At 38.5% G+C, this 52,488-nt stretch overlaps 2 protein-coding genes across 3 annotated transcripts; both read left to right on the top strand.

Moving 5' to 3' along the window:
- The first annotated feature begins 752 nt into the window (after window positions 1–752).
- On the top strand, window positions 753–38,156 carry LOC130727967 (uncharacterized). 2 transcript variants are annotated; one of them, XM_057579282.1, is made up of 25 exons: window positions 753–1,170; window positions 1,279–1,388; window positions 1,607–1,679; window positions 2,028–2,089; window positions 2,503–2,644; window positions 3,728–3,943; window positions 4,070–4,136; window positions 6,899–7,298; window positions 8,171–8,318; window positions 8,433–8,593; window positions 12,142–12,241; window positions 12,504–12,578; window positions 12,679–12,813; window positions 13,796–13,885; window positions 15,662–15,844; window positions 15,929–16,033; window positions 16,783–16,941; window positions 22,359–22,403; window positions 22,524–22,745; window positions 36,278–36,384; window positions 36,461–36,517; window positions 36,672–36,741; window positions 36,830–37,078; window positions 37,557–37,650; window positions 37,870–38,156. In XM_057579282.1, exons 1-23 carry the CDS (start codon window positions 1,030–1,032, stop codon window positions 36,989–36,991), a joined length of 3,030 nt encoding a protein of 1,009 aa, XP_057435265.1. In that variant the 5' UTR covers window positions 753–1,029; the 3' UTR covers window positions 36,992–37,078; window positions 37,557–37,650; window positions 37,870–38,156. The 2 variants fall into 2 exon arrangements, with proteins under 2 accessions (XP_057435265.1, XP_057435264.1); XM_057579281.1 differs by lacking the exon at window positions 37,557–37,650.
- Window positions 38,157–40,813: 2,657 nt separating this feature from the next.
- LOC130712651 (uncharacterized) lies at window positions 40,814–41,813 on the top strand. Its single transcript, XM_057562474.1, has 2 exons — window positions 40,814–40,845; window positions 41,171–41,813. The coding sequence occupies exons 1-2, from the start codon at window positions 40,814–40,816 to the stop codon at window positions 41,811–41,813; spliced, it is 675 nt and encodes a 224-aa protein (XP_057418457.1).
- Window positions 41,814–52,488: the final 10,675 nt, after the last annotated feature.

Raw genomic sequence — 52,488 nt, 5'->3', positions numbered from 1 at the left:
ACTAGATAGGAGAAGTGGGAAGTGAGACGACCAGGGTTTCTCATGCTCAACCTTCGATGTTGTTGCCTTGTTGGGCATGGGATGAGATAATTAGGTGGGAACATCAATGACACTCTCATGCTCTATAAGTTATTAGGTCTGAGGCTCTTAGCCAACATAAGTTATGAAGTGTGAGCCACTTTTGTTTTGTTACAAATTTCGCCGAAATTTCTCTCCTCATCCATAACCTACTTCAAACACTCGTAGCAAACCAATTTCTTCATCAGCCTAAACCGTCAACCATTTAAACCCGTATGTTTAATGTCATGTAGACGTCAGATTGTCGGGTTTCGGGCCGAAAACCGTTTTGTGGGGGCATGAATCCTCTCCATTGGAAAAAAAACTTGAGAGTATCAAGTTGCTCCATCTAACCATTGGATTTAATTTTCTCCGACTTCCCTAGTCCTTAAATACACAAAGTGTAATTTTTTTTTTCAATGAAAATGATCGATACCCCCCATTCCGTAGACACTCGTAATTTTGACACAAAAAGAACCGGCTCATCCCTAGTTTTTTTATAGGCAAATGTTAGTTGTTAATAATGTTAGTAAATTATTCAACCCTAGGATTCAAACCTTAAACTCTTAACTTTTCATCCCACCTAGTCTTATGTGAGCTTACCACTTAAGTTAACCCTCATGCTCATGTAAAAAGCTTATCACACATTTCACCTCCATTCAACGACAAGCCCATTAGACCAAGATTAATGAAAAAAGAACAGGGAAAAAAAAACCAATCTGAGTTGGAGTGGAAGGGTTAATGGTGGCAGCCATGTCTGTTCTGAATCTAAAAACACCCAAGACGACTCGCAATTAGGTCCCAGTTTTTGGTTCGCTGCTGCTTAATGCTATAAACTCCCAACCCTTCTTCCTTCAACAAAACCAAACCAAACACTCTCGCGCGCACGCACTCAAAAACACAAACAAACACTCAATCCTGTTCCATTTCTAACTGCTCGCACCGAAACGCGGTGGTTCCAACTTCACTCCGATGGCGGTTTCCACATCCGACGTGGCGGCGATGTACTCGCTCCTATCCAATTCCATGAGCGCCGATCACCGCCACCGTGGCCCCGCTGAGCAAGCCCTCACTCAATCCGAGTCCAGACCCGGCTTCTGCTCCTGCCTCCTTGTACCCCCTCTCTCACTCTCTCTTAGGGTTCCGATGAACCTCGCATTGTCGCTTTTCGTTTTGTTTTGTTGTGTTCTGAGGTTTTGCTTTTGGTGAATTGAACTGCAGGAAGTGATTACGGCGAAGGATTTGGCGGCGCAGGTGGATGTGCGGTTAATGGCCACCGTGTATTTCAAGAACAGCATCAATCGATACTGGCGGCATCGCCGCTATTCCTCGTAAGTGCTTATGTGTTAGGTTGTTTGTATTAGCTTTACTATCTGTTCACAAAGAAAAAAGTTTGTTGTAATTAAAATGCAGCTAGGATTTTCTTAAAAAAGATTAAAGAAGTGCAAATGTGTTTTAGTGTAAAAAATCAAGCTGAACCTAACATGCAAAGCGTGTGGATTGTGTTGTGTTTTTTTGTTTTTGTTTTAATTCTCTGCCGTCGGTTCAGGGGAATTAGCAATGAGGAGAAAATACATCTGAGGCAGAAGTTGTTGATGCACTTGAGAGAAGAGAATGACCAGGTTTTTTTTTTCATTTTTAAAACTAGGCTTTAGATGGTGCTTGTTTGTGATTTCATACAAGATGGACCTTGTTTGTGATGGACCTTGTTAGTTACTTAGATACTTGAAATGATCTCATTGATGGGTTGGTTGGTTCATAATCAGTGTTGTTCAGTCTGCACGGTTCCGTGTAACTATTGTGTGGTTTTATAGACCTTATGATAAATGAACTCATCTTCCACCCTTGCCCCTCTCTCTGGGAGGAGTTTTTTTTTGTTTTTTTAATTTAATTTTACTGTATACTTTTGTGAACTGTGATAAGCTGTAGATATTTACTTCTTCTATTTCCTTTGATTTTTCAAAATGCAGATAGCTCTAATGTTGGCTGTTCTAATCTCCAAAATTGCTCGGATCGATTATCCCAAAGAATGGTACATTTTGATTTTTATTTCTTTAGTCTCCTGGGATGCTTACCATGTCTACAATAACGCATTTGAAATTTCATTCCCGCTTTTCTACTCCTTTTCAGTTGAATATTTAGTTGAATGAACTCCTACAGCTGTCAGCTTATGTTTTGTTTAATGGATTCTGGTCTCCTACTTGTACTAAAAAATAATGTCTAAAATATTTTTCATATATTATTTACATCTGTACAAAAGTTGTTTCAGTTTATTTTCATTTTCTGTGAGATGAGCATCATCAACATGTGAAATGAATTTTTGATGAATCAATTTTATCAGTTACCTTGCTGTTCGGTTGCTATGCATTCATCTTCTTTCTAGTTTTGACATTTTATCTTGAAGCAAGCCCTACATGCTGATATGCTAATTTAATGACTTCTCAGGCCAGACATCTTCTTAATTTTATCGCAACAACTTCAATCAGCTGATATTCTTGCTTCCCACCGAATCTTCATGATTCTATTTAGAACTTTAAAGGAGTTGTCTACAAAACGCCTTACTGCAGACCAACGCCACTTTGCAGAGGTGCAGCTCCTTTTATCCTGGTTTCTCTTTTATTTTTTCTTGCTTGAGTTGTCTCACTCTTTGCCTTAATGTTTTACACTGCAGACTTAAAAATATCTACTTTCATTATCTGAATAACTGCAAACTTCAAAACCCTAAAAAGAAATTAACTCAAGTCTAACATGCACTAAAGTCTCACGCTAAACTTTTGGTTTCTGGGTATACCTCAATGAGCTCAAGTGAGCACTCTTATCCTCCGTTTGGTTATAAACCTAACTCTCAAGAGCTCTCACACTTGAAATACCTAATTTATCTTCAAGAGTTTGTGGTTCAAGGCGATATTTTGGTGGGGTTTTGGTGAAGAAAAAAAAGCAAATTGAAGATGATAAGGAAAGGGTATCACTGGCAGAAAGAAAAAGAGAGACGGGAGGGGTCGATAGGCTGGAAATAATCGTGGGTAAGGTGTTGTGGTACTAATTTGGGTGCGTATTAAAGTTTTTAATTTTATTTTTTTATAAAGAAACGGTGCGTTTCATTGCAAGTATTAAAGTTATGTACAATACTGAAAATCTGTGAAACACATCATGATGTGTAAAATTTAATGTCTTGGCAATGACTTCTAGTTCCATACTATGCTTTTCCTTCCTTTGTTTTTGTCCTTTTATGTTTGTTATGTATTTCTAATTTTTATGTTTGTTATATATTTCTAATTTCTAATTTTTTAGTGATAGTAACCTAGATGAATATAGGTGAAACCATTAGAAAGGATCTAGATTTAAATGGTTTGTACTACACATCATCTACGGTAGAACATAATGGCATTGTTTGGTCCTTGTAACTGACCCATCTGAGTGGAAAAAGTTGTTGTTGTTGGGGTATTATATTACTAATTTCCTTATACACTAATGATTACACTGATCTAACCTTATGAAGTACCTATGGTCTAGTTTCTAGGCTCTGATGGGGTTTATATTGACTCACATTTTATTGTTTTTCCTCAATATTTTGAATCTTACTGGTTCTGCCTCAGAGTTACGCATTACTGTTTCAGTAACCTGTATGTTCTCTGAATAATAGAACATATTCATCCACTTCCTTTGGCAGATATCATCCCATTTCTTTGATTATAGCTGGCGCCTGTGGCAAAGTGATGTGCAGACAATACTGCATGGTTTCTCAACTCTTTCTCAAAGCTTTAATTCAAATGCTGAAGATCAGCACCATGATCTTTATCTTACGTGTGAGAGATGGTTGTTATGTTCAAAGATCATACGGCAATTAGTTATTTCAGGATTTCAAAGTGATTCAAAGTGTTTTCAGGTAATTATCTATATGTTATGTTTTCATCCTCTACACTATACAGTTTTTCTGTGTCTTGAGGAGTTTAGCACCCTTGATTTTCAATTCGAAATATAAGTTACTGGGCCTGACATTATTATTTTGTAGGAGGTTCGACCAGTCAAGGAAGTATCACCTGTGCTCTTAAGTTCCATTCAATCACTTCTTCCATATTGTGAGATTTCTATTTTTTTGCACATGTATTTTAGTAAACAAACTATATAATCAAAGTTTGTAAATTGAAAACATTGAGAATTGTTTGCTTCCTGCACATGAGCCATTCCATCATTGTATGGTACTTAAATATATAATCTTTAGCATGTCCAGTTGAGTTCTATTGAATGATAATGTGTTATTTAGACTTTTCTCTCTAGTTATTTATCTGGGATTTTGATGATCCAAATATGTGAATAAATTATCTTTTAATTGGTGTGCAAACTGAAGTTGCCAAGGAAGATTTGTACCATGGGTCAACTTGGAGTCTATTCCTTTTTAACTACTATTGGCTGTGCTTAGGTACACCCAATATCTAATCTAATGCTTTAACGCATGCTTTTTGTGAGATGTTGGATATATAGTCTTAACTCTTAATTGGTAAGTCAAGAGAGTAAGTTCAGAACTTGAATTTTGGAGAGCGTCTTTGGAATGAAAAGATTTTTGTTAAGTAGTATTACAGAGTATATAGGATGCTAGTTCAGTAAGATGCAAGTGAGAATGTTTTGGAGTTGATTATCACACTATCACATTATTCCACTAATTGGATGATTCAAGTATATTGAATCCTTCTTATGAAGTGAAGGGAGATTGATGGGGATGTAACACAGAAGTCAAGCTGGCTGGATGAAATGGAGAACTGTGATTGTTGGTCAGTAGTTTAGTTTGTTTAAGGCAGTTTTAGTTAGTTGAGAGAGTTAGTTAGAGAGTAGAGAGAGATAATATATAAATAAGAGAGTATCATCTTCGGGATCATTTTGTAATTGGGAATTAGGGAGATGTGCATGTGCAGAGACTCTCGAATTACTCAGCAATCATTGTATTTTCTATTCTTGAATATTTAGTTTTCTTCTTCTTATTGGCTGGTTCATATTAAATGGTATCAGAGCTCCATCCAGGAGTTGTGGGTAACAAAAGAGTAGTCATAGATAGCAAGAGAATGGAAGAAAGGTTGGAAGAAATTGAGAGGAAGTTGGAACTGTGGAAGAGAGGCGGCGTTGAATGAAATAGAATAAGGCGTGGGAGGGAGAAAGAGAAGCAAGATTCAAGAAATTGGAAGAAGGGATGGAGAAGCTGGCTAGGGTGTTGGGTGTTCGACGTAAGTAGAAAGAGAGGGAGAAGAGTTCAGTCACGGTGGAGGAAGAACATACAAGAGGACTCAGAGGTTGTGGTAAGGAGAAATGTACCATCAACAGGAGCAAACTTCAAAGGGAAAGGTGAATCTGGTGGTGCATATTGTGACTACAAGACCGGGAAGCGCAAGGCTGAGTTTTCTGCTCAAGCGCCTATTGCCAAAACCATCGGAGGGGACAACAAGGACTGTGACAAGGCAGAGGCAGTTAAAGCAGCTAGGGTGATTTCCTTGGCAGAGAGGACGACAGGCACTGCCAAGCGTCCACTGGCTAAACCACCAGACCATGGTACTAGCACGGAGGACGACGACACAAGAGATAAAGCTGGTGTTGTGTTATGGATAAGTGCTGATACGGGCTTTGGTGACAAACAAGGGTAAGGCTGAGGTGAATTTTGCAATAGAGAGGGAAACAGCGACAGGTTTGTCTCACACGTCTAATACTGGTTCACGGTTCGGAAGAGGTGGAGAGGAAGGGCAAGATTTAAAGTATTGGGTCCAGCCCAAAACAGAGAAAAATAAGAAAGCTGGGCCAAGCCTAAACTCATTGGGTACTAGGAGCCTATAAAGATAAAACTGTTTTTCTCTGAATGGCAACAAAGATTAAAATGAGTAATTTCTGGTGCTGCGAGAAAGGGGGATCAAGGGGACCATGGAGGGCAATTTTAACCCCTTATCAGTTACTTGCACTTTATGCTTTTTGCAATTGGATCCAGGTGGAAGCTGTGACTCCCCATTTTTGTACCTTTGGAAAAATTGCTCCATTCTTAAGCTTCTACTCAATCCCTCACCTTGAGGACAAGGTGAATGTTCAGGCGCAAAGTATTGACAGGTTGCCGTAGTTAGTAGTTTAGTTAGTTTGTGGCAGTTTTTGTTTTTTGAGAGAGTTAGGTAGAAAGTGAGAGAGAGAATTTTATAAATAAGAGAGTTAGTGAGAGTATATGATTATCTTTGGGATCATTTGTAATTGGGAATTAGGGAGAGGTGCTGAGACTCTCAGACTCGAATTACTCAGCGACCATTGTAGTTTTATTCTTGAATATTTATTTTTCTTATTGGCTGGTTCTTATCATAATGTACTGGGCATAACTTGTATTGAAATGCCCTGTCAAATTCAATAGAAAATTCTCTCCGAAAGCTGTACTGCAAAAGCTGTAAGGCTAGCATTGCTCTATGGTAGTGGGTGATGGGTACTAGCTAATTGTCAACTGTCAACAAAAAATAAATAGATAAAGAAATAAAGCAGAGATAATACTAAGATTGATCAATGGATTTGCAAATTACAATTATATTTTTGTAAAGCACAATGGACAATATAGTGATATACATTGACTACCTTCTCTTATTCTGTGGCGATGGCTTTGTAGACTTTGTATATCCAACATATATGATGTTTACATGTTTCTTAATTTATCTTTAGCTTTCAGTGCCCAGGATTATGTTGCACTAGGTCTTGTTTTCTGCTTTTTTAGCAAGTAATTAGCAGTAGCTATATGCTATGTGGCGAGATGCCTTCTAAAAATTGAACCTTAAAATGCTAAGGCTACGTATTTCTTCATTTTAGTCTAACAGGACATTTCATTTGTCTGCAGATTCGACTTTTCAAAAGCAATATCCTAAATTTTGGGACTTCTTAAAGAGGACATGTACCAAATTGATGAAAATTTTAGTTGCCTTTCAGGGCAGACATCCTTATTCATTTGGTGATAAATTTGTGCTTTCATCAGTCATGGACTTCTGTTTGAATAGGATAACGGACCCTGAGCCATATCTATTGTCATTTGAACAATTTCTCATTCAATGTATGGTGATGATTAAGAATATTCTGGAATGTAAGGAATATAAGCCGACTCTTACTGGTCGAGTGATGGATGAAAATGGTGTTACACTGGAGCAGATTAAGAAAAATATTTCCAGTGCAGTTGGTGGTGTTTTAAGTTCCCTTTTGCCCAATGAACGGATAGTCCTCTTGTGTAATGTGTTGATACAAAGGTATTTACTTTGCAGTGCCTTCTTGGCTTACTTATTTTGCCTATATTTTGTCTCCTTTTTATCAGTTGAGTAAGATCTAAAGGTATGCAATATGTTTTATACATGTAAGTTTTATGCAAATAGAGTCAATGGAAAAGGGGGTGTTTCAAGCCTTTTATGTTTATCAAAGTCAATGAAATTGACAGCTTGTTTAGTAGTCGTTTTTCAGAGATTCTTCTCTACGAGATCCATGGACCTTTTTTTGTTAGTATAAAAAGTGCTGTAATGCTTCCTGTGAATGAAGCTGAACATATTTGGAAACTCATCTGTATTTCTGAGGTATTCTAGGATGAAGGGCCTAAATAGTTTTAGGATAAACTCTTGATAAAGTTACTTTGAAATAGATAAGGGGACTAAATACATGGGATTGGAGCAATCGATACATATTAAAATACACTCAAGAGAAATAAATCACTTGAACCTGTAAGTCTCCTGAAGGTGTACATCTGCCCTACTGCTTCAAAGAAATAGTGATACTTAACTACTATTCTGCATTACAAAATCATATTCATTACTTTCACCTTTAAGTTATGAAAACCCTATTATAGTGAGGACGTTCAGGGAGGTTTCTGTGTCGTTTAAGAATTGTGTGTTCATGGCTGCATATTTGCAAATAATTGATTGAGCAGACATCTTTAAGTGTTAATATAGGTTTTGAAAATCCACTAAGTAATGGAGATCAAATTAAACTTTCCTTTTTATAATATTTTTGACACTGATGAACGGCTTAGATTTAGTTGTACGGTTGTAATTTACATCAAGACTTAGTGATATTTTTCTTTATGATTATGCCCTCTATTGCCAGCCTAAACAGAACCCTTATCATACTACAGGTATTTTGTTCTGACTGCAAGTGATCTGGAGGAGTGGTATCGTAACCCCGAGTCTTTTCATCATGAGCAGGATATGGTCCAGTGGACAGAAAAATTGAGGCCATGTGCTGAGGCTCTATACATCGTATTGTTTGAAAATTATAGCCAAGTAGGTGGCATTTAAATATCATAGGTTAACTAGTATTTCTATTACTGAAAATTTCACTCTGGCTATATTGATTATGGATTAATGTTGATGTATAATCATGACTGTTATTTTTAGCTGCTATGTCCTGTGGTGGTTTCTCTTCTTCAAGAGGCCATGAATAGTTGCCCGACTTCAGTGACAGAAATTACTCCTGCATTGCTTCTTAAAGATGCTGCCTATGGTGCTGCTGCTTATGTTTATTATGAACTCTCAAACTACTTGAGCTTTAAAGACTGGTGAGTTCAAAACTACTCTGCTCTCTATAACTGCTTTTTTTTTATAAGTTTATGTATGAACCATATTCCTTAAAAAGTTGTAGATTATGGTAGTTTTATTGTGTATTTCATTTATCTATTGAAAATATTGAATGTGATTGAATGTTAGGCCGTAAAGAGTCAACAAAAAAGTAATTTCAATATTTAAAAATGAGAATGTTACGATGGATGAGGGGATAAACAAGACAAGATAGGGTTAGGAATGCAATGATTAGTGAGAGAATTTTGGTAGCTTTAATTTTAGTGAGAGAATCTTAGATAGTTTTGGCATGTAATAGAAAGGACACAAAGAAGTGTCATTTAAGAGGTTGACCAAATGGAGGAGTAGGACAGTCCTATAGCTAGAGGTATAGAGGAAGACTAAGAAAGACTAGAGGCAAAACCGTCAAGAGACGTTTAGATGGAAAAAGTTAGTGCTCATTTGGATCAGCATTGTGGGAATTGATTATGGACAAAATTGATTTTGGTAAAATACTAAAGTTGATTATGGTAAAAGTGAGTTGAAGATGAAGTGATTTATGTTGGATACATTATGAGAAAAGTGATTTCTATCGGATAATGTTATGAAATTAAGCTTTGAAATCCCATTATTGATTATGATCTACCGCAGAAGCTAGGTTTTGTAGCTTCATCCTAAAATTGGTTTTAGAGCTAGAATCAATTGTGAAAGAAAACATCAATACACTCAAAAATTGATTTTAACACGGAGAACAATTTTGACGTATATGAACGGGGCATCCAAACACCTTGTTAATCTTTTAACTTAATATAGGACGAATGGTTTGTTGATACACCGAGCTAGTTGGTCTTTATATGGAGCAATCTCCTAGGTTCGTTTCTCAGGGGGAGTCTAATTTGGTTTGCAAATTTCAAATCTTTATGGCCTTATTCAGTAACCTCGGGCTTGGTTTGGAAGATTCAGTATTGTCATCCAAGAACTTGGTATGTCTTGTTGTGAATATGATTATACCATCTTCTATTGGCATAGGCCTCAGGGAAAATGCATCTATCTGGTTCTTTATGTTGAGGGCATTGTTATCACTGGAGATGGTCATAATGACATTGATAGATTGAAGCAACATTTATTTCGTCGCTGTCAAACCAAGGACTTGGCCTTGCTCAAATACTTTTTGGGCATTGACGTAGATTGTTAGATTTCATAGAGTGAGAGAGAGGAAGAGAGAGATATCATGATTGAAACTCTGATTCTATTCAATGAATGATGTTATGATACAATGTGTTCATATTTATTAATCTCAGTTAGTAACTAACTTATCATACTACCCATGTGCTCATGCTGTCTGTTGTAACAGCTTAACAATAACAAAAATCGTAATTCTCTACAATAGGAGTTTAGTAACTGTATACTCCAACATAGAATGACTGGTATTGTTGTCTCTCAAAGGAAGTATGCCTGGGATATTCTCAAAGAACCTGCAAACTATTAGACACTTATATGGATCTTAATGTCAAGCTTCTCCCAGGATAGGAGGAGCCTTTGACTGATCATGATATATATACAAGACTAGTTGGTAAGTTAAATTACCTTACCATTATTCGTCCAAACATTTCATTTGCGTTTTCGTGGTGAGGCAGTTTCTTCAGTCTCCTAGTGATAGTCATTGGGAGCAGCTATTTGAATCTCGAGGTATGTCATGAAATCTCCTGGTCAAGGTCTATTATATGAGAATAAAGGTCATACTCAGGTAATTGGTTATTTTGATGCTGATTCGGTTGGATCTCCTTTTGATAGATGTTCTACTTCAGGGTATTGTGTTTGTGTTCGAGGTTATCTAGTTTCATGGAAAAGTAAGAAGCAGGAAGTTATGACTAGATCTAGCGCTGAGGTTGAGTATCAGGCCATGGATTTGGTCACATGTGAGCTCATATGGTTTAAACAACTAGTCAACTACTATACATTAACAACTTGATCCATGTATCTAACCCGTTTAGTCAGAAAATGTTTGGTTGTTGTATTACTATCCAATTTTTGGTAATTGTAAAGTTGTATATAATGAAACAATCATAAGATTGAGGAGCTTAATTAGTTGGCTCTTTTTTTTAAGATAAAGATAAATTTTTGAGAGAAAGAAAGGGATAGAAGCACAAGATGTTGGAGAATAAGAAATCCTCAACAAAGAGAGAACAAACAAGTGAAAAAAAGAAAGGGAACTCCAAAAAACTAGCTAGTATAGGAGAGTGGTCCAGTCTCCAATCTCCATGCATATTTGCATTACATGTCTAAAAATACTGGTTCAGTTAAAATGTCCATGCGATGACCACTACAAAGAAACCATGAAAATGATTCTTTTCCATAAAATAACAAAATCAGAGGTAGGGTACACCCTTGAAGATGGGGGCATTCCTTTCCAAACGAAATCACAAAATCCACAAACAGCACATTGCCCCAAGATATGATTTTCCTACTTGTTAGAAATATTATATTAAACTGTTGTGTTTTCACCCAACAATTTAAAATTTTGGATACTTGGTGTATGATATGGTATCAGAGCCTTTATGACCAAATGGTCTGAACTTCGATCCGTGTAGCTCCATTATTCTAATAAAAGGTTGAATTTAACCCCAAGGTAGATGGAGTTGTTCACTGTTCACTGTTAACACTTAAAGCCTAATGAGCTCTTCCGTGAGTAGACATGTTAGAAATATAATATAAAATCATTTATGTGTTTTCACTCAACATCTTAAGCTTTTGGAAGAGTTGGTTTATGACAATTCTTTTCAAACCCTTGAAAGTAAATGTGTAGAAACGCATCCAATGATATAAGCTAGGTATCATCGCGGCTCAGTTTGCTGTCACAACTGGAGTGGCTGCTATTGCAGCTTATTATGCCGCTGTTTGTGTGCGATCTACGCGCGACAGGGAAGGGGCACGAACTTGTGCGGGGCTTTTCTGAAATTTCCAGATTTAAAAAGCCTGAAATGAAAAGTGCCCTTGGCTTTAAAACATTAAGAGAGTACTTTTAAGGGGATTTTCTAGAATTTCCACATGAAAGAAACCCTAAATGCCAGAGACTGTGCCTCTGCCTCCACTACCTAAGAGGCGAGACTTCGTCTCCTTTGCTCTCTCATGTGCGAACCACCACCGCCTGGCCTTCTCTCCTGTGACCCTCTGGCGACCACCATGTCGCGGCCATCCTGCTATGCCTGTTTTTGATTGTAAGTGATGCTCTGCGACATGCCTAAAGCTCACAAAAAATTACTAAAAGATTTATTCCAAAGGAAGCCACAGCTGGGCTGTAGAGAAATAAATGAGGCGCAGTTTCTGACTCAGATCTACACATAACACACATTAGGGAGGAGAGCCATCTGCCGTAATATAGCCTGCAACAAACCATTAGTGTTAACTTATATGATGATTCAGTTTTTTGCCTCTTTAATGACAGTTCAGTTTCATAGTTTATTATATATTTATAGTAGGCACATCTTTTTTAGGCTCTCATTGGAGTACAAATATTCTGATTATTTGTTATAAAACACTTTATTTGCAGGTTCAATGGTGCTTTATCGCCCGAACTCTCAAATGAACATCCAAATTCACGTATCATTCATCGAAAAGTTGCTGTAATTTTGGGGCAGTGGGTCTCTGAGGTATATAATATATAGAGTTGCTTTATAAATAAACTTCGGAATTTTTTGTAGTTCAATTTTATGAAAGGTTTGATGTAATGCTTTCTAGCACGTCCTATGCATTGTCAAATTCGAAACATACACAGATAAAATAATTTCGATGTAGATGCTGTGAAGGTTAATTGCAGGAAAATAACTCATTAATTTTTTTATCTGTCTAAAGCCTTCAATGTGTAACAAGCCCTTTGTATTTAATGTATTATGGATTTTCTATGCTTCACAGATTAAAGATGATACAAAAAGGCCTGTGTACTGTGCTTTAATCAGATTGTTACAGGGCAACGATTTATCAGTCCGGGTATGTTATGTAACCATGGTTTTCTGCTAGCTCGATGTTTTTGTTGTCATTATCTTTGCTTTGGTTCTATCAATCTAACCGTGTACCTTGAATTTTTTAGCTGGCAGCCTGTCGATCCATGTGCTTACATATTGAAGATGCAAACTTTTCAGACAAAGAGTTTGTCGATCTTCTTCCTAACTGTTGGGAGTCGTGTTTTAAATTGTTTGAGGAAGTTCAGGAATTTGACTCGAAGGTAAATCTACTGTCAAACAAGTTTTTCTTACTTGATGGAAAAATAAATCTTTTGGACTGTTTAGGAAAGACGGATGCGGGGGGACGATGGGAAATTCTCCTTCGATGGTAGTTTAAAATTCATGCAGGGTGAGGGGTTGTGGGTGAAGATCATTACCCTGCAAACTCTCTTTTTGTTCCCCTTGAGGATCGGGGAGGAATGATTTGGTTGATTGTTGGTAACAACGGTAATATGAATTAAGGGGAAGAATTGCTATGAAGTGGCTTGTATTTAATAATGGACCTCGTCTGTCATGTGATCCAGCCTACAAAGTCTGCAGTGGGATCTGGAGAGATTTTTCAATGAGATTTGGGATGGAACCTGAGGGTTTTTATGGTGTACTAAATCTCATACTAGTTTAGGTTGTAAAATATCAGCAACAGTGAAGATTTAGATGCATTGAGATTGCCTGTCTATTCCTTACAGACTGCATTAATCATAGTGAACTTTCTTTGTGTTGCCCTTGGATGGATGTAGGTATAGTTTACATTTCACAATAGGTCCATCCATGTTAATTTTTTTTTCCCCATTTCTCTTAATGTTTGTGCATCTGGTATTCTGGTTACAAGTTACAACAAGCTAAAGCTTACTTGGAATGGTTTTACTTAAACTTAGGTTTTGGTAAAGGGGAAACCCCTCAACCTCACCATTCTTGAAGTGAGCCTTTGATTACACTGGCTATTAATAACTATGGTTGGTGACAGACCTGTTAATATGCATTACGTTTTATTCTGTGATACAGAAATGTATCTGATCCAGCTGGGTGCCTTTATTTTAGACATTGTTTTAAATTTTTCTTTTTGTTTTAAAACTTATCTAGAATCAAATGAAGGCTGGCAAGCAAACCTATAAGTTGCAAACAATAATCTGAATCTGAATTTTCTTTCAACAATTGGTCCTATTACTGAATCGTAGTTCATATACTCTTCAAATGTTTCTTCAGGTTCAGATTTTGAATTTGATCTCTATCCTTATTGGACATGTTAGCGAAGTTATTCCATTTGCAAACAAGTTGGTGCAGTTTTTTCAGAAGGTACTATAAGAATAATCCTGTTTTTGTTTGTTGTCTATTAAGTCATTTGCATTTGGTGCTTGGTTAAGGTTCACAAGAAAAGAGGGGTATTTTATTTTATTTTTCTATTTCAGTAAATTGAGAGTCGGTTTCTTTACTATAAAATAGATAAGGAATGAGCAATTAAAAACACCAACTCATAGTTTGGTATTCTGATTAGGTTAACAATTATCGAAGATTCGAAGTGTATTATTATTTTTCTGCTAAAGATAAAATTTTTGGGCAACATGGCACATAAAATATGAATGTTATTCAGGATTGAAAATATACATGTACATCATCGTTATCAAATTTAGAATCAAATTGTGAACTGGAAGGCTTATGTTCCAAATTGTGCATAGAAAGTATCTTGGTTTGTAAGATTCATGCTCAAGAATTAAAATAGCATAAGAATTAAATTAGCATTTTAAAGTAGAATAACTCATGATATAATTGGCTAACTGAAATATAAAATTCAAAATATAGGTAACTCATTATATAGCTAACAAAAATATCTATGATACTGCACATACACAGGCTATGCACATGGCACAGTAGTCAGCAGAACACTTGGAAGCACATCACTTAATAACTCTTGGCAGGCGTACCAAATCGTACGAGTAGTACTAGTACAAAACTCCTCTAAAATCACACATTTGATTTGCTAGATCAAAGAAGCATTAAGAGAAGATGTAATCTCAAGAGATTTGAAAGAGATGAATAGAAGTGAATCACAGTTTGTACTGAAGATCAGTAGCCCTTAACCTATGAAATCTAGCAACACATTACAAGAGAGAGGGAGAGAAAGATGGGGGGAGGCAGAGAGGCAAACTCTAAAGAACGGCACATTACTCCTTAGGATCTTAATCTTCTGCATCCTGAGAGAGAATCCCAACTCACCAAATCCAATTCCAGTGGGTTCAAACTTAACCCATATCACTTCGATTCAAATAGATCCACTTCTAAAAGCATGAGACTTAATCCCAATCTCGAGTTTTCCTGCTAAAAAAATGGAAAATTGGTCACAAAAATGTTAAAAATCTTTATGATGTCTAGGAGTGTAGGAACATGCAGCACTGAGTGTGGGTACGTACATAATCCAGAATTTCCAGACCTTATGAGTTTAACTTGGGCATCCCAACGTCTGAGCATTCGGACACATAGCTCCAGAATGTACTTAATTCAAACTTCAGCTTGAACATCCCTTGGTGCAACTCTGAGCGATGGGCTATGCTGCTCTAGAAACTAGGATGCATTTCTTTAATATTTGGCTATTGAGTGTTCCAACGAGCAAACTTTGGGCGTCCCAACATTTGAAGGCAGCAAGCAACTTGAAATTTCAGCACCTGAACGTTGCAACATATACATTTGGACATCCCACCATGCAACAAAGATGAACTAATTCTGCTCTTTAGTCCCTTCTTGGGATAACTCCCTTTATAAATCATTCAAAAAAGATCAATTGAACATCATATTATAATAATTTCTTAAAACAATTTAACATATCTCTCAACCAAATACTACAATGAATCCACTTCAATTGTGAACCTATCATATGCTTCTGAATTCTCTCTTCACTCTCTGTTTCCTCTTCTTCCTCCCTTTCTAATTCTGAACCTATCAGTAGATTAGATATAAATCTATTAACATGTTATTCACATTCTTATTTTACCATCTATTAACATGTTATTCACATTCTTATTCACGCTTACCACATTTGAATTTTTCTTACTTCTCTGTTGCTTTTATTATTGCAAGGTCTGGGAGGAATCTTCTGGTGAAAGTCTGCTGCAGATTCAGCTGCTGGTTGCTTTGAGAAACTTTGTGGTTGCACTTGGGTACCAGTCTCCCATTTGCTATAATATACTACTGCCAATTCTGGAGAATGGGATTGATATTAATAGCCCAGATGAACTCAATCTTCTTGAAGATAGCATGCTGGTAATCCTGCTGTCTATTTTTAACCAATTAGAGGTTCTATTTTGTGAGATTATGTAATGAAAATTCAACTGCATAACCTTTCAGTTATGGGAGGCCACTCTTTCTCAAGCTCCATCTATGGTGCCTCAATTGTTATCATATTTTTCACGCCTTGTTGCGATTATGGAAAGAAATTTTGACCATTTGCAGGTTAGACTTAGTTCCAAACTCTAATAATTTTGAATTTACTCAAGTATTTGTATTCAAAAGAAAGGTAGTGCCTGTGTTAGTGACTCTACGATGAAGTAGTCATGGAAAAGTTTTAATGTGCATAATTGTTGGATTAGGAGTTGTGACAACTATATTACATGTACGTGTGTTCAGGGACGTGACCAGAAAACATAGTTTTTGGGGGTGGGGGATGTAACACATGTTATTTAAATATTTACAACAACTAATTTTATTTCGTGCCTGTTTGTTTAGAATGTAAAATGTTGCATAAGTAATATTTTAAATTAATGACCATAAATTCATTCTATGTCTACTTCCTTCCACATTTTTTCGCACCTTTTCTAATCATATTTTATGATCATTGGTTCATATATTAGAATTGGTTGGATAGCATATTTGAGTCTGGCATGAGGCACATCAATGTAATTTTTCCCCCTGTCTAGTTTCTTGATAACTCAACTATATCAAGATTTGTCCAGCATATGCAAATATATGTAATTGCGCATTTCTTTATTTGATGGAGAGTGATCGAAATTTTTGCTAATAGCATCTCTCTGCTTCTGTGCTGTGTTTATCAACTTGAAAACTTTATTGGCGCCTATGGCATTGCTGGTTAGTTATATATTGTCGCTTGTTTAGTTAGTACTCATCCCAATGGCCAGTTGTTTATGACCTTTTTTTGATATCTTTGTTATATTCTATGTTCATTCTCTTCATCTAAAGTACAGGTTGCAGTTAACATAATTGAAGATTACATAATTTTGGGTGGAAATGACTTTCTGAGCATGCATGCTACAAATATTGCTAAAATTCTTGACTTAATTGTCGGAAATGTCAGTGACAAAGGCCTCCTTTCAGTTCTTCCTGTCATTGATATCTTAATACAGGTATATTATTCCCAACTTGTAATTATAATTGCCAAAATTGTGTAAACTCCTGGGATTTTTAGGATATAATTCCTCCTGTTAAGAGTTCTAGGTATAGGTTAAATATGGAAAAGAGAGAAAGATGGCTAAGAGGATGTAAATAATGTCTAGATTCATTATATGGTATAACTAATCATGTATTCACATTGATGAGGTTATCTGTGATATTTCTTTTAATTACTTTTGTCTATATAATGTAGCCTGCACTCTGTGGTTGAAACACTGTTTTCTCCATATGCCTCTCCTGTTTTCTCTCATACAACAATATGCCTAAGAGCCTAATAAACGTAATATTTTAAAATACCTGTTTTTTCACCTTATTCCTAAGCATTTATTTGAATTTGGATTTGGTGCTTTCCTAGGCCGTTGTTTGACTAGCATCTTAGAGTAGCTTTTTGACCTTACGAGTCATCCAGCATTTTTGTTTTGACTATGCACTGGTTTATTTTAAATGAACCATCCGCAGATCTGAAATAAATAAGTGGTTATTTTAGACCATTTTTGGTTATTTTAAATCCTTAGTTCTTAACTCTTTAGTCTATTAGTTGTTTTTTATTTCTTGAGAGGATTATCCGATATCGATATTAATATGTTCCTGTGCTTGTGCCTTAATTTTTAATGTAGGATTATTCTGAACATTTTGTTTTATTATAAGTTGGATGATAGCAGTGTTATCAATCAGGCATCTATGTTTATGATAGCAGGCCAGAAACCTACCATAGAAATATGGCACTAATGGAATTGCGGATAATGGTGCCAGAGCCATAATAAAAATATAACATATATACAAAAAACCTGCATGATACAATAAAATGCTCCATCAAATATAAAAAAAGAACTAATAACCTGTTAGGAATGCTAGCCTAGTGCCAGGTCCATATGAGAGCTTAGTCCATCAGGAGGTTGCGGGCCCAAAGGTTTGGAGGGTATATTCCAGAAGGGGTAGGACCGTAGGAAAGGGATTGGCAAGTAACTGCCTAACAGAATGGAGAGAGAGAGTGATTGTATTAGCTGCAGCATATAAGGGGAGTAAGAGAGGTTGAGAGGTTATCTTGGAGAATCCTAAGCTAATAGAATGAATAGGAAGCTATAGCTTCCTATAGGAGCCTAGCTCTGGGCAGATTCTGGGAACCATTCCCTCACTGTAAACCTTTCCATTAAACATCCATAAACAATCACTGTTAGTTCTTTTACCTGTTATTTGCTCTATTTGGTATTCTCATGTCTTGGTTCCTACCAATTTGGTCCGACCTGCCGGATCCTTCTGTCAGGGCCAGTGAATGCCACCCCGTAAATCCAAAAACACCACAGTTCCCATGGAGGCGAAAATCGACGCATTGGAGCTGGAGCTCGCGGATGTTCGATCCTCCCTAGCGGCGGTCACGACGGCTGTCAAGGACTTGCCGACGTCGCTTGTCGCGATGATGGAGAAATCGCTAGGCAAATCATTGCGCGATGAGGAGTCCAGTGTCAACCGCGATCCCGGCGAAATATTGGGAGTGAAGAATAGCACGGCGAGGCAGATTACAGATCTGACGCATGGAGCTGAGACGGAACGACGCATTGACCGAGTTCCGGCACTCGGTGAAGAAGGTGGAGTTACCCCTCTTTGACGGTAAGGATCGTGCTGGTTGGATCTCGAGAGCGGAGGTATACTTCAGGGTCCAAGAAATTTCACCAGAGGTGAAGGTCAGTCTAGCTCAGCTGAGCATGGATGGACCTACCATTCACTTCTACAACTCAGTCCTGGAATCGGAGGAGTCGCTCACATGGGACTGGCTGAGAGAGGCGTTGTTGGAGCGCTACGGCGGGCACGTCGACGTGTATGAACAGCTGACAGAGCTCCGTCAGCGAGGATCTGTCGAGGAGTACATCACGGAGTTTGAGTACCTCACTGCTCAAATTCCTAAGCTACCCGACAAGCAATTCCAAGGTTACTTCCTTCATGGCTTGAAGGAGGAGATCAGAGGAAAGGTGCGGAGCTTGGCGGCGATGGGTGGCGTGAACCGATCCAAGTTGTTGGTCCTGACGAGAGCAGTAGAGAAGGAGGTTAAGGGTGAAAACGGGCCAGGTTATTCCCGGGGCAACCGATTTGGAGCTAACCCAAGTTTCAAAGGTGGACCGGGGGTGTCGGGTCGGGCTGGTGGAACGGATTGGGTATGGGTCAAGGGCAACAAGGAGTCGGGACCCACAAACAAGCCCAATTTTGTTGGCCCAAAAACGAAAACAAAAACTCAGAATGAACAAAAAAGGTTTGGGCCGAGAGATAGAGGGTTTTCCCATTTAACTTACCCACAATTGTTGGAGAGGAGGCAAAAGGGCCAATGTTTCAAATGTGGAGGCCCCTATCACCCACTTCACCAGTGTCTAGACAAACAACTCAGAGTTTTAATCGTGGAAGAGGGAGATGAGGATTCAGAGGAAGGGAATGTTCTGGCTATGGAAGTTGAAGACCCAGATTATGAAATTCAGGGAGAGATGAGCATGATGCGTTTTTACAACATCGCAAGCAACCCTCAGGAGCAGCCACACACCATGAAGCTTCAGGGCAACATCCACGGCGTACCAGTATTGGTGTTGATCGACAGTGGGGCAACCCACAATTTCATCGATCAGAAGCTTGTGCAGCGCTTGGGTTGGGAGGTGGTAGACACCCCGTGCATGACCATCAAATTAGGTGATGGGTTTCAATCCCACGCCAGAGGTCGTTGCAAAAGCATCGCTTGGAGGTTGGGAACTATCAGCTCCACTGTTCACCTCATTTATTCGAATTGGGGGGTCGTGATATGGTCTTAGGCATCGAATGGTTGAAGACACTTGGGGATATAATAGTGAACTGGCAAACCCAATTGATGCGATTCTGGGATGGGCAACAGTGGGTCAAATTACAAGGCCTCAACGCCGAGAAGGAAACCATGGTAGCACTACAACAGACCCTTCGCAAAGCCAGAGCTGAAGCTACAGGGGTCCTATGCCTCTTTGAGCCTGCACGACAAGAGAAGACTGAGGAGAATCATCTCACTGACACACAACAAAGAAATCTTAGTAGTCTGTTGGAGAAGTACAATGAGGTGTTCGAAGCCAAGGGTGGCTTACCACCGAGCAGGGGGAGGGAGCATTACATAAATATCAAGGAAGGACAGGGGCCTGCTAACGTGAGACCATACCGCTACCCTCACTTGCACAAAAATGAGATTGAAAAACAGGTAAGGGAGATGCTGTTAGCGGAATCATCAGGCAAAGCACTAGCGAGTATTCTAGCCCAGTAATTTTAGTGAAGAAAAAGGACAAAACTTGGCGAATGTGCGTTGACTATCGCGCTCTCAATCGGGTCACGGTACCAGATAAATTCCCTATACCCGTCATTGAAGAACTCTTGGATGAGCTACATGGGGCACGATTCTTCTCCAAATTGGACCTGAAATCAGGCTACCACCAAGTAAGGGTGTGTGACAGAGACATTCACAAAACCGCATTTAGGACCCATGAGGGACATTACGAGTTCTTGGTAATGCCCTTTGGGCTTATGAACGCCCCATCCACTTTTCAGAGTTTGATGAATGATGTATTTAGACCAATGTTACGGAAAGGAGTTCTGGTTTTCTTTGACGACATCCTGGTCTATAGTAGGGACTGGGAATCACACTTAGCTCACTTGGAGATTTTTCTACAAGTTCTACACAAACATGGGCTGACGGCAAACAAGAAAAAAGTGCAGCTTTGCCCAGAAAACAGTGGAGTACTTGGGCCATATGATCTCAGAGTATGGGGTAGCGGTTGACCCCAACAAGGTTCGCAGCGTTATGGATTGGCCTACCCCCACGACGGTCAAAGGTGTTCGAGGGTTCCTTGGCCTCACGGGGTATTACCGAAAGTTCATACGGGACTATGGTAAAATAGCCAAACCGCTAACGGAACTAACAAAGAAAGATGCGTTCCAATGGGGGCCTTCTGCCCAACAAGCCTTTGATGCACTCAAGCAAAAACTAACCACAGCACCAGTACTTGCGTTGCCAGATTTTGACAAGGAATTCCTATTGGAGTGTGATGCCTCCGGGAGCGGAATTGGAGCTATTTTGATGCAAGGGAAGAACCCCATTGCGTACTACAGTAAAGCTTTGGGGGTGCGGAATTTAGCCAAGTCCGCCTATGAGAAGGAACTGATGGCGGTTGCATTGGCCATCCAACATTGGAGGCCTTACCTTTTGGGCAGGAAATTCCAGGTTTCTACAGATCAAAAGAGTTTAAAAGAGCTGCTTCACCAAAGATTGTGACCGGAGGCCAGCAAAACTGGGCAGCGAAGCTCCTTGGATACAATTTTGATATTGTGTACAAGCCTGGGAAATTGAATAAGGGCGCGGATGCCCTGTCACGCGTTAATGAAGGGGGTGTTCTTTTACCTGTTATTTGCTCTATTTGGTATTCTCAGGTCTTGGTTCCTAACATAACCTATATCAAGAAAAATAATATGAATTGATAGGAAACCATAAAGTATAACACTGTCATACATAGAACACCATAAGTCTCATAGCGTAAGATCAATAGAAAGTTGAACACTGTAAGAGAATGGCATGGGCACATGGCTGCAATCTTAGACTGAGAATAGGTTTACAATTGAACAGAAAAAAATGCTAAAATAAGTGAGTAACCAGGTAAAAAAGGACTTGAAAAAGGGTGACTAACCAGCGATAGAAAACATTAACAAAAGAAAAAGAAAAATAAGGGAAAGGTAACTATTGAATAGGTTTCAAAGGGAATTGTGTGTACCTTAACATCAGGTAAATACTAAATAGGTTATCGAAAAAGAAAATGAAAAACAAAAACAAAAACAGAGGGGCTCTGAACCAGAAGCAGAGTGACCTATCATAAAAAAGAAAAAGGTGAGGGATGGTGGCTGGACATTGTCATCATCAGGGATGAATGAGATTGTCACAGGAGATTGTTAGAGGTCACTCTGTCAGGATGAGTGAGAACAGAGTTGAGGGTTGAAGTTGATCGTGAGTTCTTAACTTCGTAAGGCTGAAACTGAAAGAAAAGAGAGAGGGTGTCGTGATTTAGAGTGTTGTAGACAGGCTAGAAGTTGGGCTGATTTGACCCTTCTCTGTCTCTGTCTCACACACACTGACTCTCACTCACTCTATTCATTCAGTGTCTGCCATTTTTACTTCAGCCGCCTTTGAAAACGTAGCCGTCGGCCACATAAAAACCGCTTCACCTTGGCACTTGTATGGCGTCAAGTCAAAATCCTGCCATGCCATTCTTCCATGGTGCTTCCATGGCTGCAATTTAACAACACTGGATGATATTTATATTTTTTGTCATATATTTTTTATAAATCATCACAAAAATTATCTTTATCTGATTTTCTCTCTTTACAGTGTTTCCCAATGGAAGTGCCGCCACTTATTAGCAGTGCATTGCAAGTAAGTTTAGTTGTATGCTTGTAAGATATAGAATAATAATGTGTTCATGTTTGACTAGTGTTTCATAAGTAATGATCTAGAACTTGTTTTGAAGCTCTTATATTTTTTTCTTGTCTCCAGAAACTAATCATAGTATGTTTGAGTGGAGGAGATGACCGGGATCCGTCTAAAACATCTGTGAAAGCATCTTCTGCTGCCATCCTCGCAAGACTTTTGGTGATGAATACAAATTCACTAGCCCAATTGGCATCAGATCCATCAACTTCTCTACTGCTTCAGGCAGCATCTATCCCAATTCAAGAAAATATACTTCTTTGTCTGGTTGACATTTGGGTTGATAAGGTTGGTGTGGACTGTTTGCTTATTATGCTTTTGACTTTGGAGATAGTTGGTGTTTACATATATTGCATATTTGTATCATATCAGTGCTTGGGAAAGCTGTGAATTGCATTGTTTAGTACACTGCAACTTAAAATGATCTATGAATCATATTTGTCTGGCTTCTGATGTATGTATCAGTCTCTGAAATAAGTATAATAAAGGACAGGAAGTTGCACATTTGAATCTTATTGTCTTTAACGAGGCCTTGTTTAGGGTCACTACTCTGCTGCATTTGATAAATTTACTTTTTCAGCCTATACACTACCACAAGACGGGTGTGAGAATGATAGGTTACCCTTTTCTTAGTTAGCTAGTTAGAATGAGGGAGTTAGTTTAGGGAATTAAAGATGAGAGATTATAAATAAGAGTTAGAGAGGATTATCATCTTTTGGATCATTTGTAATTCGGAATTAGGGAGAGGGCTGAGACTCTCTAATTACTCAGCAACCAATTGTAGTTTTCATTGCAAGTTCTTATTAATTGGTATTGGAGCTCCACCAATAGCTGTGGTGATCTTTGAGGGGAGACGGTTGGTGAGAAAATGGGAGGGTGATGGAGCTTTCTATTGTGAGCAAAAAAGAAGAAGGAAATTTGTGATCTCGGAGAAATAAAGAAAGTTACTTAAGCTCACAGGTGGTCGAGGCCATGGCCTGATACCCTGCTTCTGCACTTGGCCTTGCCACTACAGCATGTTTCTTGCTTTTCTAGGAAATCGAGTTGTCACCAATGAAAGTACAATAGTCAAAAGTGGATCTCCTATCAGTAGGAGAGCCTGCCTAATCCTACAACTCGTGCATGACCTATGATAAGATAGGGGAATAGAATAATGGATAATTATTATTGATACTGCAGAGATGAAGAATCTCTACTGGAAATAATACAATACAGCAGGAGTTCGAGAGCCTGTTCTCTCCATACTACCACACACTTATAATTTCCTGGACAACCATCTAATAGGCTACATCTATTATTTATACAACTGCATAGTGCAGTTTCTATTTTGAATTCAAACTGACATACACACATAATAACTGCTAACTCCTAATAACTACAGACTGGTAACTGCCCCTATCCATCTGTCAAATTCGTATTTCCCCTCTCTCCTTGCTGTTTTGGCTGCTCAGCAGTCTCCATGGCCACAGTAGAGGCTGCGCCACCCCCCATGGTGGTTCCAGACCTGAAATTCTTCTTTTTCCGGCGATAAACTTGGATCAAAGGAGGTTTAATCTTATCAATACCCCCCCCCCCCCTTGAAGATTCACCTTGTCCTCAAGGTGAAAGTCTGGAAAGGCTTCATGAATGCGGGCCACCGATTCCCAACTATTCTCACAAGAAGGAAGATTCTGCCAGGAAATCAGAACCTCAACATTACCAGGAGAATCTTCACGAACATTGAGAACCGATTCGGGATAAACTTGCAACTCGTGATCTTCAGATAGCATTGGAGGCAAGGGCTGAGATTGAAACGAATCACCAATGGCTTTCTTAAGAAGAGAGACATGGAACACCGGATGAATTCTGCTATGGGAAGGAAGGTCTAATTTATAAGCTACAGCTCCAACTTTGGTTAACACTTGGAATGGCCCATAGAATCGTGGACTGAGTTTCTGATTAACTCGTTGAGCCAAAGATCGCCTTCTATAAGGCTGCAACTTCAAGAAGACCCAATCGCCAGCTTCAAATTCCACTTGTCTTCTATGTTTGTTGGCATATGTACGCATGATATCCTGAGACTTAAGCAAGTTGTCCCGCAAATCTGCCAACAATTCGTCCCGGTCCTTAGAAAGTTTATTAACCTCATCTAACTTGGAAGGAATGGTCGAACCTTTGAAAAGAAGAGGAGGATCCTGCCCATACAAGGCTTGAAAAGGTGACATTTTGCTGGAAGCATTATAATTAGTATTAAACCAGAATTCAGCCCATGGAAGACAAGAAACCCATTTTTTGGGTTTGGAACCGGTAAGACAGCGCAAGTACACCTCCAAGCACCGGTTGACAACTTCGGTTTGGCCATCAGTTTGGGGATGATAAGCAGAACTAAATTTCAATTGAGTACCTGCTGCTCGGAAAAGTGCCTTCCAAAAATTGCTCAAGAAAAGGGGATCTCGATCAGATACAATGGAGGAAGGAAAACCATGTAGCCTGACAATTTCTTGAAGGAATACAGCAGCAACCTCAGTAGCTGTATAGGGATGACCCAAGGCCAAGAAATGTGCATATTTTGTAAGACGATCAACTACTACCAGAATGGTGTCTTTCCCCATGGATTTAGGTAAACCAGTGACAAAATCCATGGAAATATCTGTCCAAACTTGAGTAGGAACGGGTAAAGGTTGCAATAAGCCTGCCGGAGTTAAATTATCACTTTTGTTCCTTTGGCAAACATCGCAAGCAGCCACATAGTTCTTGATGTCAGATTTCATGCCGTCCCAATAAACCAAGTTGGCTACCCTTTTGTATGTTCTGAAGATTCCGGAATGCCCTCCCATCAATGAAGAATGAAACTCTTTCAAGATGACTGGTATACGGGAGGAAGTCTTGGATAAAACCAATCTACCTTTAAAGAATAGTTTCTGATCACGCAAGACATAACCAGAATGAGAAGTAGGGTCCAGAATCAAGTCTTGAATAATTTTCTGCAACTTGTCATCTTTATTGACTTCTTCCACCCATTCTTCAAAATCATGAATTTGTAAGATAGAAATGGCGCAATAAGAACTCCGCCGGGATAAGGCATCAGCAGCAGAATTGTCTTTACCCGGTTTGTACTGAATATCAAAGTCAAACCCAGCCAACTTAGAAACCCACTTGAATTGTTCTTCACCTAACATGCGTTGATCTGCCAAAAACTTCATACTTTTCTGATCAGTTCGGATTATAAAATGATGACCCAACAAGTAATGGCGCCATTTCTGGACAGCTTTGACAACCGCCATCAGTTCGCGATCATAGACTGATTTCCTTTGATTCCGATCAGATAAAGTTGTACTCCAAAAAGCCAAAGGGCGACCTTCCTGCAATAAAACAGCACCCAAACCTGTACCTGAAGCGTCAGTCTCTAAAACAAAAGGCTTGGTAAAATCAGGAACAGCCAGCATAGGAAGAGTAGTCATGGCATTCTTTAATTGTTCAAAAGCAGCATGAGCATCAGAACTCCATTGAAAAGCATCTTTCTTCAATAAATTAGTCAAAGGTTTCGCAATCTTCCCATAATTCTGTACAAAACGGCGGTAATAACCTGTTAGTCCAAGAAAACCCCTTAAACTTTTGATGTCCTTGGGAGTAGGCCACAACCACATAGCCTCTAATTTCTTTGGATCAGCAGAAACTCCACCTGCAGAAATGATGTGACCCAAATACTCCAAAGTCTCTTGGCCAAAAGTGCATTTCTTCCCATTGACTTTCAAATCATGTTGTTGTAATAGAGATAAAACAGTGTGCAAATGTTGGATATGATCTTCCATGGAGAGGCTATAGATCAAAATATCATCGAAGAAAACTAATACAAACTTGCGGAGAAGGGGCCTCAAAACTTCATTCATTAAAGATTGAAAAGAAGAGGGTGCATTAGTGAGACCAAAAGGAAGTACCAGAAATTCGTAATGACCTTCATGAGTTCTGAATGCAGTTTTTTCAATGTCACCTTCCTTCATTCTGATTTGGTGATAACCGGAACGCAAATCCAGCTTTGAAAAGATCCGTGCCCCTCCTATTTCATCCAACAATTCATCAATGACTGGAATTGGAAATTTGTCTGGCACGGTGATCTTGTTTAAAGCCCGATAATCAACACAAAACCGCCAACTACCATCTTTCTTTCGAACCAGAATTATGGGGCTGGAGAAGGGACTTGTAGATGGACGAATAATGCCGGCATCTAACATTTCAGCAACCAATTTCTCAATTTCGTTTTTCTGGTAATGAGTATATCTATAAGGTCTTAAGTTAGGAATTTGCGCCCCTTCCTTGAGATGAATCGCATGATCTTGCCGACGGTGAGGTGGTAATCCTTCCGGCGGTTCAAAGATGGAAGGAAATTGGTGGAGAATGGAAACTAAATCTGCTGGAACATTAGCCCTCCAATCTGTTTCTGCTTGAATTTGTTGAAAATCAATGAGAAATCCCTCACCATGTTGCAAAGCCTTGAGTAAGGAATTTAAAGAAGCATCCTTCTTGCATAATTCAGGATCCCCTTGGAGTGACAACTTCTGGCCATTCATAGTAAACCGCAAAGTCAACTGTTCAAAGTTAGCTCTAATGTCACCAAGACTTGCTAACCATTCTAGGCCCAATACAATGTCCACTCCGCCAAGGCCAAACAAATAAAATTGTTGATTGACCGGCACATTGTGTAACAGTAAAGACACGTCCTTACAAACACCCTTGCATGGTATCTTATGACCATCCCCTACTTCAACTACATAAGATGGAGTATCCTCAACCTTCAAGTGCAATTCCTGTACTAACGCCTTGGAAATGAAATTATGAGTTGCTCCACAATCAACTAACACCACAACTTTGTGATCTTCAATAGTTCCCCAAACCTTGAAAGACCTTCTAGAAGTGAATCCAACAATACTATTCAGGGATAAATGTGGGACAGGTTCCGTTTCGGGGTGACAATCTGGATCATCTTCTGGTTCAGAATCGCCAGTCTCTTCCATCAGCATAACTCGAAATTGTTTGTTCTTGCACAAATGGTTAGGCCCAAATTTTTCATCACAGCGAAAACATTCTCCTTTCCGGATCTTCTCCTGGTAATCAGCATCAGAAAGTCTACGGTAATTACCCGGTCGATTTCTTTGAAATGGTTTTTCCACAGAGACACTACCAGAATAAGATGAAGATGGTGTGTAACTTTTGCCTCCACTCTTCTGTGTAGTATCAACTGTGACAGTTCGAGAAATTGATGGTGACTTATAAGAATTACTGAACCTTGAACCAGAAGTTGAATTTGGATGAACCTTACTAACTGCAAGATTTTTCTGCTCAATCATTAAAACCTTTTGGACCATGATGGATAAGGTTGTTGGTTCATAAAGTTTAATTTCTGCACCTATGTCCTCCTTCAAACCATTCACAAAGATATCCATTAAGTGTGTTTCATCAATGTCTTTCAACATGCCGGCAAATTTCTCAAATTGTTCCACAAATTCCGCCACCGAATCTTCTTGCTTAAGGGCTAGTAAAGCAGCAAAGGGATTGAGAGTACTTGAAACTTGGAACCTCTTCAGAATTGCCAACTTAAAAGTGTCCCAGTCTGCGTGAGGATGACAACCTTCCCACCATTGAAACCATGACAGAGCTTTTCCATCCAGTGCCACCAGAACCGCCTGCAATCTCCCCTCCTCTGGAACTCCACGAATTTGGAAGAACCTTTCCAACTTATGAACCCAACCATAGGCATCAGCAACACCATAAAAAACTGGAACCTCCAACTTCCGCCAACGTGCAGAAGTGTTATCACAGTTAGACTCTTCCTGTCCTGGGCGCTTAATGCTCTGTTCATGATTGTCTCTTTGAGAGCCAAGGTCGTCCCGATGCATGAACGTCTCCATCATATTTTCCAAACGTTGAATTCGTTGATCAGTTTGTTGACGGTCAATCTGTGCTTGTTGACGATCAGCCTGTGCTTGTTGACGATCAATCTGCAACATTTCCATAATTTCTTGCATCCGCTCCATTGGATCTTGACTGGCTTCAGAACGAGTTTTTCCCATTTATAAAGTGAACCACTTAAGTACCACAGCACCTGGATGGTGCTCTGATACCAAAATGATAAGATAGGGGAATAGAATAATGGATAATTATTATTGATACTGCAGAGATGAAGAATCTCTACTGGAAATAATACAATACAGCAGGAGTTCGAGAGCCTGTTCTCTCCATACTACCACACACTTATAATTTCCTGGACAACCATCTAATAGGCTACATCTATTATTTATACAACTGCATAGTGCAGTTTCTATTTTGAATTCAAACTGACATACACACATAATAACTGCTAACTCCTAATAACTACAGACTGGTAACTGCCCCTATCCATCTGTCAAATTCGTATTTCCCCTCTCTCCTTGCTGTTTTGGCTGCTCAGCAGTCTCCATGGCCACAGTAGAGGCTGCGCCACCCCCCATGGTGGTTCCAGACCTGAAATTCTTCTTTTTCCGGCGATAAACTTGGATCAAAGGAGGTTTAATCTTATCAACCTATGTCTTCATACAAGAGACCATTTCATGGAGCTCCCTCAATATATTTTAGAATGCGGATTACAACATCCCAATGTCCTTCCAACGATGAGCTAATAAATGATTAACCAAACTTTCACAGTGATAAGCTATCATAGGGGCTGAGTTTGCTCTACCATTTATAAACAACTATTTTGGCCATATCTCTAGTCAATGTGAGACTTCTCAACACACCCCTTTACGCCCATGGTTACATGTGGAGTGTGGAGTTTGCAGGAATGAACATCTGTGGGTGACCCATATATGTGTGGTCTCCAATAAACAGGTCTAGGATAGGCTCATTGGACTAAATTCATGTGTCAACTACACTACAGAGTGTATTATCTATAATAGGTGCAATCAATATACAATATCATTGTTATCCTATTTACAATGATTACGCTGCCTAATTACAATATATCCTACTTATTTACAAGATATCTAACAAACACCGTATTGGGAAAATAAGGGAAGAACTTGCATTGGAAGTATAAAGAAAGATGATAGGTTTAAACAGGTGTACTCTAGGAAAAGGACCAGAGTGTGAACTGGCTAAGAGTTTAGGGACTGGAAATGAATAAACAATTAGTTAGTTAGTGCCAGCTGTTGCCAGCTGTAGGCAGTTAGAGGTAGTAACCGGTTGCAGCTATGCAACTGTTAGTATAAAAAGGGAAAGCTAGCTTGCAGATGAAGCTATCAGAAGATTAGAGTTCAGAATTCTGGTTGAGGAACCAGAGAGAGATTGAGGAATCTCTAGGAACCCTAGTTTCACTGTTCTTCCCCTTTTCCCCAATTTTCTCTGTAATTTTCCAATTCCCTGAATCAATTCTCAAATTGATTCCAAGTTGTAACCTCAGTTTCAATTCAATAATATTCATCTGAATTATCAGTGTTATCACTGGTATCAGAGCACCATTCTTGGTGCCTGAGGGTGAAAACCACGTGATTTCTGCAACTCTGAATGGTATCAACAAGAACGATGGCCAGAAGCGATGGAAGCTGGAATCAAGAAAGGGATGAATTGCGACAGGAAACAGAGGGTTTGCGTACCCGATTGGAGCTATACGAGGCGCGCACCAAGGTGGCTGAAGAGCTCATCGCGTCGCTGCGAGCCAGAGTGGAGGTTCGCGATCGTGATTTCGCCGGAGAAGACGAAGCCGAAATAAGCGGTAACCGAGAGGCTCGAGAACGTGTTCCCAGCAAGAATCGATGGAGGAAGTTGGAAATTCCAATCTTCTCAGGTTCTGATGCCGTTGGTTGGACACAGAAATTGGAGCGATACTTTGCTCTGAGAGAAGTGACTGAGGAAGAGAAGATGCAGGCAACCATGGTGGCTTTGGAGGGACGTGCACTAAGCTGGTTTCAATGTTGGGAGAGGTGCAACCCTTCACCGTCCTGGGATGCATTCAAGCTGGCTGTGGTAAGAAGATTCCAACCTTCTATGATTCAAAATCCATTTGAATTGCTGTTAGCTTTAAAGCAAGTAGGTTCAATAGAGGATTATATTGAAGAATTCGAAAAATATGCTGGAGCTTTGAAAGAAATTGATCATGATTTTGTGAGAGGAATTTTTCTGAATGGACTTAAGGAAGAGATTAAGGCTGAAGTGAGATTGTTTGAGCTTAACACTCTAGCAGAAGTTATACAGAAGTCAATTCTGATTGAACAGAAAAATTTGCTAGCAACTAAGAAGAGTGGTGGATTTGTGAGGCCTAACAATGCTTATAGAAGCAATAACTATAACAGGACAGTTACAGTGGAACCTGTTGGTAATACTGAGAATAAACTAGGAAGCTCTAGTGGAAATAACAAGGCTGGACCAGCTCTTGAAGGGGGAAGGCCCAAGGTTGGTGAGTATAAGCACTTGACAGCTGCTGAGATGAAGGATAAAAGAGAGAAAAACCTGTGCTTCAGGTGTGATGAGCCTTTCAGCAGGGACCATAAGTGCAAGAATAGACAACTTAGAATGTTAATCATGGAGGAGGAAGATGATTTGGAAGGAGGTGAGTTTGAAGATGCCTTATCTGGAGAATTTAACTCACTGCAATTATCCCTCTGCTCAATGACAGGATTTACTTCTCAGAAATCATGGAAAATGAAGGGAAGCATTAATGATCAGACAGTGGTGGTCCTCATTGATTGTGGGGCTTCACATAGTTTTGTTTCCAAGGAATTGGTGGGAAAGTTGCTGCTGCTGCCAGTGGACTACACCCCTTCTTACACAGTGGAAGTAGGAGATGGTCATAAAATTAGTTGCAGGGGTAAGTGCTCTAAACTGAAGCTTATGATACAAACTTTAGAGGTCATTCAGGATTTCTATCTATTTGGCCTCAATGGAGTAGATATGGTGCTGGGTTTGGACTGGTTAGCTAGTCTTGGTGATATAAAAGCCAATTTCAGCAAGATGAAGTTGTCTTTGAAGAGAGGGGGCAATGGATTACTTTGGAAGGGGATCCTGCTCTGACCAGAACTGAGCTATCCTATGGGGCACTAATGCAAATTTTGATTGAAGAGGGAGAAGGATTGCTAATCCACTGTGAGCAAGAGAGCATTTCTGGACTGACAACCAAGAATGTGCCAGCACAGCTAACTAAAGTTTTGGATGCTTTTGCCTCAGTTTTCCAGGATCCTGAGGGGTTACCTCCAAGGAGGAGGCATGACCATGCCATCCACTTAAAAGAAGGGGCAGAGATCCCAAATCTAAGGCCATACAAGTGTCCCCATTACCAGAAAAATGAGGTAGAAAAATTGGTGGCTGAAATGTTAGAGGGAGGGGTTATAAGGCCCAGTATTAGCCCTTATTCTAGTCCTATAATTTTAGTTAAAAAGAAAGATGGGGGATGGCGCTTTTGTGTTGATTTTAGGGCACTCAACAAGATCACCATACCCAATAAATTTCCAATTCCAATCATAGAGGAATTGTTGGATGAAATAGGTGGAGCCAAGGTGTTTTCTAAGCTGGATTTGAAATCTGGTTACCACCAGATTAGAATGAAAGAGGAAGACATAGAGAAGACTGCGTTTAGAACACACGAGGGGCATTATGAATTTCTTGTGATGCCTTTTGGTCTCACTAATGCCCCCTCTACATTTCAAGCTCTTATGAATGAGGTCCTCAAGCCTTACCTTAGGAAGTTTGCTTTGGTATTCTTTGATGACATTCTGGTATACAGTCCAGATTTGTCAACTCACTCCTCACATTTACAGCAAGTTCTGACTTTGCTAGACCAGAATTCACTCAAGGCTAATAGGAAGAAGTGCACTTTTGGCCAAGACAGTCTAGAGTACTTAGGACACATTATTTCTGGGGATGGAGTTGCAGCAGATCCATCTAAAGTTGAGGCAATGAAGAATTGGCCAACTCCTAGGGATATTAAGGGATTGAGGGGTTTCCTTGGTCTAACAGGTTACTATAGGCGATTTGTGCAGGATTATGGGAAAATCGCCAGACCCCTTACTGATCTCTTAAAGAAGGATGGGTTCAAATGGACTCTTGCAGCTACAGAGGCTTTTGAGAGCTTGAAGACAGCCATGGTCAATCTTCCTTTACTTGCAGTACCTGATTTCTCCAAGCAGTTTGTAGTGGAAACTGATGCATCCAGTAGAGGACTTGGAGCTGTTCTCATGCAGGAAGGAAGACCATTAGCATTCTGGAGTCAGGGGCTATCTCAGAGGGCACAAATGAAATCAGTTTATGAGAGAGAGTTAATGGCTCTTGTGCAGGCTATTCAGAGATGGAGACACTACCTCATGGGAAGACATTTCATTATCAGGACAGATCAGAGGAGCCTCAAATTTCTGAATGATCAGAGGTTGTTCACTGATGAACAATTCAAATGGGCTGTAAAATTGGTAGGAATGGATTTTGAAATCCAATACAAGCCTGGTAGTGAAAATTCTGTTGCTGACGCCCTCTCTAGGAAAATGATGTATTCTGCCCTCTCTATCATTTCTCCAGCTGACAAAGAGGAATGGAATTCTGAGTTGCATCAAGATCCCAAGCTTTCTAAGGTGATCCAAGATCTCATTATCTCTCCCTCATCTCATGATGGTTTCAGTTTTAGGAAAGGATACTTGTATTATAAGGACAGATTGGTGGTATCTAAAAATTCCAACAAGATTCCTATGATCATTTCTGAATGTCATGCCACTCCAATGGGAGGTCACTCTGGCCATTTTAGGACTTACAAGAAGATTGCTAGTTTCCTTTACTGGGAAGGAATGAAATCTGATATTAGGAAATTTGTGGAGGAGTGTGACATTTGCCAAAGGAGTAAATATTCCACCTTAGCTCCAGGAGGGTTGCTACAACCTCTTCCTATACCAACTCAGGTTTGGATGGATGTGTCCATGGACTTTGTTGGAGGGTTACCTAGAGTTAAGGGCAAAGACACCATTTTGGTGGTGGTGGATAGGTTGTCTAAGTTTGCTCACTTTTATGCTTTAGGCCACCCTTTTTCAGCTAAGGATGTGGCTTTAGTATTCATCAAAGAAGTGGTAAAACTCCATGGTTTTCCTACAACCATTGTTTCTGATAGAGACCCACTTTTCCTTAGCCAATTCTGGAAGGAGATGTTTAGGCTGGCTGGAACTCAATTGAAGTTAAGCACTTCTTATCATCCTCAAACAGATGGACAAACAGAGGTTGTTAACAGGTGTTTGGAGACCTACCTCAGATGCTTTGTTGGTCCTAAGCCTAAGCAATGGTTAGAGTGGCTTTCTTGGGCTGAGTTTTGGTTTAACACCAACTACAATAGTTCTGCTGGGATGTCACCTTTCAGGGCTTTGTATGGAAGGGACCCTCCTATTCTGTTGAAGGCTGGAGCTATTCCCTCAAGGGTGGAGGAAGTTAATCAGATGTTTCTCCATAGAGATGCAGTGCTGGAAGAGTTAAATTTAAATCTGGCCAAAGCTCAGAACCAGATGAAAGTTCAAGCAGATAGACACAGAAGAAATGTGGAGTTTCAGGAGGGGGATTGGGTCTACTTGAAGTTACAACCCTACAAGCTCAAGTCTTTGGCTTCCCGGCCTTTTGCTAAGCTAGCCCCAAGGTTCTATGGCCCTTATCAGATCCTCAGCAGAGTGGGACCAGTTGCTTACAAGTTGCAGCTCCCTCCACATGCTCGGATTCACTCAGTTTTCCATGTCTCACTCCTGAAGAAAGCTTTGAAGCCAGAACAGCAGCCTCAGCCTCTACCTCCAATGCTCAATGAGGAGTTAGAATTAGAAGTAGCTCCTGCTGATGTGATAGCTTCCAGGGAAGATGCCTTTGGCAACTTGGAGGTGTTAGTGAGCTGGGATACCTTGCCTTCTTGTGACAATTCTTGGGAATCAGCTGCCAAGATTCAGGAACAATTTCCTTTGTTTCCCCTTGAGGACAAGGTCAAACTTTTAGGGGGAAGTATTGATAGGTTTAAACAGGTGTACTCTAGGAAAAGGACCAGAGTGTGAACTGGCTAAGAGTTTAGGGACTGGAAATGAATAAACAATTAGTTAGTTAGTGCCAGCTGTTGCCAGCTGTAGGCAGTTAGAGGTAGTAACCGGTTGCAGCTATGCAACTGTTAGTATAAAAAGGGAAAGCTAGCTTGCAGATGAAGCTATCAGAAGATTAGAGTTCAGAATTCTGGTTGAGGAACCAGAGAGAGATTGAGGAATCTCTAGGAACCCTAGTTTCACTGTTCTTCCCCTTTTCCCCAATTTTCTCTGTAATTTTCCAATTCCCTGAATCAATTCTCAAATTGATTCCAAGTTGTAACCTCAATTTCAATTCAATAATATTCATCTGAATTACCAGTGTTATCAAAAGAGCTTAAGGTGGAGCATCTAAAAAAAATTATGAAACAACCTATAATTGGTTCAAGAGGTTGAGAAGAAAGCCGGTTGAAGATCATGAAAGTGGCTGAAAGAATTGAACATCCGTGGCAGAGGAGGGAGAAAGGAAAAAGGAAATAAGGGAAATGGGTGTCGATGGTCACCCTCTGGTCTCCAAACAGATGTAGCAAAGAAGGAAGAGAGGAATGTGAGTAGCAAGAAAAGTAATCAATCTCTGGTGAAAGAAGAACTTTTTCTGACCTTAGTACAGAGAAAATAAATTTTGGAGAAGTATACAAAATCCATGAAGCAGGTTTCCATTACCCTTGAAGGGACAAGAGGAATGAAAGGATTAATGCCAAGATTGATGGTTAAATGACCACCCACGAAACTGCCAAATGGGGAGGCTTGGACAGCGGTTGTTGTGACTTCATTGGCTGAGGTTGATTGTGTCAGTCAAATGTCCACCACCAAACCACCTGACCACAGTGTAGGTACGATGTTTAATACCCATTAGTGCCAGAAACAAGAAAGAAGATGGCTGCAGGTCCAATTTCATATCAGCGGGAGTGGCGTGGTGGCTGACACTACAGCAAGAATGAAGCCATGCATCGCACAAATGCTGACTCAGCTGCCCCTGCCAAAACCAAAAGACCCAACTCGTGGGGCACAGCGGAAGGGTGGTGCGGCAGCTAAAGAGACCAATACAGCGACAGAGCAAGCGTTGGGTCCTTAGCTGAGTGGCAACACACGTCGAAGGGAGAAGAGAAGCCATTCAAGGACTGAGTTTCAGAAGTTTCAGACATTGTGCCAAAGTTACCTTAATGGTTTTGGGCCCATATTTCTCTAAGCTGAGCTGCCTGCTTAAGTGCACAAAAATGTCCTTCACTTTGGCGTGCCCTTATTTCTCGAACAATGTGCCCCTTCTGTGTGTTTGGAAATTTGATGTCAGCTGGCCTTAACCTTGAGGACAAGGTGAATGTTCAGCGGGGAGTATTGATAGGTAACCCCTTCCTTATTTTGCTAGTTATTAGCTTAGTAAGTTTGGGTGATTTAGTTTAGGGAGTTAGAGATGAGAGGTTATAAATAAGAGAGTTAGAGGGGATTGGCATCTTTGAAATCATTTCTAATTGGGAATTAGGTAGAGGGCTGAGAATTTCAAATTGCTGAGCAACCAATTGTAGGTTCATTTGACATTCTTGAATAAAATCTGCAGTGTTCTTCATTGCTTGTTCTTACAAGAAAAGGACTAGTAAAATACTCGCCCATGACCGGAAGAAGTTATATGTTGTCCTTGTTGAAATTTGTTGTAGGATGATGTAGGATGATGCATCATTTCTTAAAATCAATACTTAATTACGTTTTTAGTCAGTACTTGTAAAATGTATGCTATCACTTCACCTTTTCAATGCGTTGCCCTTGTACCCTTGTGAATTTATATATATGATTTTCCAGGTAGATAATGTTTCTTCCATCCAGAAGAAGGCAATTGGCTTAGCCCTGTCAATAATTCTGACCTTAAGGCTGCCTCAAGTACTTGACAAACTTGATCAAATTTTGAGGTACTAATACCTTAAAATATTATACATTATCTGCAAATATGGAGCAAATAACCCCTGTATATGTTTTGTGGTGCAGTGTCTGCACTAGTGTAATTCTGGGCAGAAGCGATGACCTAACGGAGGAAGAATCCAGGTTAGCTTTTTGCACTTGTAACATGATCTGTTTTATTTTATTTACTTCATACGGAATAATTGGGACTTGGGTTGAATCTTGATGCAACTAACTCACCAGTTTAAAAACTACGAAAGCGTTTTACAAACAATTATTTTTCTGTTGTGAATTACAGTGGAGACATGAGCTCCAGTAACTCTCATGATGAGGGCTCAATCCCTAGTAAAGAATTCAGAAAGAGACAGGTTAGAGAACTATGAAAACTTTGTTTGGAATGATGTACAATTGTTTGAATTACAAATGAAGTTATGCATTTGTTTGTTCTGTCGATAGATCAAATTTTCAGACAGTATCAATCAGCTGTCATTGGAAGACTCTGTTAGAGAAAATCTACAAACATGTGCTGCTATTCATGGAGAATCATTTAATGCTGCAATGAGCAGTATGCATCCATCTGCATTTGCACAATTGAAGCAGGCGTTAAAAATGCCATAACTGGGTGTGCCATTTAAACCTTGTGATCCAGTGGTACTATGTGGAGGCTCTCAATTCTTCTGTTCATAGATTGTTACTTCCTATAGGGTATACTTCTTTCTCTTCATTTCTATTTACTTTGCTTATTGTGCCCCACCCTGCCTCTAATTCTGAAATCAACAATTTAAGATGTTCTCCATTTTCATTAATCCAAGGTTGCATTTGTTTATCCTTCAATGATAATTGATAATTTCCTGGGAATATGATAGCAAGTTATATTATTCTAAGGTATTCTTAAAAATTGTGTTTGGTTGACACTCAATATTCTTGGTAAAGTTTTTTTGAAATTATGAAAATAATTAATGAGAACATGGATATTTAATTTAAAATTTCACTCAAAAATAGGGTGGGAATGTTCGAACTCCCAATGGAAAAATGGAAATGTTGTTTTTAAGGGAATGTTTTATGTATTCTTGAATTTTCTAACAAGCATGGGAAGACTCATTCCCACCTTATATACAATGGGAATGAGTTTCCATCACTTAATATAAATGCCTACCACGAGTTGATACAATGTTGATGACAGGATCACAGTTATAACTGTCAAATTAAGGTGTATTAACTTTAACTTCCAAGAACAGTGGAGATGAACTTGTTGGATAACAAATTAGGAGAAATAGGTGTGTACTCATCATGATCAAAATGATCCAGTTCCTACATATTTCTTCTCGCTTTCTTCCATTTAAACTTTGTGGTTTTACCTGGCATAAGAAATTTCAATGACAGATCAAAATGAAAGTGTGCTGATTGAAATTATTGTGACTTTATATTGTGATGGATAACTGTAATTAATGAGTTTCATATATAATTTCATCTAACATCTTATTCTCTTTTTGCAGGGTGATATTGAAGCTTGTTACTTGGCTCATGATTTTTGACACATTCAAAATTGTAAGGTCCATTTACAATTTTTCGTTTGTCTTTGCCCTTTGGCAGCGTGAAACCCTGTAAATAGGATGTTGTTCCTTTATTATATATAAATGGGAACAGCATCGAGTCCATTGTGTCCATTTACTTTGCTGAGAATGACAAGAAATGTGAAATGTTTGTGTACATGCTGTTTTTGGATACGTTGGGATGTGTTGTGCAAATTTTACCCAGAAGTTCTTTTTTCCTTTTGATCGAATACCAGAAGCTATTTTTTGTTAAGTTTCTAGGTAGCAGATGGTTGGTATTTTCCTAGAATGTAGGATTCAAACCCTGCTGCATTTAATGTTTATGATCTTTAGCTCTACAACTTGAGACGGAGGAGTTCGAAATACCAGTTTATTGAATTGTGCATATTGTTCCTTATAACAACACTGTAAATTGTATCAATGCACTGTCCACTTTGAAGAAAACCTGATTAATAGAAAAACTTGTCAAGAAAACCTTATAACTTGTAAATTGGCACTACCTCCGTTCCTTATTTTAACCAAATATATATATATATATATATAAATAATAATAATAATAGAGAAGTGAGAGGCTAAGCTCGAAAATAAGACATAGGAATACAAAAACAAAAATCCTCAATCATTAACAAGAATACACAATTACTTAACCATCTCTAAATGATATAAACAACAAGAACCTCCCTGATCAAAAGAGAAAAAAACCAAGGAACGCAAAAGCGAAGACCTAAACCAGATCCAAAACCAACATCAAGATCATACCATCGCTCAAGGCGGCCACCACTCCTCAATTTCTTGTGCCAGACCGTGGATAGCCGCCTCGTCCCTAGTGTCAAACATATAACTCACAAGCTTACCAAGCATCCACGCCTTCGTGGCCTGCGTCCAATAACGACTCTGTTTCTTATTAACTGTCAACTTTGAAAAAAATAATTGTTACTATATGTCTGTCGACTTACCATTTCAAGAGAACATTAAATGATTTTTTTTTAGTAGTGCCCTTGTAAGATTAATAAATGAGGAAAGATAAAACACATTCTAAAGGGTAAAATATGAAAACAATAATACTTTTTGAAAAAATAATAATAATTGCACACCTTTTTTTATAACCTTCTATCTTCGGCAAGTTAAATATGAGCGAAGTACTCATTTCGTTCATTAATATGTGTTATTTTAAGGTTGTGGCACATGTATTAAGAAATATCATTTAATGTTCTAATTTTATTAAAATTACTATTTAACTTCTTCATATACCCCTTATCTCTCATTAATTGTCTTTTTAATTCTCCAATCACCAATAATTAAAGGGTATAATTGGTATAGCATAATTAATGCTCTCTTGAAATTATAAAAGTGACAAGTAAATAAGAAAAAAAATTGAAATAATGATAGTTATATAGAAATAGAGAGGGTATAACATTATAACTTAACATTGCAGTTATTTCAAAAAAACAACATTATAACTTAATTTTATAAATAAAATTTATAAATTGACGAATGTAATGTATATATTAAAAAAAGTAAAAGTTGCAGTTACCAACTACGACTTCTTTAAAGTATAATTATCTCAAAAAGACTTACCCAAAAGCTGTCAATTTTGAAAAGATGCACCAGTTTGGTGATATTGATACCAAATAATACTAGTTGTGTAAAGAAGCTCAAATAGCGCGTCCATATTGTTGTTTAAAATCCTTTGTCGAAGTGAAGTTAGGGTGTATCTATGTTGGTTTACAAATAAATTTAGAATAGGTAGGTGAGTAAGCTCAAAAATCAATGTAATGATTCCCTAATCAATAGATTATTTGAGGAAGGAACTTTATTTCTCAGTGTAGTTCCTAGAACACTTTAAAAAGCTCTTAGTAATCACTATTAAGAAGTGTGACTAAGATAAAGCATTGAACTAAGTGAACTGCTAAAATGGATAAAAGACACAAAGCAATAAAGATAAAGACTAAAGTAAACAACTTAAATATAAAGAGATGAAAGACGGTAAATGAATTAAAAGGCTGGAAAGTAAGTTTTTTACCGTCAACCAATTAGATTTTAAGGATGTGTCACGTCAATTAATGAAATTAAATAAAAAGAGAGATTTTCTCACATCCTTAAAATCTGATTGGTTGACGGTGTAAAAAAACTTTACACCGTCGGTGCATAGAAATTAAACTCATAATATATATATATATATATATATATATATATTAATAATAATAATAGAGAAGTGAGAGGTTAAGCTCGAGAATAAGACAAAGAGGAATGAAAAACAAAAATCCTCAATCATCCACAAGAATACACAATCACTTAACCATCCCTAAATGATATAAACAACAAGAACCTTCCTGAACAAAAGAGAAAAAAAAAAAAACCAACGAACACAAAAGCGAAGACCTAAACCAGATCCAAAAGCCAATATCGAGATCATACCATCGCTCAAGGCGGCCACCACTCCTCAATTTCTTGTGCCAGACCTCGGATAGCCGCCTCGTCCCTACCGTCAAACATACAACTCACAAGCTTACCAAGCATTCACGCCTTCGTGGCCCGCGTCCAATAACAACTCCGTTTCTTATTAACTGTCAACTTTGAAGAAAAATAATTGTTCCTATATGTCTGTCGACTTACCATTTTAAGAGAACATTAAATGATTTTTTTAATAGTGCCCTTGTAAGATTAATAAATGAGGAAAGATAAAATACATTCTAGAGGGTAAAATATGAAAACAATAATACTTTTTTGAAAATAAAAAAAATTAATTTCACACCTTTATATATAACCTTCTATCTTCAGCCAGTTAAATATGAGCGAAGTACTCCTTTCGTTCATTAATATGTGTCATTAATAAGGCCTTGCTTGGGAAGTGGATGTGGAAATGGCGTTCGGACCCTAATAGCTTATGGTGCAGGGTTATTCAGTCCAAGAGCGCAGGTCATTCTGTTCCATTTGAATCTGCGTGGTGGCGGGGTATTCAACAATCTTGCTGTTTTGATGATCTGAACTGGTTGGATATGGGCTCCCGTAAAAAAGTACAAATGGGTAATTGCACTAATTTTTGGCTTGAGGATTGGTCAGGTCGTGGATGTTTTCGTAGTAAGTACTACCGTTTGTACAATCTTTCAAAATTAAAATCGGCCACTATATCTGACTGTGGTAAGTGAATTGATGGTGTGTGGTTTTGGGACTTCCCTTGGAGGCGTCCGTTGTTGGGTAGGGAGCTGCACTGGTTTGAGACTTTGCTGTCTGATATCAACAGTGTTCAGCTCGTCGAAGGCGTTTTTGATCGTTGGTCTTGGTTGCCTAGTAGTGATGGAGCTTACTCGGTTAGTTCTGCATATTCATTTCTGCAGGAACCACTCTTACCGGCGCAGGATCATGCTCTCTCTGAGATTTGGAAGTCGTTGGCTCCGTCCAATATTAAAGCTTTTGCCTGGAGACTCTTGCAGGACAGGATTGCAAGTTGGGAGAATTTATTTAAACGACAAGTTTTTGCAGCACCGGAACAAGCTACCTGTAGTCTCTGTCGTATCAGTTTGGAATCCAGCTGGCATTTGCTGTTCTTGTGCCCTGTCTCGTATGTGATATGGCAGCTGGTTTTTAGGTGGCTTGGTGTGGATTCTATTACTGCCTCTTCCCCACGGGATCATTTCAATCGCTTCAAAATTGGCTGGAATAATACACAAAGACGTGTTGCACTGTCTGTGTGGTTTGCCACTGTCTGGAATTTATGGTTGGTTAGGAACTCAATTGTTTTCCAGGGTGGCCTTTTCAATCATGAAAGCATTTTGGAATTGGTAAAAAAACAATCCTGGGCGTGGGCTAAAGTAAAGGTCAAGGAGTTTTCTTACTCATTCTATGCTTGGTATACTAACTCGTTGCTTTGCATTCATGGACTATAAGTGGATGGTGCTGCTCTCTTGGTTGGTGGTGACCGTTTTTCTTATCCAGCCTGCTGGACTCTTGCCCAAGTTTTTTTGAACTGCTGGTGTCTTTTGCTGGTTTAGCAATTTATCCTCTGTTTTATGTACCTTTTCTGTTTTTCCTTGTTGTATTAAGGGTTGGGGTACCCCTTGTACCTCCTTTTAATACAAGTTTTGCTTATCTAAAAAAAAAGGTTGTGACACATGTATTAAGAAATATCATTTAATGTTCTAATTTTATTAAAATTACTATTTGACTTCTTAATATACCTCTTATCTCTCATTAATTGTCTTTTTAATTTTCCAATCACCAATAATTAAAGGGTATAATTAGTATAGCATAATTAATGCTCCCTTGAAATTATAAAAGTGACAAGTTAATAAGAAAAAAATTGAGATAATGATAGTTATATAGAAATAGAGAGAGTATAACATTATAACTTAACATTGTAGTTATTTCAAAAAAATAACATTATAATTAATTTTATAAATAAAATTACTTATAAATTGACGACTGTAATGTATATATTAAAAAAAGACTTACCCAAAAGCTGTAAATTTTGAAAAGATGCACCAGTTTGGTGATTTTGATACCAAATAATACTAGTTGTGTAAAGAAGCTCAAATAGCGAGTCCATATTGTTGTTTAAAATCCTTTGTCGAAGTGAAGTTAGGGTATCTATCTTGGTTTACAAATAAATTTACATTAGGTAGGTGAGTAAGCTGAAAAATCAATGTAACGATTCCCTAATCAATAAATTATTTGAGGAAGGAACTTTATTTCTCAGTGTAGTTCCTAGGACACTTTAAAAAGTTTTTAGTGATCACTATTAAAAAGTATGACTAAGATAAAGCTATGAACTAAATGAACTGCTAAAATGGATAAAAGACACAAAGCAATAAAGATAAAGACTGAAGTAAACAACTTAAATATAAAGGGATGAAAGACTGTAAATGAATTAAAAGGCTGGAAAGTAAAGGAAAAAAAGTAAGTGCGAGAAATTTTTAGATTTAATTGATTGTTTGAGTTGTGTGTAAAAATAAATAGAAATGAGACAAAGTGTGAGTAAAAAGATTTCTTGGGAATAAATTACGCCTGGGAATATTTTTACTAAACTTCTACCAAACACGAGAATACAACATTCATACACATACTTTTCCGGGAATGTTTTTGAATACCTTCTACCAAACGTCCTAGATTTAAATTTGATCAATGGACAATAATAAATGTAAGAGTTTTAGACTTATACCAATGTACACAGAGCCCTCCTCTAATTTAATATCTATGCATTAAATTTTATTCACTTTAACTCAAATCTATTATAAAAATTAAAATAAATATTTATTACAAAGTATAATTTCAAAAAATAATTTTCCCATGCATTGCACGTGCAATGCACGTATAGTCCCATCAAATGTAATTATATTGAATAAATTTTTCGTCCAACGCGGAAATACAAATTTCCATTAAACACAATTTACATATCTATCTATTCTCGACCCACTATCTATTTCGATCCTCTATAAGACATAACAAACGCCAAAGATACGATGTAACTCTTTGGGTTTCACATCTATCAGCTTTAGGATTGACCACCTCCCTTTTAGCCTTGAAAATTCTTCTTTTGCAACCTTCTGAATCTTGATGATCTTGTTATTGAAAGTAGTACAAGTAAAGTGCGGTTCTGAGGGTAAGGCGTCAAAAGCCAATCCAACAATGAGTATCCTGAAGTACCAACAATCCACATCCCTCTTAAATCCCAAATCCTTGTATTAGCCATTTCATAAGGCTTTGATCGCACTAACACGTCATCATCAGACATTGAGCTAGGAGCTCGGCGACAAAATTGATAAACATCCCTTGGGGTTTAAAAACACCCTGAAGTAATTTTGAATGTGCGGTAAATATATATGTTCCTAGACGAGGGTCTGTTGAGAAAACTATCGGCAGGAGCAAGGAGGCGGAAGGATTAGAGCGATGAGCATTCATGTTCAGGGGAACATGAAATGTGTGCTTCGACCCCACGACATGAAGAATCCCATAAACAAGGTGAAAACCAATCTTATTCTTTGTCAAGTCAACATTGTCTGGCCAGCTCAGATAAATCAGTTACATCACCTTCCATATGGCATCATAAACAGCTAAAACCGCTTGCAGCATGTTTCTCGCCCTGAATCAAACTTCTCAGCCATGTCCACAAACTTGTCTCGTGTTGAAACCTCTAAAAGATAAATTTCAACTTTCTTACGAGAGTCCTTGAGTTTTGATTTCAACATGTCACATATCAGATTAAAAGTGGACCTCCTCATCCTGAATGTTTCTTTGAACTTTGTTTTAGAATAGTCATCCCACATTGGCCCAGATCGAGCCCCACTAGTAATAGCAGAAGTTCTTTCACAAGCACGTGAAACACTTGCCATGTTCTTCCTCCGTGAAAACTACGGGAACAAAGTTAAGTGGGGGAATAAAGATGAATTAATGGGCGATACATGCATAGCAAGTTGAAGGGGAATACGTGGTGGGATTATCTTCAAGAATATAGTTAGTTATAAATAGGTTGATGGACTTCATGCACTTCATTCAGAAAATTAAGATTAAATACCTACATATTAAATTTTATCCACTTAAATTCAGATCTATTATGTAAGAGTTTTAGACTTATACCAATGTACACGGAGCCCTCATCTAATTTAATATCTATGTATTAAATTTAATTCACTTTAACTCAAATCTATTATAAAAATTAAAATAAATAGTTATTACAAAGTATAATTTCAAAAAATAATTTCCCCATGCATTGCACGTGCAATGCACGTATAGTCCCATCGAATGTAATTCTATTGAATAAATTTTTGGTCCAATGCGGAAATACAAATTTCCATTAAACACAATTTACATATATCGATCTATTCTCGACCCACTATCGATTCCGATCCTCTATAAGACATAACAAACGCCAAAGATACGATGTAACTCTTTGGGTTTCACATCTATCAGCTTTAGGATTGACCACCTCCCTTTTAGCCTTGAAAATTCTTCTTTTGCAACCTTCTGAATCTTGATGATCTTGTTATTGAAAGTAGTACAAGTAAAGTGTGGTCCTGAGGTTAAGGCGTCAAAAGCCAATCCAACAATGAGTATCGTGAAGTCCAAACAATCCACATCCCTCTTAAATCCCAAATCCATGTATTAGCCATTTCATAAGGCTTTGATCGCACTAACACGTCATCATCAGATATTGAGCTAGTAGCTCGGCGACAAAATTAATAAACATCCCTTCGGGTTTAAAAACACCCTGAAGTAATGTTGAATGTGCAGTAAATATATATGTTCCTAGACGAGGGTCTGTTGAGAAAACTATCGGCAGGAGCAAGGAGGCGGAAGGATTAGAGCGATGAGCATTCATGTTCAGGGGAACATGAAATGTGTGCTTCGACCCCACGACATGAGGAATCCCATAAACAAGGTGAAAACCAATCTTATTCTTTTTCAAGTCAACATTGTCTCGCCAGCTCAGATAAATCAGTAACATCACCTTCCATATGGCATCATAAACAGCTAAAACCGCTTGCAGCAAGTTTCTCGCCCTGAATCAAACCTCTCAGCCATGTCAACAAAACTGTCTCGTGTTGCAACCCTTAAAAGATAAATTGCAACTTTCTTACGAGAGTCCTTGAGTTTTGATTTCAACATGTCACATATCAGATTGAAAGTGGACCTCCTCATCCTGAATGTTTCTTTGAACTTTGTTTTAGAATAGTCATCCCACCATGTCCCAGATCGAGCCCCACTAGTAATAGCAGAAGTTCTTTCACAAGCACGTGAAACACTTGTCATGTTCTTCCTCCATGAAAACTACTGGAACAAAGTTAGGTGGGGGAATAAAGAGGAATTAATGGGCTATACATGCATAATAAGTTAAAGAGGAATACGTGGTGAGATTATCTTCAAGAATATAGTTAGTTATAAATAGGTTGATGGACTTCATGCACTTCATTCAGAAAATTAAGATTTAATACCTACATATTAAATTTTATCCACTTAAATTCAAATCTATTATGAAAATTAAAATTAAATAATTATTACAAAATGACAATTTCCCCATGCATTGCACGTGCAATGCACGTACAATCCCCTTGATTGTAATTCTATCGAATAAATTTCTCGTCCAACAAGGAAACTCAAATTTCCATTAAACAAAGTTTATATCTCTCTATTCTCGACCTAGTATCTCTTCCGATCCTCTATAAATTAAAACCCCAACTTTATCACCGTAAACAAATCACCACATCCTAATCTTCCTCACCTGTTCTTCACTTCATTGTGCTTGTCTTGCTTTCTTGGTCTTTTAGTTTCGTGTGACTATGAATCATCCATTCATGTTAGGACGAAGAACATGGCAAGTTCTGCACATGGTGGTAAAGGAACTTCGACTGGTTGGACTCGTTTTCAGTCATGGTGGGATGACAGTTCAGAATCAAATTTCAAAACAAAATTTAGGATGATGATGAGTTGCACTTTGCATGTCATATGTGACAAGCTGAAATCATAACTCAGGGAAACCCCTAAGAAAGTAGAACTTTGTCTTTCGAGAGTTGGAACGCGGGAGACATTTGTTGACCTCTAACCGATAGCTTTGGTGTGACATGAGGAACTTTCCGCAAGCACTTTTTATGTTTGATGCCATATGGAAGGTGCTGATAAGAATTTATCTGAGTTGGCCTGACCATCTATAAGCCTGATTTTCAGCTTATTTCAAGGACTCCTTATATCGTTGGGTCGATGCACACCATTCATGTCCCCTTTTATATGAATGTTCACTTCTCTAATTTCCTCGCTTGCTCTTGCTGATGTTTTTTCTCAACAGAGCCACTTCCCATAACACATTTACTTCACATTTAACATTAGTTCTGAGTATTTTTAATACCAAAGGGATATTTATTAGTTTTTCAGCCGATGCTGGTTTGATGATGCCTAGCTTGTTGGTGTGATCTAAACTTTGTGAAAGAGCTACTACGAGGATTTGGGATTTAAGAGGGATGTGGATTGTTGGGACTTCAAGATACTCTTTGTTGGACTGGGTTTTGACGCCATACCCTCAGCCTTGTACTTCGCTTCAACATACTTTAAAAAACATCATAAAGATTCATAAGGTTTCAACATAAGCATTTTCAAGGCTAAAATGGGGGTAGTCACTGGTACAAGTACAACTGATATACATGATACCCAAAGAGTTGTATATCATTATCGTTTGTTGTGTGTTTACACAAAATTTGTGATATGAATGGTGATGAAATAGATTAACATAGTACATTAAAAATGTATTTTTAATTAAATTCTTAAAGTTTTTATACCCAATTCCCCATTTAATACATGGTTAGTTATTATAAATAGGTTCATGGACCTCATTTAAATATTATAATTTAATATTTAAAAAATAAATTTTAACTATTTCAATTCAAATTTATTATACAAATTAATATTAAATAATTATTTTTAAAATTATACTTTCAAAACATAATTTCCCATGCATTACACGTGTAATGCACATGCAATTCCACTAAATCTAATTCTATCAAATAAATATCTCGCCGAACACGACAAGACAAATTTCAATTCAAAAGTTTTTATGTCTCTATTCTCTATCCACTATTTCTTCCGATCCTCTATAAATTAAAGCCCCAATTCTACCACCGCAATCACTAGTGATTCTATTTTCTTAACGCTCTCTATGCCTCTCCCCACATCAGTTACACATATGAATTCGAATTATTATGCTCACAATGTTATGCATACATTTAAACTTACCAATTATTTAACTAAGTGTCTCTTCTAGTTAATTAGTGATAGTTAATTCTTTAGTACCTAATTTCAATTTTAGGTCAACACAGACAATTCGTTACCCTTATCCCTAAGGTGCAAAAATCCTTGTCTAATTCCTCCCCAAATCCCTAAAATTTACCAGTTTTCCAATTCAATAGAAATTAGTAACACAGTCAACGCCGCAATAGATTCAAACAAAACGGAGAAGGAATTTGTGAATTGAAATGTAATCCATATATATAACTAAAAAGGAATAGTCATAGAGTAACCACAAGAAAGAATCTCAAACCTATTGTTCGAGAAACTCAAAGCTCTCAAAGTCGCAACCCTCTTCTCTCAAAAGAAATAGCAAAAAGTATCAAAAATCTAGAACCAGACTTGGATATAAAAGCTCGCAGCGCAACTGCACTGACTTACGAGCACAAATGCATTGGGCTACAAAGAGTTGGTGCATGAGCACAAATGCATTGGGCTACAAAGAGTTGGCACAGTGTGGTAAGGTGGAGTGTTCCGTTTCTCACGGTGGAGCGAACGGCAACGCAAGGTTGGATATCTTCCGTTGTAAAGGGAGGCCATGAGGATTGTAGAAGTCATCGAGAGGAGAAACTGACAGATCGATCTAACAGACACAAGACAAGGTGTTGAGCAAGGTGGAGTTCGAGTGCCAGAGTGCAGCGGACATGTTGACCAAGCAAGTCACCATCAATCCCAAAAATCAAATTCAAGCAACATGTAGTCAGAGTTCGAGTGCCAGAGGGCAGCGGACATGGTGACACTCTTATCATGTTTTTAACTTTCCTATAAAAATAACGATGAATTTCTTCACAACATTTTCCATCACTTTGTGCAGACAGTTTTAAATTTTTAGTCTTTGAAATATGATTCTTCCTCATATGCAAAACTTAAATACATGATGTTGAAGGGAATGGATGACAACATAACCCGAACCTGTGGATGCCCGTCCGAACCTGAACAAATTACAAAATTACTCTTATATATATCATGTTAACAACTTGATTAGTTAACAATTGATCATATTTGAACAACAAGATACTATATTTGTTTTCAAAGAAGATATAAATGTTTTTTCTTAACAAAATCATATAAGCTGCGTTTTATTTTGCAAAAAACTTTATGCATTAAGTTAGTTTAGGACGTAAGTTTGAGGCTATAATGAGTCTATGTAAACCCAAAGGGTTTGGTATGGGAGTTTGGGTTTGGGATGTCAGACAACCACTTATCCCAAAAGCTTAAGCTGTTGGGAAAGGGTCACTTTAATGGTTTTATGTTATATTCTAACACGCCCCCTCACGCAAGAGCCCTTTGGGCTTGAAGCGTGGATAAATGCACAGGCCCACCTACCATGTGCGTAATTAAATTCAACTTTTTACTTAGAAAGTGAGGGAGAAAGGATCGAACTGTAGACCTCTCGGTCATAGAGGCTCTGATACTATGTCAAAGAACCACTTATCCCAAAAGCTTAAGCTGTTGGGAAAGGGAAAAATTTATTATGGTCCTCTAAAACCTTGTGCAAAGTTACACCAACCCATTTTGACTCACTATAACAGGTTTTAAAAAAAAATCAAAATATATATTTGTAAGATCAAGTTTTGATCTAGTAGTACAACTCTATGTTTTGATGATTACAAGTTAACCTTTTGATATGAACAATTGTGGTACTCTAACGTGTTTTTCTGAGTGTGCTATTTACAGGCTCTGACCTCAACTCAATCTCACACAAATCAGAAGCACTATGTATAAAGGGTAACCCAAGCAACGCTTTCGCATTCACCATGTTCAGTATGAACAGTGGAAAAGCTTCAGAAGTTCTGAAGTTATACAAACTCTGATGTGGACTCAGTCGCTAGAAGCTCTGAAGATCCAGAAGTTCTGACAACCAAGAAACACTGAAGGTTCAGATGTTCTGATGGTGTAGAAGACTCTGAAGATCCAGAAGCTGAATAGTGGAAACTCTGAAGTCCAGAAGCAAGAAACTCTGAAGGCCATGTTCTTCCCTCTGAGTTCAGAATCAGAAGATACAATGGTCAGAGGATCTGTGCTTTCCCTCTGACTCTGATCAACCGGCTTCACAAGATCCAATACGAAGCATTCCTCTGATCAGAAGTCTCCTAGGTTAAAAGGTCAAGTCGCTATCCAAGTACAAAAGCAAGTGTACCTTCCTGACGACCTACCTAACGTTCTCAGCCACAGCAGAAGCTGGATTTTCCAGAACTGCCCTCCAACGGTAGCATTCCCATGCAACGCTCAACCCTAATCCTTGGAGTATATATAGAGGCTGAAGATTGAAAGAAGCGGTTAGAAGAAAAGAGAAGTGAATACACGCGCAAGATATTCAAAATATTCTAAGCTTTCTTTCATCTTGTAATTTATTTAGTTTACACTCAGCTTATTCAGAAGCAAACCCTTGTAAACACCAACCTCAAACAGTTGTTTGATTTTCCTTTAGGAGATCAAGGTTGATCGGATCCTAGAGAAGACTAAGAGAGTGAATCTTAGTGTGAGCTAAGTCAGTGTAATTGTTAGTCACTTGTAGGTTTCAAGTGCAGTTGTAACTCTTACCTGATTAGTGGATTGCCTTCATTCTAAGAAGGAAGAAATCACCTTAACGGGTGGACTGGAGTAGCTTGAGTGATTTATCAAGTGAACCAGGATAAAATCCTTGTGTGCTTTTCTATCTCTATCTTTTGCACTTAGTTCTCGAAAAGATTTGTTAAAATCTTTAAGGTGGTAGTTTTGTACTGAAAACGTTATTCAAACCCCCCCTTTCTACCGTTTTTCATACCTTCAATTGGTATCAGAGCGCAAGTTCTGATTACCACACCTAACAGTGTTCAGTGATCCGGGCCGGTGTGAAAAACAATGGCTGCCACCACCAGTGAAACTCAAAGAGATGGTTACAACGCAAAGCCTCCTATGTTCGATGGTCAAAGGTTCGAATATTGGAAAGATAGACTGGAAAGTTTCTTTCTGGGTTTCGATGCAGATCTCTGGGATATTATTGTGGATGGCTACGAGCGTCCAGTTGATGCAGATGGCAAGAAGATCCCAAGGTCAGAGATGACTGCAGATCAAAAGAAGCTGTACTCACAACATCATAAAGCAAGAGCAATTCTTCTAAGTGCTATCTCCTATGAGGAGTACCAGAAGATTACAGATCGTGAGTTTGCTAAAGGCATTTTTGATTCTCTGAAGATGTCTCATGAAGGAAACAAGAAAGTCAAAGAATCAAAGGCATTGTCTTTGATCCAAAAGTATGAATCCTTCATCATGGAGCCAAATGAGTCCATTGAAGAGATGTTCTCCAGATTTCAACTGCTTGTAGCTGGCATACGTCCTCTCAACAAGAGCTACTCAACAAAAGATCACGTCATAAGGGTCATCAGGTGTCTTCCTGAAAGTTGGATGCCTTTGGTGACTTCAATAGAGCTCACGAGAGATGTTGAGAATATGAGTTTAGAAGAACTCATCAGCATTTTGAAATGCCATGAGCTGAAGCGCTCAGAGATGCAAGATCTGAGGAAAAAGTCCATAGCCTTGAAATCCAAATCTGAAAAGGCTAAGGTTGAGAAGTCAAAGGCTCTTCAAGCTGAAGAAGAAGAATCTGAAGAAGCATCAGAAGATTCTGATGAAGATGAGCTGACTCTGATCTCCAAGAGACTCAACCGCATCTGGAAGCACAGGCAGAGCAAGTTCAAAGGCTCTGGAAAGGCAAGAGGAAAGTCTGAATCCTCAGGTCAGAAGAAGTCATCAATCAAGGAAGTCACTTGCTTTGAGTGCAAAGAATCAGGGCACTACAAAAGTGACTGTCCAAAATTGAAGAAGGACAAGAAGCCAAAGAAGCACTTCAAGACCAAGAAGAGTCTGATGGTGACATTCGATGAATCAGAGTCAGAAGATGTTGACTCTGATGGTGAAGTCCAAGGACTCATGGCTATTGTCAAAGACAAAGGAACAGAGTCAAAGGAAGCTGTTGACTCTGACTCAGAATCAGAAGAAGATCCAGACTCTGACGATGAAAATGAGGTATTTGCTTCCTTCTCTACCTCTGAACTGAAACATGCTTTGTCTGATATCATGGATAAGTATAACTCCTTGTTGTCTAAGCATAAGAAGCTGAAAAAGAACTTATCTGCTATTTCTAAAACTCCTTCTGAACATGAGAAAATCATATCTGATTTGAAAAATGATAACCATGCTTTAGTTAATTCTAACTCTGTGCTTAAGAATCAAATTGCAAAGTTAGAAGAAGTTATTGCCTGCGATGCCTCTGATAGTAAGCATGAATCTAAGTATGAAAAATCTTTTCAAAGATTCCTGGCTAAAAGCGTAGATAGAAGCTTAATGGCTTCAATGATCTATGGTGTAAGCAGAAATGGAATGCATGGCATTGGCTATTCTAAACCAATTAGAAATGAGCCTTCTGTGTCTAAAGCTAAATCCTTGTATGAATGCTTTGTTCCCTCTGGTACCATATTGCCTGATCCTGTACCTGCTGAAGTTGCTAAAAACCCTCTTAAAAAGGGATCTTTCTCTATGACTAAATATCATGCAAATATTCCTTTAAAATATCATGTTGAGACACCCAAGGTGATCAGAACCTTTGGGGTAACTAACAAAAGAGGACCCAGAAAGTGGGTACCTAAGGACAAGATTATCTATGTTGCAGATATCCTTGATAGCTCCACTGAAACACCAATCATGGTATCTGGACAGTGGATGCTCGCGTCACATGACGGGAGAAAAGCGTATGTTCCGAGAGCTGAAACTTAAGCCTGGAGGCGAAGTTGGCTTTGGAGGAAATGAAAAGGG

The sequence above is a fragment of the Lotus japonicus genome, chromosome 1, assembly GCF_012489685.1.
Source record: "Lotus japonicus ecotype B-129 chromosome 1, LjGifu_v1.2".
Taxonomy (NCBI): domain Eukaryota; kingdom Viridiplantae; phylum Streptophyta; class Magnoliopsida; order Fabales; family Fabaceae; genus Lotus; species Lotus japonicus.
Note: the sequence above shows the minus strand (reverse complement) of the source record. Positions and strands in the feature narration are given on the sequence as shown.

Excerpts from the sequence above, each read along its gene's own strand:
- LOC130727967 (XM_057579281.1), top strand. The coding sequence starts at position 1,030 with ATGGCGGTTTCCACATCCGACGTGGCGGCGATGTACTCGCTCCTATCC. Across the intron at positions 2,645-3,727 it reads ACCAACGCCACTTTGCAGAG|ATATCATCCCATTTCTTTGA; the intron begins GTGCAGCTCCTT and ends TTCCTTTGGCAG. Across the intron at positions 15,845-15,928 it reads TTCTTGAAGATAGCATGCTG|TTATGGGAGGCCACTCTTTC; the intron begins GTAATCCTGCTG and ends ATAACCTTTCAG.
- LOC130712651 (XM_057562474.1), top strand. The coding sequence starts at position 40,814 with ATGGTGCAGGGTTATTCAGTCCAAGAGCGCAG. Across the intron at positions 40,846-41,170 it reads TATTCAGTCCAAGAGCGCAG|TGTTCAGCTCGTCGAAGGCG; the intron begins GTCATTCTGTTC and ends TGATATCAACAG.